Source organism: Chenopodium quinoa, unplaced genomic scaffold, assembly GCF_001683475.1.
Source record: "Chenopodium quinoa cultivar QQ74 unplaced genomic scaffold, ASM168347v1, whole genome shotgun sequence".
Lineage (NCBI taxonomy): Eukaryota > Viridiplantae > Streptophyta > Magnoliopsida > Caryophyllales > Amaranthaceae > Chenopodium > Chenopodium quinoa.
The window spans coordinates 2,393,716-2,465,804 of NW_018744092.1; the positions used below are offsets into that span (position 1 = coordinate 2,393,716).

At 34.7% G+C, this 72,089-nt stretch overlaps 6 protein-coding genes and 1 pseudogene across 7 annotated transcripts; 2 read left to right on the forward strand and 5 right to left on the reverse strand.

Moving 5' to 3' along the window:
• Positions 1-205: 205 nt before the first annotated feature.
• Positions 206-9,255, reverse strand: LOC110691831 (annotated as a pseudogene).
• A 4,008-nt stretch (positions 9,256-13,263) lies between these two features.
• Positions 13,264-21,824, reverse strand: LOC110691833 (F-box/kelch-repeat protein At3g23880-like). Its single transcript, XM_021868788.1, has 3 exons — positions 21,669-21,824; positions 17,227-21,585; positions 13,264-13,590 (listed from the first exon to the last, which is right to left on the reverse strand). Exon 2 carries the CDS (start codon positions 18,495-18,497, stop codon positions 17,253-17,255), a length of 1,245 nt encoding a protein of 414 aa, XP_021724480.1. The 5' UTR covers positions 18,498-21,585; positions 21,669-21,824; the 3' UTR covers positions 13,264-13,590; positions 17,227-17,252.
• A 3,257-nt stretch (positions 21,825-25,081) lies between these two features.
• LOC110691709 (xyloglucan-specific galacturonosyltransferase 1-like) lies at positions 25,082-26,722 on the forward strand. The gene has a single exon (XM_021868644.1). It carries the CDS (start codon positions 25,082-25,084, stop codon positions 26,720-26,722), a length of 1,641 nt encoding a protein of 546 aa, XP_021724336.1.
• A 190-nt stretch (positions 26,723-26,912) lies between these two features.
• On the reverse strand, positions 26,913-34,060 carry LOC110691834 (pentatricopeptide repeat-containing protein At1g63400-like). The gene is made up of 3 exons (XM_021868790.1): positions 29,966-34,060; positions 29,506-29,817; positions 26,913-28,250 (listed from the first exon to the last, which is right to left on the reverse strand). The coding sequence occupies exon 1, from the start codon at positions 33,093-33,095 to the stop codon at positions 30,093-30,095; it is 3,003 nt and encodes a 1,000-aa protein (XP_021724482.1). The 5' UTR covers positions 33,096-34,060; the 3' UTR covers positions 26,913-28,250; positions 29,506-29,817; positions 29,966-30,092.
• A 1,449-nt stretch (positions 34,061-35,509) lies between these two features.
• On the reverse strand, positions 35,510-47,058 carry LOC110691835 (tropinone reductase homolog At2g29360-like). The gene is made up of 5 exons (XM_021868791.1): positions 46,736-47,058; positions 44,034-44,241; positions 42,836-43,052; positions 36,544-36,650; positions 35,510-35,876 (listed from the first exon to the last, which is right to left on the reverse strand). The coding sequence occupies exons 1-5, from the start codon at positions 46,810-46,812 to the stop codon at positions 35,700-35,702; spliced, it is 786 nt and encodes a 261-aa protein (XP_021724483.1). The 5' UTR covers positions 46,813-47,058; the 3' UTR covers positions 35,510-35,699.
• Positions 47,059-50,773: 3,715 nt separating this feature from the next.
• Positions 50,774-52,125, reverse strand: LOC110691710 (zinc finger MYM-type protein 1-like). The gene is made up of 3 exons (XM_021868645.1): positions 51,945-52,125; positions 51,151-51,778; positions 50,774-50,930 (listed from the first exon to the last, which is right to left on the reverse strand). The coding sequence occupies exons 1-3, from the start codon at positions 52,123-52,125 to the stop codon at positions 50,774-50,776; spliced, it is 966 nt and encodes a 321-aa protein (XP_021724337.1).
• Positions 52,126-54,300: 2,175 nt separating this feature from the next.
• On the forward strand, positions 54,301-56,499 carry LOC110691836 (heavy metal-associated isoprenylated plant protein 2-like). 2 transcript variants are annotated; one of them, XM_021868793.1, is made up of 3 exons: positions 54,301-54,403; positions 54,543-54,679; positions 55,499-56,499. In XM_021868793.1, the coding sequence occupies exons 2-3, from the start codon at positions 54,595-54,597 to the stop codon at positions 55,789-55,791; spliced, it is 378 nt and encodes a 125-aa protein (XP_021724485.1). In that variant the 5' UTR covers positions 54,301-54,403; positions 54,543-54,594; the 3' UTR covers positions 55,792-56,499. The 2 variants fall into 2 exon arrangements, with proteins under 2 accessions (XP_021724485.1, XP_021724484.1); XM_021868792.1 differs by having other exon boundaries at positions 54,306-54,679.
• The last annotated feature ends 15,590 nt before the right edge of the window (positions 56,500-72,089 follow it).

A 72,089-nucleotide genomic window follows, 5' to 3' on the forward strand; every position in this document is an offset into this window, starting at 1 on the left:
GACACTCAGATGCTAATCATCAGTATCAATACTGCAGTACTTTTAAAGGGTAAAGAACAAAAGTGGGTCAGTTTAAAAATCATAAAAGTTGTAAACCTAGGAAAACTTATATTCAGCCTGTTAACTGATATGTTCCAAACTTCCAATCAAATGAAGGGCTAAACACTTTTAATATTTGAAACCAGGAAAGCATTTAATTTAGATATGCAATCCAATCAAACATTCAAATTCATAATAAAATCTCAATCAGTGTACCGAGAACCGTACAAAACAAAACCACGACAAAAGAAAATAACAATCTACTTATGAGTTTGCAACAAAGTTTTAAACCTTTAAGGCTGCTGCAGTAGAGGTTGGAGTACTGAGAACTAGAGCATAAAACTAAATGAAAATGACAAGCTGCTAAAGAGTTTGCAACAGTGATTTTAAATAACTAAGGCGGCTACACCAACGTCCCGGTCTCCAGATTTGATGGCTTATGCTTCTCTCTGACTGATATCCCCATGAACATCACTCGATCTCAGTTTTCCTGTGAATTTTCAGGAAAAGCATGAGCACCTTTCACAACTAGAGAAATTTCATCAAACATCATCTCAATGGCAACTATTATTTTGCTTTACACTGCCGACTTTATTTCCATAAACAACCAAATAAGATTTTGATACAAAATAGATTATAAAAGAAGGCGACTTTTCTTTATATTGACAAACAGCAAAGAGTCAGCATACATCTTAGCAACTTCCTGTATTTAGCAAGCTATAGCATTTTTATACAGATTCGTGCATGCCAGACATACTCATTAGTAACAACATAGATGTAGTTAGGTGCCTGAATTATCTCTGTTCCCTTAGGAAATAGGAAGGAAACTGGAAAAGAACTGTAAAATACTATTGTGCAGAGGAATGTACCAAACACTTAGAAAATCACTCGAAGGGAAAAAATGTAGTATCCATCATACCAAAACAATACAAACTAAAACGGTAAAGTAAGCTACTGAAATATTTCTAGTTCTCAAATGGAACAATGAAACATCTGGATATTGTCATCATTCATAATTCATTGTAAGGTTATAAGGAATTAACCAATTAAACCCTCGTGCCCAACTGGAAAGGGTAACACATCTGCAGCACACGGCCATTTCAGAAATACAGAAAGAAATGCTACAACAGCTGCAGCACACGGCCACATAGTAGTCATAGGTCTGGCGATACACCAGGCATAACTTAAGACCTCTATAGATATAGGACACAACATAGATCCAACCACAGCTTGCATAAATCCGAGAAAACGAGATTGAAGAGACTATGAAAACTACAAGGCTAATTAAACACATATGAACACCTGTACAACCAGCCAAGCAAGGTGAGTATGTGACCTTTGTTCATCTTCTGTGACGTGAACAAGTGGGTCATCTTACGACAAAATAATTCCTTTAGAGGCAGTTCATTTATTATTGATGCACGGCCAGCAATTCATTTGTTTCAACTGAAAAGGAACTTTATCTGACCATTTATTGCCTCTTATTAGGTTTGAAATTAAAAGTAATTAGCAACTCAAACCTGAGCAATAAGGTTCAGCCTTCTTATGCAACAATAAGCATAAAGATTTGTAAGTAATAACAGTGAATCAAATTATTACGTACTGTGTTTCAAAAAAAAAAAAAAAAAAAAATTCTTACTGTATTGCAAAAGCCACGATGGGAAACCTAGATGCTGAATCATTAAAGCATCCATGAAAAACTCTTCTCAAGATATCAACATTAACATAAACTTAGGTAAAGAAGAGGACAATGGATCTACGGCTTAGATCAATTGTATAGATATAAAAAAAAATTATAAATATATGAAGAAGAGGAGCAAGAGTAGTAAGTCTGAATTTTTTTCATTGAATTCCGTGAAATAATTTGTATTTCACACTCCTAGTCAATTTATTCTATTACTCAGCCCTAGAAGCAACAGAAATTCAATCTCTTCTCTGTTTTATATGAAATTTTCTTTCAGAGACTGTTTTTCTTTACCATTGATATTTGTTGGTCACAGACATGAAAAACAAAAATGATTTGGGGTTGGTTAACATGAGTCATCATAAGGAACTGTTCACAAAAGTGAAACAAGAAAAATAATGAAATAAATTAAATGAAAGCGGAAGAAAATGAGGAAGACATAGGCACAGAGCGAGCAAGAGGCAAGGGCAGTGTAGTGGAAACCCAGAAGATGAGGATATTCAAACAGAATTTGAGGAAATTTTTATAAAAGAGGGCTAAGACGAGATAAAAAGAGAGGGAAAACCCATAAGAGGTTTGAGAAAGCCTTACAAAAAGAAATAAAACATTTAGCAAAACACTTCATAGAGAAAATAAGAGTATACATATTTAAAGTCAATTAGAATATTTACACAAATCACTCATTTATAAATTATAACTATAACTCATAAAGTTACTGCTCTAATACTGAAAAACAAAATGTTCAAGCAATAACCTATTTTCACTGGTTACTAAAGTGGTACCAACTATATATCATAGACAAGTTAAATAAAGCATAAATGAAGATGCAGTTTCGAGATTTACAATAGATTACACCTCAAATATCAGTCACGCACATTAGAACTAGCTAGATGTTTCAAGTTTACGTGACAAACAAGCAAAACATATGGATTTACCAAGGGTATCAGTCAGACAAGCATTATAAATGCAAGAACCTACACATGACCAAGAAAATCAAGTTAACTTGTCCATATAAATAAGAAGAAACAAAATTGACTCGACATGGTAGCAAAGTAGAATTGACTAGAGCAGAGACTTCACTTAATAGAAATTACAAACCACGGATGAATAAAAAAACCTTTTATAAACACCCTAGATTTGGGAAGCTATGGGATTGTGACATTCAGCTCATAAAAATGCAACAATTAGATAATTCATAAGCAATTTCAACCTTACTTTACCAATTGACGCAAGTTCAAGAATCCAGAAAGCCAGCAAGGAAAAAAGAAGCTTACAAATTAATCACTGGCAATCGTGCACTCTTTCCCTGCCTCTTGCTAGGAATATGGTGAATCTCAAGTCTTTTTCTTATATGTTCCTCCTGCATATTGTCATCATTATTTTGTTGCAGATGTGTTACACAATTGTCGTCCCCCAATAGAACCAGACTTTCTGAATAGACTTCTGCATGTGGATCAATGTATGAGTCCAGAGGCTGAAAATCCAAAATTTGTACACCTTCAACATGCGGGTAGCAAATCCAGCTACCAGTTCCACATATAATTAATCCGCCATTCCTATTGATGCTAAGTAATTGTTTCCATCCAAATCCAGGGAACAATTCCAATTCAATTTTGCATAGCTTGGTCCACGACTCTTCCACATTATACTCTTTCATTACCCATATGTCATATCGATACCCAGGAAATTGGTGGAGCAGGAAAATAGTCCCCGCGGATCCCACAATCCGATGATCTGAGTCAATATTAAGTTTCCCGCCCTCAGGACACACCATTTCCATAAAAGTCTCAGCATTCAGACTAAAATACACGATACAGTACCATCTTTGCGAGTCAAGAAATGGAGAGCACCATTAACAAAAACAGGAACACTTAGTTGCTGCAAGGGCACAGAATTGCCGACACATCTCCATGATTTAGTACTCCGAGAGAAAATGTCAGCGGAGCACGCAACAGGTTTAGTCAAAAAAGACAAAGGCCTACTGTCAACTCTCCTGCTTGCTGTGAAATTACGAAACCAAAAGGCAATCCTCAAAATTTTATAGTCATTAGCTACAGCATCAAAGCCAAACCCAAAAGAACATTTTAGGTAAGTCAGCGATCTACTACCAGAAGGTTTACAATAAAGATTAGGAACCTGATAAGACTTTCTGATGGCGGGGTTTCACAGAGTCACAGGGTTGAGTTCATGAGTTTCATCCCATAAGCAAATCAACCCATCAACACAGCCCACAACTGTATAGTAGTTCCCTTGAGGCCTATCAAATGGAAAATCCAGTTCCCAAATTGTGCTAAAAGGACCAAAACTACACTTTTCATCATATAAGATATATATTTCTTTCTGTCGGATGTAGCAGTAGCGCCTAAAGAGAAGATTATAGTTACCAGTAGCACGGTTGTGAAGTTTGTGTGAAGAAATGAAATGGGAACTACTAAAAAGAAAATACCAAGATTTGCAAACAGACCTAAATCGCAGCAGAGACTTTGTAGGCAACCTAACCAGAATTTTCAGCACCAATTCTTCTGGAATATCACTCATTTAGAAAAAAATAAAAATAAATAAGAACAAGGAGAATGGGGCGTAGATGAATCCAAAATCAGGTTTGAAAAGGTGAGAGAATGGCTGCAGAAACTATGAAGATAGGCTATGCATATATAGGTGGCCTAGCCAAGGCACAGAAACTACAAGAAGGAATTGAAAGAGGATGCATGGCCTTCTGAAAACCTAGTCCACTATGCCTTCTGACTTTAGGCCATCAAGGCTCCATTTACATTAAGTATAACACCCCCAAAAATTTTAAATCATATCAAAGTGAATCGAATCCCAAATGATACAGCCCATATTAACTGAATGTATTTATTCAATTCATTTATCAGAATGGAAATGAATGATTTCTAGCAGAAAGAATCCTGCATATTGATTACTTACCATATAAAAACCACAACTATGATCAGATTGATCACAACATATAATTTAATAAATACTCCCTCCGATCTTTTTTTGTTCTACCGACTTTTAATTTTAGGCCGTTCTTGTAAGTTCTACTCACTTTGCTTTATTTTATCAACAGCTTACTCTCTTTACCATCTTACCTTTCCAACCCCACAATGATTACACCTTTCCATACTCTCTCTCTCTCTCCCCCTTACTTTATTTACTTTTTTTTCTACACAAACCCACCTTTTACCATCCTCTCTCTTACGTTATCTTTCACCCACTCACAGTGAATAGAACATAAAAGAACGGCGGTAGTATTAACTAGCTTGAAAAAAAATTGACTTTACTGACGTAATCTTAATGATATATTTGATAAGAGCTAAATGGTAAAATGCTCCATAACAAATGATGGTATTGACAATACTATTGCAGGGAGGAACCTTCAAACAGTATATATGCATAATCTTATTCAAGACAGATTTTTTAAGATAAAAATAAAATTATAAAGCTAACATCTTAAAGAAGCTAAAGGTAACAAAGTCCTAAACCTGATTCTCTATTTACACTTCCATTTATTTCCAATAGGCTTTTTGGTAAATTAAGGACGTGCTAATAATCCACAACAACAAAGTTCTCAAAAAAAAGTCAAATAAGACGCTTATAAATACAAACACTGATAGAGTTGCTTGAAGAACTTATCCAAGCACACATCTAGCATTACATAGATGAATTTTAATATGTGTAAATTAGGGATGTGTTTATATTTCACCACAACAAAGTTTTCGAAGAATGAATAAAAGAAGACGCATATAAATGCGAACGCTAATAAAGTTGCTTGAAGAACTTATCTAAGCAGAAATCTAGCATTACATAGATAGATAAAGCCAGCTACACACCTTTGTCCTTCCCATCTCTTTAAAAACAAATAATGGTCTTTGTTGCTGACCTGTTCAGAGCATCTGCTACACTTATGAATGGATCCAAAAACAATGAACTTATAGTATTGTATGCTTGAATTTAAACAGGTAACTAAATCAGCTAAATTCAGGCAAAATCATTAAGCCGAGTGTTGAGCTAGCAGACTTCTGATAATTTGTTTCATTTGGGATCGGATAATTCTAAAACCATTCACCAACCGAGCACCAATACATAAGTATAGAACTTGATTAATGAACAGAGCCAGTGAGGCCAAACAGCATCATTACAGTTGGAAATGTACAACTCCCACAGAGATTCACAACTTTACCTTGTTTTAAGAACTTGTTACTTCTTTATGTTCCGAATCACATTAGACCAGACCTGATGTAGATCACACCAAGCCATAACTTATTTCAATTAACTTATTTGTAAATATCATTAATTGCGTATCATTATAAAACATTAAATAAAGTAGATATTTGGAAAACTTACACTTAGACGAAACTAACAAGATCCCACATAATAATATTTATCCAGAAAATTTATGTAAAAATAAGGTCAAAGATTGACTAACCACATTAACAATTTGTTCCTACTATAAACAAAGCGCTTCTGCCAGAATACTCGCATCAAACAAATGTATGAAAGTAAAATAAATGAATGTATATCAATATGTACAATAGAATTCCCTAACTTTTACAGAAGAAGAAAAATGCATTATGTTGTTATAAGGCAAGCAATGAGCCAATAAAACTGAACCAACAGAGTTGTTACAAACTACTCAGAGAAAAAGAAATAAACCATAATACATACAGAGTATTATATTAGGTAAATTCGGATATGACATATGCATTTGTCAAAGTATCAAATATGTCATTACCTCAGCAACTTCAGCAAAATATGTTCTCTGGCATAAGAGATATGACACCAGACTATTAAGGAAATTGATCAAACGATCCTGACTAAATGCTTCCTGGTTTAAATATGAAATGATAGACAAATTTAGGGCATGAATTGTAAAGTAATCCCAGTAGGACAAAACAGCAATCAGCACAAATACTCAAGAAAATAAAAAGAAAGAAAGAAACATTTCGTCTTAAATCTAAGCATTAGAATTCATTATAAACAATAAGTAAACTTTCATTGAGATGGCTTGAGATTACCTAATTACATTGAGGTAGCCGATTTGATAATTACATTGATTGGCCTATTCTACCACTTTTTATGAGATTGTTATTTCCAGCTGCCATAAATAATCTATTACTAAAATACTCTTGTACTCTCATAAAATAACAAAAGTCTATTAAGGAAATAACAATTTCATTGGAAAAAATCTAATCATGAGTCTAATACTAGCAAGTGTGAAATATAACTTGCGCAATACACTTATACTCACAAATATATGTGAACTCATACTCAAAGAGCTTGACATATAAGTGTAAACCAAGGAACAAGATTCATTCATAAGCCTATCTATTACGAATTTATGATATAAGTTACTTCCTCCACTTATTCATTTAGTAATTACTAGGGAGGCTAACACACGCGATGCGCGCATCATAGCAAGCCACATTCGGAAAGTTCTTTCGGGTTGGCATAATGTTATAACTTTAATTGTTAGTAGCGTTACATTACTACAACAACAACAACAACAACAAAGCCTTTAATTGTTAGTAGCGTTAATTAGCAAAAATGTGTAAAGAAATACCTTTAGAGGTATAAATATCCACACACTTTTCTTAAAAGTTAAAAATAAAATAAAAACAATTAACATTAATGAGTGCAAAATGTAAACAAACATTTTAATTATGGACATAATCGTCTCAACCCTATTCATAAAAATGTGGTCATACTTTTCAAAGGGGTAAATATGTAAATAAACAATTTTAGGGGCATAATCCTCATACCACTATTCATAAGAGTTTATTCATACTTTTGAAAAGGTAGGGGTTGCAGAGTGTAGAGGTTGTACAATATTTAACAAGATCAAATCACAAGAAGAGAAAAAGAGGGAAATATAAGAGGGACCCATGAGATAAGGAATGCGATAGCTCAGATAAGCCAAATCATATGCAAGTAATGTTGCAATTAATAAACAAATTGTTCACTATTTAATCACCATCCTGAAAATTACCAACTCCGACTTTTCTACACAAAAGAATTTACACCAATGGCAATCACAATAGGCATGCACAACAGCCACACAAATTGAACTAATCACTAGTAGGGTACCTTAAGTGCTCTTCAAATTTGGTTTTCTCCTCCAATTCCTTGTATCAAAACATTACAATCATAGTCCAGGTTAAGAAGAGTAACCAAACAGCTCATCAAAGTGTCAAACCCAAGCCTGAGATCTCTCTAGTTCTCACAAGTAGGTAGTAGCGGATTCTGATCCATCATTGTTAACAAAATGGTTGCCATTATCTCCATAGAAGAAATCAAGGCCATCTGCATCCCTTCGTGGATTGCCACTGATCATCAACTACTCCAGTTCTGGTTGACCAACAATAAATTAAAAACAGTACCCTTATTGATGCTTGGATGAGTAAAATCAAGTTCTTTAATTACAATATGCTGTAACTACACAGTAACCATTTTACTCAGGAGTCGAAGATTCTTTCAGTAGCTTTTAACAACCCTATTTCGAACCATGAAATTGTTTTTACTAGCTAACCTTCCATTTCGAAGATGTCCCACTAATGTTTCAGGAAATTGAATGAATGAATATATGTATTTCCTGCAATCTTACAATGCCCTTAATTGTAATAAACAAACCACATTAGACATCCGCTTATTCAATTAACCAAACGAGATTATTTATTGTCTTTCTTAATTTGTACATTTAGTCAAAATTCAACATCCGCAGCAAGATAGATACTATTGTAGAGAAAGCAACACCAGGATAAACACTCGGGGCGAGGCTTTTAAGGGACCCAAGCATGCCATGGCCATTGGCCATGCCTCTCTAACTCTTAATTGTTAACCAATACCATTATAATGCAAACCTCTAATTTACTTTATTATGTTATTACTAAATATTCAAGGTTGGTGTTAGAATTGGCCCTCGTCACTGTCCAAACCTCCTATCGCCTCCAAAACACTACATTCAGAAATTGAAACACGCAAATGAAACCTTATCATCAATAATACAAACAAGTGTATTGCTTTAAAAAATTTCTTGGGTACTGAACCAATTCATAAGTCCCAGTTTAGAAATTAAATAAAAATAAAAAAAAAACTCAGAAATTTGCAGAAAATCAAAGGAAAACACAAATCCCTTTTGTCTGCACCTGAAATTCCATATCTCTGAACACCCATCTGAATTCGTGGGCCAAAAGGGGATTAATCTGGAAAATGACAATGTAAAAATCAATTAGAATTCAAAAAAGTTAAGCAATGAAAGAAAATTATAAGACAGCCAATAACTTAACTAAGATGCAGTAGGTATACAAGATTCGATATCTGGAAAAGGGTTGAATATATTCCAGATAAATTCATCTCGACAATTCCTCAATTTATGGGTAGAGTAGTAGAAGAATTGTTGCATTTTTTAGAAATGTTGATGAATGATAAGGGTGAAGAACAAGAGTAGCCAAGAAGGTAATTGTAGTCTTGTAGACTGATCATGGTTTCTAATAAGGGAAATTGTTCAGTGAACCCCCGCTTCAAAAAAATGCACTGCGTACCCTTTGAAAGTTTTTAATGAACCGTGTACCCTTGACAAATAATAATTATATATTAGACACTCTTATTACTAACACCGTTAACTTTTCGTTAATGACAAAAGACAATAATGTCCTCAGTAATTATAGTTGATACCATTGAACACAACACTTTAAATTCAACATGCTTTTAAAATCAAACCTTTAAAACATGATAAATAATAATTATATTATTCAAAACATGATATAAAATCAATCCTCCAATTTCTTTATCAAAACCACTTATTTAAACATGCTTTTATTTCATAATTCAATTCAATTTAATTCAATCCAATCATCATAAAAATCATATAAAACATGTTTATTCAATCCAATCAATTTCAAAGGTATCTAGCTACCTAAACATACCTTTGGTCCTTGCTTAGCACACACAAAGAAACTTCAAGAACTTGGATCAAACACATCCATCCGGGTGAAATCGTTGAAGAAAACAGCTCCCTTCCGTGTGGTACATTGTTCTAGCGATCCAATAACTCAAACGACATTCTCTTAAAAGAAATTTACCGCCGTTAGAAATGATCCATTGCATCTAGGTTTCACCCGGCAAGGACCCAAAAGTGGTCCATCCGGCAAAATGAAATTCCTAGAGGGTTACTGCAACCAGGTATTATCTAAAAGCCACACAAACGGCCCCAACTCTATATGTACATGAACCTTTTAAATTATTTTTCATAAACATGAATAAAAATCTGATTTTATTTAATTTAAACTACTCATAATAATTTTTAAAAATCTTTCATAATAATAATAATTAAATAAATAAGAGAAGAGAAGAAGAAGAGGTAGGAAACCAAGGAAAAGAGGAGAAGAGAGGTGGCGGCTGCCGGGGCTGTGGTCGGGGTGGTGGTCGACGGTGATTGGTGGTGGTGGTCGTGGTGATTGGTGGTGGTGGCGCAAGAACAAGAAAAAGAAGAGAAAAAGAGAAGAGAAAATTAAAGAGAGAGATTAAGAGAGAATTAGAGAATTTGGTGTGAGTGTTTAGCCATGAATCAATGGGTAATTTATATTAATCCATGATGTATCTAATTCGAATAACATAGAAATTTTTCTCATATATTTAGTGTATATTTCTATAGTATATATTGCACTCTTTAAAAATCAATGGTATCCTACGCAAAATATCCAAAATCAAAAGACCAAAGATATATGTTTTTTTAACAAATATGTTTTAATAATTGGTATATAAATAACAAAAAAAAGTTTATCTTTATATTCAATAAAAAAACTCAGTCCGGAGTCCAGGGCACAAAACTAGTATATATTATTGTTGACCTTAAGTCCATACGCTCGCAAAGTCGCAACTGACGTTATGTTGGACATAGTGACCTTTATTAAAACTTGTGTGACCTTTAATATTATTGTGAGTTTGAAATACACACGTGCAGTCGACGTTATGTCGAGCATAGTGACCTAATATTAACACAGTGACATTTATTATTACTACATTATTAAAAAAAAAAAAATTAACATCTTATCTCCTTCATAATAATACAATGACTTTTAGTTTAATATGATGTTCTGTATTTTAACATAGTAACCCTTTTTATTGAAAAAATAAAATGATGGATATTGTCTCTAATATTAGTGGTCTACAATAAATTCTATGACAAGGATGTCTACTTTAGGCAATTCTAAAATTCAGTATGAGTATTGTACATGGAAGCTGCCAAGACTGATGCGTTGGTGAACTACACTGTGTCAAATTCTACCGGCAGACTAGCTTTACAGAGTGAGAAATTAGATCAAGCCTCAAAAGAAACTGTCGGGGGGAAGCGAGCATAATGTGGCTGTTGGGTATGACCCAAATTTTATAAGCCCATTATATTGATGGAGTATAATCTAGAAGCTTCCTGAAAAATCAAGAGAAGATTACACTTGATTTTTCTAGAGTTATCTACAACTTTAATATCTCCTAGAATATTCTAGAGAATATTAAAAGTAGAAGCCTCTAGATTAAGAGCCATAATTATGGAGAAATTCCCATAAAAATCTAGAAGCCTCCATCCTCACCTATAAATATGGGTCAAGGGCATAACAATAACAACAACAACACAACACAAAAACACAAGAAACCATACCAAATACAAGCCTTTCTACAAAATATTCTCTCTCCTTGTAATATTCCACTACTATCATAATACTCCTTTGTGAGTTTCTTATAGTAAGAGTTCTCTTGTAATAATCACCCTCTCAAGGGTTCTTGTACTCTCATACTTTCAAATAGTGGAATAAAAGTGCTCGTTGTTGTATAAAATCGTGTGTTCATTTATATTAATTATCTTGTCAATTATCAATTTAGTTTATATTTCTCAATCAAACACATCTTCGCTTCCGTTGTGCACTCACCAAGCCTAACAGTGGCAAATATTGCATAAGATCTTTTGGCCGTTGTTGCAATCTTACAGATGCAGGAATCAGAAAGTGGGTCGTTCAATGCCAATAAATGGAACTAATAACCATCAGATCTTTTGTAAACATTAATTGTTTGTCGATAGTTTATACTTTATAGGCATATCCGGTTAAAGCGATACTCTCTTACAGAAATCAATTTTGTAATGTTGTCACTTCCTCGCCTAGGCACTTGTATGTGCACAAAAAAAATCAGTTCAACTCATCATATTTTCTCCAAAATGAACAAATGAGTAAAGAAATAGTCTTGAATATACTGTGTACACAATTTAACCGAGTCTACAATAGATATTGCCCCTCTTACCTTACTGACAAGCATAGCTGAAAAAGACCAAAATCAATAGGTTTGTAGGTTATAGTTTTGACCAACCACAATTTAAAACCCATACTTCCTCTGTTCTTTTAAAGGGTAAAGAATAAAAGTGGGTCAGTCTAAAAATCATAACAGCTGTAAATCTTGGAGAACTTCTATTCAGCCCGTTAACTGGTATTCCAGTCAAATGAAGAGCTAAACACTTTTAATATTTGAAAATAGGAAAGCATTTAATTTATGGCCATGTTTGGTAAATGGTTTTTTGGTTAGCTTTTGGTTTTTTTAAGTGGTCAAACAGCCAAAAAAAAGTGTTTGGTAATTGGCTTTTCAGTTAGCGAAAAAGCTGGCTTTTAAGTCAAAATGAAAAAGTTGCTATGAGTAGCTTTTTTTGTTGGCTTTGTGCTTGTTTGGTAGGGATGACAATTCTAAATGGATATCCGCTAATCCGATCCATTCGATATAAATAAATGGACGAAAATCCGCATTAAATGGATGAAGGGCGGGTGATGGATGGAGCGAGTGACGAATCAGGTCGGATTCAGGTGGGGCTCCGTTTCATCCATCACCCGATCCGTCATCCGTTTATCACCCGATTCACCATCCACTAGAATATATATACATATAAATGATTTTTTTTACCAAAAAAATTGTTTTTGACCCTATATACTCTATTATGTATATATATTTCTAAAAAAATATTTTGTAAAAAAATACTAGTATTAAATTTATTTTACAAATATATAAAACACCCCCTTATCGTACTGTACTACTATCTTGTAACTTCATTTCTTTTTTGATTTTTTGTTTTATTTTTTTATTTTTATTAATGCTATAGTTTGGAATTAGATGATTATTAATGATTTGTTATTCAAGTTTAAAATTAGCTAAAAGATTTTTTAAAAAAATAATGTATTAGATAGTTAGAGTAGGGATTATAATTATTACCCGCTAAGCATCCGATCCACCTGTTTCACCCACGGATGACGGATGGATCGGATGCGGGTGATGGATTTTGCGGGTGACGGGTGGATCGGGTGGAGCGGATGGTAAATTTGGGTGGATGCGTGTGAAGCTTCATCCGACCAGAATCCGATCCGTTGTCATTCCTACTTGTTGGCCCACAAATTATCTAACAAACAACAAACAACTAAATTTACCAAATATTCTATCTGGTCAAATAAGCCAAGTGAACCAGCCAATAGCCAACCGCCAACAACCATTTGCTAAACAAGGCCTACATATGCAATCCAATCAAACATTCAAACTCATACTAAAATCTCAATCAGTGTACCGAGAACAACAGTACGAAACAGAACCACAATAAAAGAAAACAACAAGCTGCTTATGAGTTTGCAACAAAGTTTTAAACCTTTAAGGCTGCTGCAGTAGAGGTTGGAGTACTGAGAACTAGAGCATAAAACGAAATGAAAATGAGTAGCTGCTAAAGAGTTTGCAACAGTGATTTTAAATAACTAAGGCGGCTACACCAACGTTCCGGTCTCCAGATTTGATGGCTTATGCTTCTCTCTGACTGATATCCCCATGAACATCACTCGATCTCAATTTTCCTGTGAATTTTCAGGAAAAGCATGAGCACCTTTCACAACTACAGAAATTTCATCAAACATCATCTCAATGGCAACTATTATTTTGCTTTACAAATAAGATTTTGGTACAAAATAAATTATAAAAGAAGACGACTTTTCTTTATAATAACAAACAGCAAAGAGTCAGCATACATCTTAGCAACTTCTTGTATTTAGCAAGCTATAGCATTTTTATACAACCTCATGCATGCCAGTCATACTCATTAGTAACAACGTCGATATAGTTAGGTGTCTGAATTATCTCTGTTCCCGTAGGATGGAAACTGGAAAAGTACTGTAAAATACTATTGTGTAGAGGAATGTACCGAACACTTAGAAAACCACTCGAAGGGAAACAAATGTAGTGTCCATCATACAGTAACTATACAAACTAAAACGGGAAAGTAAGCTACTGAAATATTTCTAGCTCTCAATGCAACAATGAAAAATCTGGATTGGCTAAAGACATCACATGCTTGCTTCGAAAGGATCTTTAAAATTGAATCTTAAGATTCGTAATATATTGGCCGCAATAACACTAACTATGACAAAAATGCGTGTAACAACATAATCTTTCAAGGGTGCGGTTCACATTATAAACTATGTAATTGGGTGCACATAACAGCATAAAGGACACAAATGAACTAAGATTCCGTGAAAAAAGTGGAATCTTCATTATTTTCTTATTATTTAAATATTTTTTAAACTTACATGATTTTCCATCACACGTGACTAAGTCATCTTTCCCTTCTATTAATTATTTTCCTTAAATTTAAACACTTCTTAATCTCACGTGATTGACTTAGTTTCCTCTCTCTTTTAGCCAAGTCATATATTAAATTGATAAATAAAAAGAAAATCATTCGAAAATCATTTCATTCCACCAAATTTCAGGATACATATGTCACTTTCTAATACCAAGCCCACAAAATGGTTCAAAATACTTAATTTAAACAAAAATTTCAAAATTAGATTTTAAAATAGGCCAAATTGATATTCTGGTTTTGATATACAACACTTTAATGGTCGAGATTGAGAGAGATAATAATTTAAAGGGAGATTAAATACATTGTAAGAGTGAGAAAACTAAGTCAATCACGTGAGATGTAAAAAAAAAGTAATTAGAAGCAAACAAAGGAAAATAATGGCAAAAACTTATTGAAATAATCAATTTTAATGGTGGAGGTTGAGAAGTATTTAAAGAATTAAACAAAACTATATACAAAAAAATCTATAAAAAGCATTAAAATTGAAGATTCCACTTCTCGACGGCATCTCAGTTCGCCGGTGTCATTTATGCTGCTATGTGCATCCAAGTGCATAGTTTATGTCTTTGTGATGTGGAGTGCACCTTTGTCATAGTGGGTGCTATTGTGGCTAATATATTCCCTAATATAAATGTGCCTTTCCCACAAAATCTTAGAAGTATGCATGCACTATTTCAGCAAAACATTTGACTAATTCTAGCATGCAACTTGGAAAATAGCTACTAATTATCAAATTTCATAACCAATATATTTTCTAATAAATTTCTAGTTTATAATTGACAACAATTAAAGTTACACGGCAAACAATGTTGAATTCACATCAACATGTTGATATGTAAGTACACCCATGGATATCATTGAATTCACCTCAAACTAAGTATTTGCAATGAAACAAGAAATAAATGCAACAACAGCTGCAGCACATCTGCTGAACAGGGCCATTTCAGAAGAAAAAAAAAGAAATAAATGCAACAGCTGCAGCACACGGCCACATAGTAGTCATAGGTCTGGCAATACACCAGGCACAATAGGCACAATACCACAGCTTGCATAAATCCGAGAAAACGATATTTAAGAGACTGAAAACTACAAGGCTAATTAAACACATATGAACACCTGTATAGAACAAACCAGGCAAGTAATGTGAGTATGTGACCAATAATGTGACGTGAATAAGTGCATCATCTTACGACAAAATGATTCCTTTAGAGGCAGTTCATTTATTATTGATGTACGTTCAGCAATTCATTTGTTTCAACTGTAAAGGAACTTTATCTGACCATTTGTAAAGTTCGAAATTAAAAGTATTTAGATTCAAACCTGAGCAATAATGTTCAGCCTTCTTATGCAACAATAAGCATAAAGATTATTTCACTCAATATAATCATGTTTCCATACAGAATCTCACTGCATTGCAAAAGCCACGATGGGAAACCAAGATGCTGAATCATTTAAGAATCCATGAAAAACTCTTATCAAGATATCAACATTAACGTAAACTTAGGTAAAGAAGAGGACAATGGATCTACAGTTTAGCAATTGTATAGATATAAAAAAATAATAAATAAATGAAGAAGAGGAGCAAGTGTAGTAAGTATGGATTTTTTTTTTTTGATTAAATCCCGTGAAATAATTTGTATTTCACACTCCTAGTCAATCTATTCTATTAGTCAAGCCCTAGAAGCAACAGAAATTCAATCTCTGAGACTGTTTTCATATGAAAATTTCTTATTAAGACTATTTTTCTTTAGCATTGTTACTTGTTGGTCACAGACATGAAAAACAAAAATGATATGGGGTTTTAACATAAGTCATCATAAGGAACTGTTCATGAAAGTGAAACAAGAAAAATAATCAAATAAATTAAAAGAAAGTGGAAGAAAATGAGGGAGACATAGCAAGCAAGAGGCAAGGGCAGTGTAGTGGAAACCCAGAAGAAGAGGATATTCAAACAGAACTTGAGGAAATTTTTATAAAAGAGGGCTAAGACGAGATAAAAAGAGAGGGAAAACCCATAAGAGGTTTGAGAAAGACTTACAAAAGGAAATAAAACATTTTGCAAAACACTTCATAGAGAAAATAAGAGTACACATATTTAAAGTCAAGTCATGTCCTCTGCAAAATTTTGTCCCTCCACTCTGCCTGTCCAAAGAATAACTTTTTTCTTTCCTTTCCGAAATGGAATCTAGACTAGAGTTACTAACTTATCTGTTCTAATAGTCAATTAGAATATTTGCACAAAGCATTCATTTATAAATTATAACTATAACTCTTAAAGTTACTGCTCTAATACTGAAAAAAAATGTTCAAGCAATAATCTATTTTCACTGATTACTAAAGTGGTACCAACTATATTTCATAGACAAGTTAAATAAAGCATAAATGAAGATGCATTTTCGAGATTTACAATAGATTACACCTCAAATATCAGTCACGCACATTAGAACCAGCTAGATATTTCAAGTTTACGTGACAAACAAGCAAAACATATGAATTTAGCAAGGATATCAGTCAGACATGCATTAAAATTTGCTAGACATAGGGACTATAAATGCAGAAACCTACACGTGACAAAGAAAAACAAATTAAGACGTCCATATAAAAAGAAGAAACAAAATTGACTTGACATGGTAGCAGAATATAATGACTAGAGCACGTAATACAAAATTACAAACCACGGATGAATAATAAAAACTTTTATAAACACCCTAGATTTGGGAAACTATGGGGTTGTAACATTCAGCTCATAGTAAAGCAACAATTAGATAATTCATAAGCAATTTCATCGTTACTTAACCAATTGATGCAAGTTCAAGAATCCAGAAAGCCAGCAAGGAAAAAAGAAGCTTACAAATTATTTGAAGGCAATCGTGCACTCTATCCCCGCCTCTTGCTAGGATAATGGTGAATCTCAAGTCCTTTTCTTATATGTTCCTCCTGCATATTGGCATCATTATTTTGTTGCAGATGTGTTACACAATTGTCGTCCCCCAATAGAACCAGACTTTCTGAATAGACTTCTGCATGTGGACCAATGTATGAGTCCAGAGGCTGAAAATCCAAAATTTGTACACCTTCAACATGCGGGTAGCAAATCCAGCTACCAGTTCCACATATAATTAATCCGCCATTCCTATTGATGCTAAGTAATTGTTTCCATCCAAATCCAGGGAACAATTCCAATTCAATTTTGCATAGCTTGGTCCACGACTCTTCCACATTATACTCTTTCATTACCCATATGTCATATCGATACCCAGGAAATTGGTGGAGCAGGAAAATAGTCCCCGCGGATCCCACAATCCGATGATCTGAGTCAATATTAAGTTTCCCGCCCTCAGGACATGCCATTTCCATAAAAGTCTCAGCATTCAGACTAAAATACACGATACAGCACTGATTACCATCTTTGCGAGTCAAGAAATGGAGAGCGCCATTAACAAAAACAGGAACGCTTAATTGCTGCAAGGATACAGAATTACTGACACATCTCCATGATTTAGTACTCAGAGAGAAAATATCAGCAGAGCATGCAACAGGTTTAGTCGAAAAAGACAATGGCCTACGGTCAACTGTCCTACTTGCTGTGAAATTACGAAACCAAAAGGCGATCCTTAAAATTTTATAGTCATTAGCTACAGCATCAAAGCCAAACCCAAAAGAACATTTTAGGTAAGTCAGTGATCTACTACCAGACGGTTTACAATAAAGATTAGGAACCTGATAAGACTTTCTGATGGCGGGGTTCCACAGAGTCACAGGGTTGAGTTCATGAGTTTCATCCCATAAGCAAATCAACCCATCAACACAGCCCACAACTGTATAGTAGTTCCCTTGAGGCCTATCAAATGGAAAACCCAGTTCCCAAATTGTCCTAGAAGGACCAAAACTACACTTTTCATCATATAAGATATATATTTCTTTCTTTTGAGTGTTGCAGAAGCGCCTAAAGAGAAGATTATAGTTACCAGTAACATGGTTGTGAAGTTTGTGTGAAGAAATGAAACGGGAACTACTACAAAGAAAATACCAAGATTGGCAAACAGACCTGAATCGCAGCAGAGACTTTGTAGGCAACCTCACCAGAATTTGCAGCACCAATTCTTCTGGAATATCACTCATTTTTATTTATTTTTTTAGGAAAGGAGAGTGGGATGTAGATGAATCCAAAATCAGGTTTGAAAAGGTGAGAGAATGGCTGCAGAAAACATGAAGATAGGCTATGCATATATAGGTGGCCTAGCCAAGGCAGAGAAACTACATGAAGGAATTGAAAGAGGATGCATGGCCTTCTGAAAACCTAGTCCACTATGCCTTCTGACTTTAGGCCATCAAGGCTCCATTTACATTAAGTATAACACCCCCAAAACCTTTAAATCATATCAAAGTGAATCGAATCCCAAATGATACAGCCCATATTAACTGAATGTATTTATTCAATTCATTTATCAGAATGGAAATGAATGATTTCTAGCAGAAAGAATCCTGCATATTGATTACTTACCATATAAAAACCACAACTATGATCAGATTGATCACATCATACTTCCTCTGTTTCTTAATACTTGCAACACTTCTCTTTTCACGCTTGCCAATGCACTATTTCAATCGTTAATATCTTTAATTACCAATGTGTAAAAATTATAAAAATTTGATATTATGAAAGTATAAATCGAAACGAGTAAAACAAGATCCCACATAACTATATTTTTCCTAACCGATAAATCACCAAAGCTAGTCAAAGTGAGATATGTGAATAGTGTAAAAGTCAAATTGTTGCAAGTAAAAAAAAATAGAGGAAGTATAATTTAATAAATACTCCCTCCGATCTTTTTTCTTCTACCCACTTTCAATTTTAGGTTGTTCTTTTAAGTTCTACCCACTTTGCTTTATTTTATTTACGGCATACTCTCTTTACCATCTTACCTATCCAACCCAACAATAATTACACCTTTCCATACTCTCTCTATCCCTTACTTTATTCACTTTTTTTTTACACAAACCCACCTTTTACCATCCTCTCTCTTACGCTATCTTACACTCACCCACATTCTTTAGCAAATTTCTAAATAGCGTATCCACAGTGAGTAGAACATAAAAGAACGGCAGTAGTATTAACTAGGTGGAAAAAAATTGACTTTCCTGATCTAATCTTAATGATATACTTCCTCCGTTTCTATTTAGTTGACAGGTTTAATTTAGGCACACATATTAAGGAGAGGAGAAAGAATGAGACAGAATGATAAAACAAGTGGGGTAGACTAGTAAGTGCAAAGTATAAAACTTACACAAAAAGGAAACGTGTCAACTAAAAATAAACTTGCTAAAAAGAAATACGTGTCAACTAAGAAAAATAAAGGTAGTGCTTGATAAGAGCCAAACGGTAAACCGCTCCATAACAAATGATTATATTGACAATACTAATGCAGGGAGGAACCTTCAAGAACGGTGTGTATGCATAATTTTATTGAAGACATATTTTTTAAAAAAAATTAAAATTCTAAAACTAACATCTTAAAGAAGCTAAAGGTAACAAAGTCCTGAACCTGATTCTCTATTTACACTTCCATTTATTTCCAATAGGCCTTTTGGTAAATTAAGGAAGTGCTAATAATTCACCACAACAAAGTTCTGAAAGAATAAGTCAAATAAGACGCTTATAAATACAAACACTGATAGATGAAATTTAAATGTGTACACACTTATCCAAGCACATATCTAGCATTACTTAGATGAAATTTAATATGTGTAAATTAAGGATGTGTTTATTATTCACCACAACAAAGTTTTGGAAGAATGAGTCAAAGAAGACGCATATAAATGCAAACACAAATCAATAAAGTTACTTGAAGAACTTATCTAAGTAGACATCTAGCATTACATGGATAAATAAAGCCAGCTACACACCTTTGTCCTTCCCATCTTTTTAATAACAAATAGTGGTCTTTGTTGCTGACTTGTTCAAAGCATATGCTACACTTATGAATGGATCCAAAAACAATGAACTTATAGTATTGTATGCTTGAATTTAAACAGGTAACTAAATCAGCTCAATTCAGGCAAAATCATTAAGCCGGGTGTTGAGCTAGCAGACTTCTGATAATTTGTTTCATTTGGGATCGGATAATTCTAAAACCATTCACCAGCCTAACACCAATACATAAGCATAAAACTTGATTAATGAACAAAGACAGTGAGGCCAAACAGCATGATTACAGTTGGTAATGAACAACTCCCACAGAGATTCACAAATTTACCTTGTTTTAAGAACATGTTATTTATGTTCCGAATCACATTAGACCAGACCTGATGCAGATCACACCAAGCCATAACTTATTTCAATTAAGTTATTTGTAAATATCTTTAATTACGTATCAGTAAAACATTAAATAAAGTAGATATTTGGAAAACTTGCATTTAGACAAAACTACCAGGATCCCACATAACAATATTTATTTAAAAAATTTATGTAAAGTAAGGTCAAAGATTAAGTAACCACATTAACAATTTATTCCTAAAATAAAAAAAGCGCTTCTGCCGAATACTCACTATCAAATAAATGTATAAAAGTAAAGAATATATATAAATAAGAACAATAGAATTCTCTAAATTTTACAGAAAAATAACAAATGCATAATGTTGTTATAAGGCAAGCAATAAGCCAACAATTGAACCAACGGAATTGTTACAAACTGCTCGGAGGAAAAAGAAATAAACCATAATACATACAGAGTATTATATTAGGTAAATTCGGATATGACATATGCATTTGTCAAAGTATCAAATATGTCATTACCTCAACAACTTCAGCAAAATATGTTCTCTGGCATAAGAGATAAGACACCAGACTATTAAGGAAATCGATCAAACAATTCTGATTAAATGCTTCCTGGTTTAAATATAAAATGATAGACAAACAAAGGGCAAGAATTGTAAAGTACTCCCAGTAGACCAAAACAGCAATCAGCACAAATACTCAAGAAAATAAAAGGAAAGAAAAAACCATTTCGTCTTAAATCCAAGCATTTGAATTCATTATAAACAATAAGTAAGCTTTCATTGAGATTAATCTGCAATCATTTCGTCTTAAAACTCAGAAATTTGCAGAAAATCAGAGGAAAACACAAAACACGCAAACCCCTTTTGTCTGCACCTGCAATCCCATGTCTCTGAACACCCGTCTGAATTCATGGGCCAAAAGGGGATTAATCTGGAAAAATGGCAATGTAAAAATCAATTAGAACTCAAAAGGTTAAGCAATAGAAGAAAATGATAAGACAACCATTAATTCACCTAAGATGCAGTAGGTATACAGGATTCGATTTCTGGGAAAGGGTTAAATTACTTAAATACATCAATTTATGGTAGTTGTAGTAACAGACTAGTAGCCGAGAAGGTGATTGACTGATTGTAGACTGGTCGTGGTTTCTAATAAAGGGGTGCGTTTGAACTTATTATAACTCATACTCCAAAATTATGAATGATACACTTTATGTTTCGACTTTTATCAATGATACGTTTTATTAAACTTTCATTATCATCTGTGCATTTAAACTTTTCCCTAATTAACTATAATAACCTAAATCTTAAGTAAACATTAATTATGTTTACTTGACAGCGTTTTTGGTCGGACTTGGCTTGACTAAAATGCTCCCCCCACTCATTAACACTCCCCCTCCAAACTCAACCAACAAATTAAATACAAAAAAATTGATCGTTCATCTTTTTCACTCTCTCCCATGTTCTTCTTCTTCTGTAAAACCCTAATTGACGCTGGAGTGAAGCAAAATCCTTGGAGATTTAGCGATACTTTGTGGATTTTAAAAGGTTAGTGCTTATTTCTCTCTGGAATTTTGGATTTTTTTGGTTTAGCGTTCCGGCCAGACGCCGGCCACCATTTCGTAACTTCTAACTGCAACGTACCTCGCTTTCTGGCGACGATGACAACTCTTTGGTGTCCCTCGGCTCTTCGACGTCCCTCGGCAATCCAGTCCGGCTCCACATTTTTTGAGAGAGAACTACGTTTTCGGTAAAAATTTAAAAGGGGCAAAAGTGTCAAAGTAAAAATAATTGTGGGCTTTATGTAGAAATTTGTGGGCGATGTTTAACAAATCCAATTTTTAATACTTTGTAATACACTTATATTATAACAAAAAAATGTGTAATATTACAATAATTTTTTCTTTTTGCAATCTTTATTAATTATGAAGGATTGTGTATTTGGGAGGCGGAGATTAGGCACGTCTTAGGTGGGGATTAAGTGGGGGTGGATATCCAAGTGGGGGGTGGGGCGGGATGGTTTTAGAGTTGTACCCGCAGGGCAGGGATGAGGATAAATTCAAGACCTGCCGCGGGGATGGGGATGGGGATGGGAATGGGGATAGGAATGGGGATAGGTATGAAAATTTTAGGTGGCAAAGGGGGATGGGAAGGCCAACATCCACCCCGCCCCACCCCATTAACATCCCTACATACATACAGAGAGTAACGAGATATTTTTTTTTAAAGGATTTTGAAATCTGAAATCGACATTATTGAATGTGTTTTTTTTTTTAATAATTAAATCATGTGGTTTACACTTATGTACATTTCTTTTTCATATTTATAACATGCTTGATAATGGGCTAAGATGGTTAAATAGCTAACTTTATTATAAGTGGTTGGGATTTCGAATCCCCTTAACCTTATATTTTTATATGAAGTAATGTGGATTGGCTAGGTGACATGGCGTAACGATTAAGGTAAATTCAGTGATGATGTGGCATGAAGAGATGTTGGGTAGGTGGTGTGGCGTCATGAAGTGTTTGTGAAGTGAAGTGACGTGACACAATTTAAAAGGATATACGTGACACATTGACATTTTTATAAACGCCTTTTAATATATCAGTATTGTTTTTATATTTATCCGAGAGCAAAAACAATATATCAATCCTATGGATAAAAAATATTACCGATATATCGATTGAATAGCAAATGAACAATCACGACTCTCAGTTAATTTTTTGGATCGAAGAACCAAGCTTTTGCCTTTAGGTTTATAAGAGATTGAGAGAATATAGAGGTTTTATATAGAAAAATACATTAAGATTTATTATTTTTTATTGGGAAATTCTACATTATAAACCTCTTTTATGGCGTTTTCTATGTTGTGCCCCTTCTTTTTTAAAGTTACACATTTTAACCCTTTGGTATAATTGATAACAATACAATGACCTTGTCGTTATCCTATCATTAACGAATTCCGTTATATTGGTTCAATCACAATTAATGGGGCCCACTCTTCACTTATTAATGTTTTCTTATCGACTTACGTGTTGGAAAATATTTCGATTTACGTGTTGGAAAATATTTTTATTAAGGTTTTGGGGTCATTTTAGCCTTTTTTTTTTGTCCAAATTAAGTTCAGATCTGGCAAAAATATAACGTAAATGTCTTGTTTGCGTCTGAAGAAATGTCTCAATTTGAGTGTTGTATTTTTTTTAGCCGTAGAGATTATTTGAGTAAGGTTTAAGGTCATTTTAGTTCTTAAGGAATCAAATTGAGCTTAAAATCAGCAATAAAATAATGTGATTGTCTTGTTTTACGTGTTAATTGCGCTCGTTATATCTTAACATGCCAAATGAGACATTGTGTGTGTGTGGTTTTTTATTTATTTATTTTTTATTTTTTTTGCTAATTCTGAACTTAATTTGGAACTATAAAACAAACCCTGATACCTAACCTGAATAATTTCAACCAGTAGCGGAAGCAGATTTTTTTAATAAGATGGAGTATATTGAAATATAAAAATAATATGAGACCAAAAATTAAAAAAAAAAAAATGTTAGGGAGAAGGTTCGAACTTGAAGCTAGAAAAAGATCTCTATATTTTCACCCAAGACCAACTCATCTATATTACAACTAAAATAAGTTAATGCAACATTTATTAGATAACAAAAACCAAGGGGGAGGCCAAGGCCTACCCCAGCCCCCCCGATTCCGCCCCTGATTTCAACTGCTAAAACAATAACGACACGCAAATCAAGACACCTCTTAATACACAAAAGGAGGCATTTATGTTACTTTTTTTGTCATATTTGAGCTCAATTTGGGCCCTCTAACGAATTCCATCTAAGAATTTGTTAAATGGTGGTGAAATCCAATTTTTGAGATTTTTTGTGGGTGTTTTTTTTTTTTTTTTTTTTTTTGTGTTATAATCCATTTTTCAATTTTTTAGTGGTGTTATTTTGCAAAATTTCTTTAATTACTCATACAGTACAAATTACAAATGGATTAAGAAATTGTTTATTTCAAGAAAATGGGCAAATAAAATTTGCTAATTTGAGTTAATTGAAATGAGCTGAACAAATATTTGCTCACAATGTAAATAAAAAATGAGTAAAAATAAGCCATATGTTCAGTAAACCAAAATAGGCTTGTGCGTTGGTGTTGAGTAGTTCCATACAGATTCAATATATTACTAAAAATGAAGATGATCAATTGTATAAATTGAAAGGGAAAAACTAGATCCTATAATATGTGACTCATAATAAAATTTAAAACACAACTTTCCGAAAAAGTAGTAAGAAATCAATAATGTAACCAAGTAACCAACTAAAAGGAGAAAGAAATCGTTCATTTCTTTTCCTTTTCTTTCCATTTTCATATGCACATCTAACGCAAAATTTGTAGATAATATATCTTCTAAAATATCAGAAACGGCCCTGATGACAGTCTTAAATGTTAAGAAAAAACCATTATATGAGGCTGATGATCGAGGTTTCCAACTTGACTCATGTTTGTTCAAATTTGTCAAGAAATTTTTTGTTGTTTTTCTTGTAAGCCTTTTTCTCATGTTTATGTGGTCTTCTTCCACTATCATTATCTCTAGCTCGATTGCACATGTTTGTGTAACGTCTAGGAAACTTAGCAGTCATTATTGCCTCTCCGCTGGGGCTCAGTCTATCAACTACGATATCCCTGTTTATAACAACACCTCAACGATTTCATATATTGAAAGAGGTACAAATGTTAGCAAGGCCGAATTCTCTCAATTTACGTATCTTGATCTTGTTGACAAGGATAAGGCAATGGAAAGAGCAAATTCTAGGAAGGTTGTGGAAGCTCAGTTAGCAATCCTACGATCCTACATTGTCAAGTCAAGACCGCCCTCAGATAATTGTGAGGGACGAGGGATATATGTGTATGATCTGCCTCCGAAATTTAACAAGGATTTGGTAGCCAAGTGTAATGAGATAATGCCGTGGTTGGATTTTTGTAAATACTTCGCGAATGATGCAATGGGCGAACCTATACTCGAGTTAGGGAACAGCTGGTATAATACTCACCAATTTTCGTTAGAGCCAATATTTCATAAACGTATACTTAAACATCCTTGTAGAGTTGACAAAGCAGAAGAGGCCAAACTTTTTTATGTGCCATTTTATGGTGCATTAGATATGTTATGGTCTCATTTTAGTCCGGTGAAAGTCCCAAGTAACGAGAGTCAAGGTGCACAAGCGCGATTTTATGCACTCTCTAAGGATATTGTTGAATGGCTTAAGCAACAGAAGATGTGGAAGAGACATTTTGGGTTGGATCATGTGTTTGTCTTAGGGAAAAACTCTTGGGATCTTCGAAGATCAGAGTACCTACATTGGGGGACACCCTTGTTGGAGCTCGACGAGCTCCAAAACCCAATCAAGCTAATAATTGAACGACATCCATGGCATATGAATGATGTGGGTGTCCCTTACCCGACTTACCTCCACCCGAGATCGGACAAAGAGATAGTAGCATGGCAAGAGAAGATTAGGCAGGTACCGCGAAAATACTTAGTTAGCTTTGCAGGGGCTCCTCGCAAGGATCCAACGAGCATAAGGTCGAGTCTCATCGAACAATGCACATCTGCCCTTGGAGTGTGCAAATTTCTCAATTGTGGAGAAAAGTTATGTGTTGAATCTGCACCTGTTGTAAAACTCTTCATGGAGTCAGAGTTTTGCCTTCAGCCTGATGGGGATAGTCCTACAAGAAAGTCGGTATTTGATTCGCTTATTGCTGGCTGCATTCCGGTTGTCTTTGATCCTTTTACCGCGCATTACCAATATCCATGGCATTTACCTGAAGATCACAACAAGTATTCGGTGTTTATAGACCAAGAAGAAGTGAAAGCGTCGAAGGTGAATGTGGTGGAGAAGCTTGTGAACATACCTCTTAAACAAAGGCAAGAGATGAGGAAAAATATTATCAATGAATTGATGCCTAGATTAGTTTATGCAAATGCTAATGCTAAGTTGGAGAAATTTGAAGATGCATTCACTATAGCTGTCAATAATGCACTTCAAATGACAATTAGTAGATTGACCTGAGGGAAAATTTTGGGTGCTACAATTTTATGGTATTGACTACATTTTTTAGGCTCTTGTACTATATTTGTGGGAAGTTTTGTTTCAAAAAAATAAAAAAATTTGTGGGAAGTTTATTTGATAATTGATTGTACTAATATAGTTATATGTAATGATTAGGAATTGACAACTATTTATCAATATAGATGATAGATTGATTGTTAAAACATTGACTAACATTTTTCTTTGAGTTAGGTATGATTTTAATTAACATAACTATTTTATTCCTCTGTTACAACAAAGTAGTAAAAGTATTCAGACTAGTACAACAGGTATTTGCAACATTATGCAATAACTTTTGGTGAACCATAATAATAGTACAATGTTGAAAACTCTGGCCAATCTAAATCTTCCAGCGCCCATTGCAGTATTCACGTCATTTTTGTCTTGCATGATTCAATCAGTAATTCGCGCTATTTGCCTTGAGCATGATGTATTTCTTGCATCCATAACAAAAACAGGGTAAAACTGCAGCAATCTATGTTGGGAGCTTGGGACCTAAGCAAATGTTGCCTTCACTATTAAGTTACTACTTCAGGGGAGAAAACTTAAACTTTAATTAAAACACCAGAATATAGATTAGATCAATATAGCATAATGTATCCGACTGCATAGTGTAAAATCTACTGGATCCTTTAGGCCTGTAATGTTAGAAGAAAGACTGCAGTCTGCTGAATTTTTTGTCACAATGCACCTTTCATAGTTTTGTACAAAACTGAATCAAAGTCTAGACAGGAAAAACAATTCAGAGTAGATGTATTTTTATTAAGAGGATGCATTATAACAAATCAAGATTGAATCAAACACTATAATACAAAGTTATGTAACTTTTGTACAAAAGCCCACGTAAACATCCATGAGAATGAATTTCCAATACCATATTTCTTTATTGTTTTTCACAGCCACTCATTATGACTCATACCATACCCTTTGGTGGTAATTACTGGTAACGTATTGAAATTATATGCAGAGAAACACTATATTTAGTACTGGAGATCCATTACCATGGTCATTTACAGAAGAATGTTCCATGAGAAATTACACAGTTACATATCCTCGATTTATGACCTTGCATGAAACTAGCTGTGATTATTTAGAACAGAAGCAATCCAACAATGTTTTCAAACACAGTTATAGTCATGTTCTTTGTCAAAATTAATCCAATCCATAACTCGTTTGGGCAATGTTCTTGCAACCCAACATGGACTTGAGAAAACCGACTAAGTAGTTTTTCTGACAGTGCATACAAGTATACACAAAGTTCTGTCAGCAAAATTGGATACTCTATTTTTATTGCTTTCTGTAAAAAAATTATGAATGAAACTAGATCAATGAATATTGGGTCACCTATAACAAAATGTAGTGTATTATACTTATCTGGTTACGTATACATTATAAAGGGACAACTCAGTGTCACATCACAAAATACGTCTGTACACTTGCTTCAAGTTTTGGAAAATGCAATTGTTACATCCCGCAACATCGCTTGAGCCTGCAATAAGGTAGCACCAAAAATCATTATTCTTGCATAAATTACTTAATCATGCATACAGAAAAAGGCAAGGACAAATTCTCTTAGCTATTTTTAACTATTAAATATCATCAGGACGTTCTGATGAAAAGCAAAATTTAAAACAAACTGAGGAAAGCATCTAAATCAAATGTCCAATAATAAACTTAGCCCACAGAGCCACAGGTCATGGTTGACAGGATCATAATTAATGAAGGTGTTGCAAATAAAAGCAAGAAAAAGACCAAGGATAGGAGATCAGAATTCTGGATATCAAATCACATCCGATAATCAAAAAAAGCCACTGAAATTATTATACTTTTTTTTTGGGAACACTGAAATGAATTTGTCAGGTTTAAACTTCAGAAATCATCACCCTGTCCTCCAAATAAATGGTGAAACTTAACTTCAACAATCAGTTTCACAACTGCAATGTCAGTAACCCCTTCTCTCTCTTCTCCTCAAGCTCGCTCATTACCCTTACCATAACAGAACTAGCTAGCTATCAGCAACAACACCAGTAGGCCCATATAGACCTCCCTAAACTAGTAGACTGCAACATCCTTTCCATGGCAATTGCAGACATATTGGTCATCCACCAATAGCGAGTATTGTCTATTAGCACATTAAAATCTTGTGAAAAACAGTCCAAACTAGCACGTTAAATACAAATATCATCAAACAAAACAGCAGGAGCCAACTAGACCAGCACCATAATATACACATGTTTGAAGTGTCATGTTAAAAACCCTAAATGTAACTGACTAATTTATTCAAGAAAGATGATATAAGCAGGTAATGAGCAATTTGTGCAGGAGTTCAAGTGAACCATTCACTTACACCCATTTAAGTATGACTACGTTGTGATAAAGAAGGAATCATATATGGTAGTTTTTTGTTATATCAATGTATTAGAGTGCAAGTTTTCTGTTCTTCCTACTGTTTCTTTCTCTCAGGAATCCTACACGTGCTTTGCAACTACCGATGCCTTGGCATCAATGTCTACTATGAGAATCCATAAGTCAGAAGTTCAGCATCACCCATTCACCCTTCCAGCTAAATGGCATACTAAGTATTAACACCATCACAATAAAATCAAAAGAACAAAATTCACTTCAAGACTGTGCAAGACTTGAAGATTTTATCTATATATATCTCCTTTACTGCCTGATAAATTATATGTTTAAGCAAGTCTTGAAGGTTTTCATGTATCTGATATTTTGTATAGAGGACTAACCTTCACAGAGCCACAGTCCCGATGATTTAGCCAACTGAACAGAAGCACCTGTTAGCCTTTTATATGCTGCTTCTCTGAATTCCAAGGTCACAAGAGATGCCCTCAAAGACAGCTATTGAATTTACTTCAGTTTCCACGCCCATCAACAAAAATGTGGAACATGCTTTCACAAGTAAATTGCAAAGAATAATTATGTCCTCCTTGAGCCAACCATATATGGAGAAAGACTTAACCAAAGTTCATTATGGACCTTTGGCTGCATAATGCCAAGGGCCATGAGTGACCAACCTCTGACAGGAAAAAAGTTGAGTCCTGCCATTTTGATTAAATAGTTATAGCATCAGATTCAAAAAAATTATCAGCAAACGGTTTACTGAAGACAGTTCAAATGGGCAGTAATAAAATAACTGTCACAAAAATATACACAAAACCGAGCAAATCTAGAAGTTTCTATACTCACCTTGTCTGGAAAGGAGAGCTGGAAAGGTGAGAACTAGACGAAATACAGCCATCCCCGTCTCAATAACTTGCAAAAGACCAAGTTATTTCATTAAGCACACGTCCATGCTCAATGAACATGCAAAAGCTTAACCAGGCAAACTATCCCTACTGCCTATCACTCTGTCAACAAGCAGATTAGTTTTAAAAGATCTATCCACTTTTGACATTTCTTCAGCCACAAACTTGCAAGTGTACAGACTGACAGTGTGTTTACTGGACTGAATTATTTGAAGGAGCTTCACACATGGAACCACTAGTCCTTCTTTTAGTAATCCATCAACCAGCACACTCCAAACAACCTCATCAGAATTCCAATTTTTCTCAAGAATGTTCTGAAACAGCGATACAGCTTCATCCACCTTATTCAACTTGCACAACGAACATATAATCATGCCATAAGTAGATAATGGAGACTCAAACTCACTACTGGACAATGTTTTTATGATATCCAGAGCAGGCTCCACTCTTGATCTTTTACAATGAATTAGTATTAGCACATTATAGATGTCATTATTCAGAGGCAATTCTTTCTCTTGCATATTCTTTATCAAAAGTTCTGCTTCGATGTATTTGCCTTCTCTGAATAAACCAGCGATTAGGGTACTATATGTGCTAACTGTGGGTTCACCATCAATTTCTGAGAGTTTGACAAATAGTTGGCTGATCAATTCAGATCCAATGTCATTAGCATCAGAAGGGAAACTATAGGAAACATCATTCTGAACTGCAACCTTGTTCACCATCAAATGAGATTCTTTCTGCAAACCTTTCAGCAACACTCTGAAAGTACGGTAATTAGGTTGGATGAACAACTCCAACATCTTACGGAGTAGAAAAAAGGCATGATCTAGCCTACCAATCATAACAAAACCATCAATAAGAGAAGTAAATGCCACCACATCAGGGGATATCCCTTTAGTTTGCATTTCATTGAACAAACCTTCTGCACAATTAACTTTTCCTTCTTGGCACAACCCATGAATGAGTACACTATAAGTATGCAAGTTCGGATAGCAGTTATTCTTTTCCATCTCATGAAGCACCTTGAAAGCAAGATTTGTCCCACCATGTTGACAAAGACCATCAATCAATGATGTGTAGGTGACAACATTAGGCAACAATCCATAGTCAGACAACCTACTGCATAAATTCTCTGCCTCTGCAAATCTATTTTCTTTTGCTAATCCACTTATAATGGTATTGAAGGTCTCAGTAGTAGGAGAGCAACCAAACTCCTCCATCTTACCAAGTAACTCTTGTGCTCCATCTATGTGTCCTGCCTTGCAATGACCATCGATGAGAATGGTAAAGGTATATTCATTTGGGCACAAACCTCGTCCAATCATTTCATGGAAGAGAGAAGAGGCTAGCTCCAACTTCCCACCTTTGCAGAACCCAAGCATCATTTCAGTGTAAGTGTATTCATCAGGGTCACATCCACTCTCCCTCATCAAATCAAATAATCTCACAGCATGGTCCAGCTTGTTTTGCAATATGTAACCATAAATCAGTATGTTGTATGTTGCCACAGTAGGAGAAGGACCAGCCCTAGTCATATCACCAAAAAGCACCATAGCTTCTTGCAAAGCACCTCTCAAACACAACCCCCGTATTATTTCATTGTAGGTACGAGAATTCCGCAGAGAGCCATGGGCTTCCATCCAGTCAAAAATTCTCAATGCTTGTTCAATCCTTCCACCATCACAAAATTCATGGATCAATGCGTTACAGGCAGTAATACTTGGAGCCACAGCATCTTTCATCATTTTGTTGCATAATACAACAGCCACCTCCAGATTCCTTGCACGTGACAGCCCAAAAATAAGAGCTGTGTATGAATGAACATTAGGATGAAAGCCATGCGCTTTCATCCAATCAAAAATCTTCAAACCTTGTTCAACCCTTCCTCCCACACACAATTCATGAATCAATGCATTACAGATAGTAGTATCTGGAGCCACACCAACTTTCATCATTTTGTTGTATAACCCAAGAGCAACCTCCAGACTCCCTACATGAGAAAACCCACTAATAAGAGCTGTATATGTATGAACATTAGGTTGACAGCCTCTTTTCGTCATTGCGCCCAAAAGTCTGGAAGCTTTCTCTGCCTGCCCACACTCACACAGCTTGACAATTGGAACAGTGAAAGTATGAACCGTAGGTTCAATTCCTTTCTCAACCATTTCCTTAATCAACTTCAAACCCTCATCCAACTTACCCTCATCACAGAGCCCATTGATGAGAGTGTTATACGTCACCGAGTCAGGTTGACAACCCTTCTTCAACATCCAATTAAACACCCCAAAGGCCTTACCTACATTATTGTTTCTACAATGCCCAAGAATCAACGAGGTATACGTAAAAACATCCGGACACATACCATACTGATAAATCCTACTTAAAAAAAGCTCGCCTTCCTCGACCTTTCCCTTCTTACAGAACATATTGATCAAAGTATTCAATGTGAAAAGACTAGGGCTAATTCCATCCGATAACATCTCCATATACACATTATAGGCAGCTCCGACCATGTCAAACTTACCCAATGCAATCAATAAGGTATTATAACTATACATACTAATCTTAAAACCCCTCTTCCTGATATCAACCAAAAAATCCATAACACATTTCAGCTCCTCCACATTCTTACAAGCTCTAATACTCAAAACTATCAAATGTTGGGCATCGTCGTGGCGACGATGATCCACAATAAGCCTATCTAACATAGAAAAATAGCAACTAAAATCATGTTCATAAGAGGGTCTCTTAGAAACCCAATAAAAGAACTGTAAAAGTGATCCAGTATCCAAATGGGTATGAATAATTCTTTCCACAAGACGGGGCGTTAATTTGGGGCTCAATCGAATCAATTCGGAGCTACGTAACCATTGATTATCAGACAAAATTTCACAAACTCTAGAAACTAAAGTATCATTAGAAATTTGCAGCGAAGAAAGAGCGGATTTGATAGAAGAAACACCAGATTTTGATGAAAATCTACGGAAATGAAAAGAACCCAATACAGAATAAATCTTAAGAAGATGAAATGGAGATGGGGTTTGGAAAAGCTTTACCATTTTAGTCATCGGTTGAAGATGGATAAACCCACAAAATGTCAGCCATGAAAGAAGATTTTCCCAAGTTTTGTGCAAGTTTATATGATCAGTAAATGAAGAAGAGGGTAACTTTGGGGAAGAAAAAGAAGGGTTCGGACTCCTCTGGCGACGTGGTCATTGGAAGACCACGACTATGGAGGATGAAAGAGAGAGAAGAAGAGAGAGAAGGACAGGTTAGGGTTGTGTTGGAGGCCTTGGAGAGTTGGAGCGGAGGTCCAGGGTTCGCCCGCCGGTAACAATTTCTTTCTTTTTTCGATGTGGTTTTTTTTTTTTCGCGACTATAATACTTGTTTGATTCACTTGATTTTTACTTAAATGAAATTATACATACAAACTTATGGAGTATTCTTTTTACTGCATGTGTTTCGGTTACACCAGCACATAGATCTGGTAATCCTAACCCGACTCGTGACTCGATCCCAAAACTTACCCAATCCGACACATACTTGATACCCAATACCCGAAGTGGAGTTGACCCGATACCAGATACCCGAAGTGGAGTTGACCTGAACTTGATCCGATACCCGAAGTTGACTCGACCTTATTGTACCCGAACCAAAATTGACCCGATACCCGAGTGATCCGACCTGAAGTTGACTCGATATCCGAAGTGACCCGACCCTGTTTTAACCCGAATTGATTGACCCGAACAGACCTCGTACCCGAAGTGACTCGAACAATAATTACCTTAAACTCAAAATGACCCAAATCAAAAATAATTGATACCCAAAATGACCTAATTGATGTAGGGCTTAATTACCGCATTGACATAAATGTTGTCGTGATGTCTAGTTAAAAACTAAAATGGAGCTGGCAATTAACCTGACCTGAACTGTTAGACCTGAACTTGACCCAACAATTGCACCTGAAAATTGACCCAACCCAAAACGACCCAACCCAAACTCAACTTGAAGTGTTGACTTGATACCCGACCTAACCTAATTATCTGTAGACCCGAATTTGACTCGAACCTGGATTGACCAGAATCGAGCTTGACCCGATTATTTGTTGAGCCGAAATTTACCAGACTTGAACTACTCGTTTGCCAGGTCTACAGGCACATAACCAATATGGAACTTTGAGCAAGGCAATACGTAGAAATATACAGTAATTCATATCAATAAATATAATTTTCCTATTCTTTTTTAGTTGACTCGTTTTGACTTTTACACTATTCATTACTCATCTTTTTACCCATCTTTTTGTGAGTTATATGTAAGTTTACAAAAATTAATTTGTATTTGAAATTTTAGCACATGTAAAAGTAATACTTTGAGTTTGTTCAAAAAGAAAAAAGAATTAATATGGAGTAGAAAAAGAAACAATAATATATGAAGTTAGTAGTTAAATGTCAAATTAAGAAATTAATGTTTTTTAAAATTTCAACATTTAATCAACTTAATTTTAGATAGAGTACATGACATGAGTGGCTAAATAGAGCCTTGCAAGGTTCCAAAAAAAAAAAAAAAAAAAAAAAAAAAAAAAAAAAAAAAAAAAAAAAAAAAAAAAACCTTACAAAAATACAATTGATGTGATAGAAGATTTAAACATCAAATTCAATAATCGTTTTCTCTAGGGTTTCTCCCTTGGGATGATTTTTTGTCTCCCTCAAGGATTTTTTTTCTATCTCTTTGAAGGATTACCTTCACTCTTCTCCCTTTTACTTTCCTACACTTTCATCTCTTTTTTTTTTTTTTTTTTTTTTTCTTGGTCGCAACTGTGAATCTCTGTGGGGGCTTATGCTTTCACTAATGTTCTTATTAGTGGTAAGCCCTAAATTTTTTTTAACTGCTTTCAATAATTACTACCTCCACAAGTATCTAAAGAACCAATTGAATACTTTTCACCCAAACGATTATGCATTAGTGGATTTCAATCCGAATTAATGCTAATCCACATATTATATTGTTTTAGCTGAGGTATTTTAATTAAGGTGATTGTTGATCAAATCTGCGATATTATTAGTTCTAAGGTGTTTACATACTTGTGTTGGTTTTTAAGATCTCTTAATAATTATTTGCAAATGTTGTTTGATTGTGGAAACGCGGTAAATGGTAAGTGAATTCAACTAATTCAAGAGAATAAAAGATCAAATAAGCTCAGGATAGATTATATATATGTTTGTTCTCTTACCTTATTTCATAAGGTATTACTCCCAATTCACGGACTATGGATCATCCCATTATTTCAAAATTAAATGCCCTATATTTTTTAGTTAGATCAATATGATCAAATCATCCTACAACATAAAGATTCAAACCAAATTAAACCCAAACTTCTTATTTTTGTTTACTTATTAAAATATCTCAACTTTTATACACCATATACCAGTAAAAAAATTTATCAACAATTAAATATTTTGAAAATGAATATTAATATGAATGTAACAAGAGTGCACTTGATGATGGATTTTTACATTAGTGTAAAAATGATATGGTCAAAATTTGTCAATAACAAGAGATCACACCAGGCTAAACCAACCAACCAAACCAAACCTATTATATATGATAATGACGAAAGTATTAGCGTTGACGTAAACATACACTTTAATGAAAAAAAGAAATTGATTGAGGTTTAGAAGCCCTTAACAGTAAAACCCCCGTCAATGCAAATAGTTTGTCCAGTGATGTAGGATGCGACAGGCATGCAAAGAAAGGCTACCACGGAAGACACCTCTTCTGGTTCTCCTACCCTTCCTAATGGAGTTATCCTTTCCACAGTTTCTAAAAATCCTTCCATGTTATCTACGGCCTGTCAACAATTACAAACATACAAGAATATATAACGTTAACAAGCTAGGATACAACAAGACACAACAATTACGTACATATACAATAATTTTGCGTGGTGTACCTTTCCAATATAAAAATTTATTATGTTGCCTATATATATAGGTTATGAAGCAATGCGAGACATGTCTTTTTTTTTTTTTGTTCCTTTCTAAGGCAAAGTAATGCATGTTTGGTAAAAGCGGCATTTGGTTTGGAAAGGGTAAAAGAAAAAATTTTAAGAAAGTGAAATGTGGGGAATGGAAGGCAAAACCATTAGGAAAAACTGTCAGATATGATACGATCTTTGTCCGGTCTTCTAAAAATATAACAACCTTTTGATTGTTTCTCAATAAAAAAACCTTTTACATACATTTTCCAGAAATAGGACGTAACTGGTTAATAACCTGTTTAATAGGCTAAGTGTGACATGTATAGCTTTGTAATTCGTAGAGTATTTTTCTGGATATTTTGAGTTTTGCTACCACCAAAACACCCTGCTTTGACTTTTGCTACCTATCTAAAATTTTATTTTATTTTGCTACCTCCAAATGTTATAAAATGTAGTTTTTCACTACCACTTAATAGAATCCATTAGGATTCTGTTAAGTGGGGCCCATTATGTCATTAATAATGATTTAATTTATTACCCGGTTAGTAAGAGGGGTTCGAATGAACCAAGGTGCAACAGAATTAACCCTAATGTTATCCTTTCCCCACTCGCACGCCAAGTTCTTTGCTAGTTGATTCATTGCTCCTGGCAAGAAAATACAACATAGTGATGTAACTTTAGTCAAATAAAAAGGAAAAAGAATTGAAGACATATATAACATACAATTAGATTAGTGCCCGTGCAATGCATGGTAGTAATAATCTTTTTCCATGATGAATTGTGATATAATATAAAAATGAGTCAATTCATGTGGAATAAATAAATGCAATGCATATAGAAAGATAAAAAAAATAAGGCAAAAATTATTAAAACTACTATTGAGAAAAAAAAAAAAATTTGATTAGTTGTGTTAAAAATATTTAAAAGTAGTATACATTATATTATATTAAAGAGGCATATTATTCCCAATAAAACTATATAATCTAGTGACTATATGACTAAAGACTTATTTATAAATGTCTTTTAATAAACATCAAAATATTAATCAAACAACAGACTAAAATTTACCGTAAAACTATTAGCACAATATTCATGTAAATATATAACTTACAAATAATCTATCAACTTTATATCCAATAAAATAATTTCAATGGAAATAAATACTATTCAGATCATCAAAGGCAACACTACTAGAAAACAATCAATTTCCGACGGAACGATTCTAATTCATCTGAAAGTACAAAATTTCCGACGGATTCCATTTCCGTCTAACATCGGTCGGAATATAATTAAATAATAAAAAAAAACCCGGTTCCCCCCTCCCCCTATCATTTCTCTTCTCTCTCTCTCTCTCTCCTCTCTTCTTTCCTCTCCTCTTCTCTTCTGATCTTTGTACTCCTCCATTCCGCTCTCTCTTTCTCTCTCTTCTCCTTCCTTCTCTTTCTCCTTCCTTATCCTTCTTCGTCCTCTCTGTTCTTCTTCGTCCCCTTCGTCCTTCTTCGTCCCCTTTGTCTTCTTCGACCACCACAAAAACCGGTGACGCAACACCACCACCACCACAGCAACGACACCAACAACGATACCAGCAGCAACGACACCAACCTAACGACGACACATTGTAGATCTAGGATTTTTTTTTTAATTTTTTTCGGATCTCTATTAATTTCAGAAGATAAATGTATATATATTTCTTTTGTTTGATTTTTTTTTTTTTTGTATTTTTTTCGGATCTCTATTGCACGATTTGGGTGTTATGAATTTTTTTTTTTCGATTTGTTTTTTACGAATTGGTTTTTGTTATTTTTCAATTTGGGTTGGGATGTTGGTAGTGGCTAGACAAGGTGGGGTAGGGTGGGGGTCCGGTCAAGTGGGTGGGGGAGGTTTAGTTTGGACAGGTGGAAGTGGGAGGTTTGGATGGGGTGGGGTCCGTGGGGTGTGGGTTATAGGTGGGTCTGGGTTTGGTTTGGTTTGGTGGGTCTGGGTCTGGGTTTGGTGGGTTTGGGTTAGGTGGAGGTGGTTGGGTGGTGTAGGGTTAGGCGAGGCGTGGTGTGGGTGTGGGTGGGTTGGAGGTGTTTAGGCGTGGTGTGGGTGTGGGTGGGTTGGAGGTGGTTAGGCGTGGGTGTGGGTGTGGGTGGGTTGGAGGTGGTTAGGCGTGGTGGTGGGTGTGGGTCGGTTAGGGGGTTGGTTAGGTGGGGAAGTGGTGGCTGGACAGGGTGGGTTAGGGTGGTTGGGGAGGGGCTGGGTTTTTTATTTATTTTTTTTAATTGATTTTTCCAACGGAAACCTCTCCAACTCCGACGGAAATTTCCGTCGGAATATTGGGACGGAATTTCAATTAAAGTAAAAAAGAGCGCCGACAGAATTATATCCGTCGGAAACTAGTCTTCTGACGAAAATTCCATCGGAAAAAGGTCGAATTTCCTACGAATGGTTTTGCGACAGACTGATTCCGACGGAATTCTGTCAGAAGACTAGTTTCCGACGGAATTTCCGATGTTTTCGACGGATTTTTTCCGTCGGAAAGCTTTCCTATTCTCTTCCCTTCTCTGATTTTTTCTCATGCCCCTCTCCTCTTCTCTGGTTTTTCTCACGCCCCTCTTTCTCTGGTGGTGGTTTAAAGCGTATAATGGTGATGGTTTAAAACAAATTAATGGTTTTTAAAGTCAAATTCGACCATGAAAATGCTAGATTTAGAGTTTTCATGGTCGAATTTGGCCTTATTAAACCAAGTTGGAGGTGAAATTCGAAGCTAATTCAATTTTTAAGGTATGTTTTAATGTTTTTAATTTTTGTTTTTGAGTTTTTTATTTAATTTTTGGGCTGTGGTGGTTGGTTTAGCCGTTCGTGGTGATGATTATAGGTGGGTGGGTTTAGGTGTAGGTACGGTCAGGGTTTGGGTTAGGGTTTTGGTGTTGGTTTGGTGGGTGAAACTGGGTTTGGTTTTGGTGGCCGGGGTTTTGGTTAGGGTTCGGTCAGGTGGGTGGTTCAGGGTTAGGGTTTGGGTTAGGATCTGGGTTGTTTGTGGGTTGTGGTGGTGGTGGGTCATTGTAAGTCAGGGGTTTCGGTGATGGTGGGGTGAATTGCGGTGGTGGTGGGGTGAATTTAGAAGGTGGCTTAGGAGGGGAGAGGTACGGGTGGTGGTGGGGCTTGTTTTTTTTTTTTTTGTATTTACTTTTCTGACGGAATTTTTGTCGAAAATTTCCGGCGGATAACTATTCATCGGCAATTTCTGACGCACTTTTTTCGGGCCGGAAAATGTCTTTCAACGCCTCGAATTTCTTCAGAAAAGTGTATCCGACGGAATAGGTCGTTTTTCCTACAAAATCTTTTCCGACGAAAATTCCGTCGGAAATGGGTTTTTCAACGGAAAATTTCCGTCGAAATTTAGCTGTTTTCTTGTAGTGCAATAACAATCCATAGGCAACACTAACCTATATTATTACTACGTGCATTTTTTGTTTATGGATTAATGCTCTACATGATATTGTTGCCCTTTGTTATTATATAAAAATATGTTTGAAGCTATCCAATAATTGTAGTTTGATCATTGTTTAATTTGTGTATTGCCTTAAAATTTTAATTATTTGTAGATGATAGCTATTTATCTAAAATAAAAAGATACAATGTCACTTGTCACTATGTCCGACGTGTGTTTTAGTATGCAGCTTATTTATGAATGTCAAACGTGATAAATTTATTATTTCAATCAAGTGATTCGGCAAAAGATAATAATTTTTTTTTTGTATTTACTAAGATATTAATTTTTTACATAATAATAAAAAATTGATTGATATTTAACATTTTCGAATCAATAACATACTACTAAAACAGGCACCATGAATGACACGTGTCATTTCCTGGTTATGTGTTTTCCTTCCAAAACCACGTATCTAATTTTTTTTTTCTTTTTCTATTCATCGAATAATAATTACCATATTATTATAATTAAACATTCCTATTTGAACACCATATTTTTTTTCAAATAATAAAAAAGATTCACGTCATTTATATATAGCAGATATCTAAAAATATCACCAAAACATTATTCCATATATCGCTAACATATTTTTCTACATTAAATCTTCAAATATATTCAAATCAATAATTTTTATACCACCTCCGTTTCTTTTTAGTTGCAACAAAGGAATCTTTTTATATCTCACAAATAATACCCCTTTGTTGCAACTAAAAAAGTAATGAAAGTAGTATTAAAAGTGAAACTAGGAATGACACATGTCATTTTATGATTAAAAATTTTCCCTCATTTTTTTTTTTTTTTTTTTTTTTTTTTTTGCAAAATTTGAAGAAAACAATTTAGAACATATAAAATATTCTTTCCAATTGGACAATAAAATCTTTTTCATATACACTCAACTGGAATATATTTACATATCTTTCAAATATTTATATTTTGTCTTTACAAAAATGAACAAAGATTAGTAAATATTGAATCGATACTTTTATCTAAAATTATTCCTGTATTATTATCATTTTTTTTTTCTTTTGTTTCAACTTTACTATTATAATAAAGTTTATTTCAATAAAAAAAAAAATTTGATTGTGGTAACATATATATGTACATGTATACCTTTATTTTTTACACTTAAAAGTAGTAATAATAAATAGCGCATCAAACTAGGTATTTATTTTATTAATATAAAATCCCACAGGCATAACCTTGACATTGGTATAAGTATAAAAATAATGGTGTACCATTATTGTTGAATTTGTAATGCAACTTTGTTATAATATACTCCATAAAATTTAGTAACAATCGTGCGTTGTACGAGAATTAATCTAGTTAGACATATGATATAGTTGTCAGACACAACATTTATTTTATAGTCATATCTAATACCCATTAGTCTTATTAAGGAACAAAATATTAGAGGTATTTGAAAAAAGTATTAAAGTGATGTTTAAAAAACTAATTTCTTTAATATCAATTTTATAAATCAATTTTATATATGATAACTTTTTTTGGTAATATTCAATAATACCCCGTATAAAAGATAATTATAAAAGAGTTAGAATTATATATTAGCTAAATGTGTAAGGAAAAATTTAGAACACGAAATAAAAAGGAATACATTTTAAAAAGAGATAATATATAAAATTTGGAATAATATTATTATAGTTGTATTATACAAATATTCCTAAAATAAAATATTTTTTGCTAAAAGAGAGGGGGAGTTTTAAAGGAAAAAACAGAACCATGATGTGAGACATGTCACTCTAGAGGTCTTTTTTAGTATTAATTTATTGATTATCTTCAAAATCTTAAGAAGATCATATATTAGAGTGAAAAAGATTAAGCAAGAATAATAACCCTGAAAATTACAAGTTATACGTTCTGTTACCTGTTTACCACTACATTTGTGTAAGAAGGCCGACAAAAAATCTAAGCCAGTCTAGTAACAACTCAATAAATAATAATCTATGGACTTTACTCAAATATGACATCACCCGTGTTTGGGAACCAAAATGGATTTCAATTTTGGGCCTCTCATTAAATAAGCCAAATTATGAAACTTTTCTATACAAAAACGTCCAAAGCTCACCAAGCGCCAGCCCATGTGCTCTTTAGGTCCATATTACTTTTTATGTCATGGGAATATATATATATTTAATATATATATAGCCAAATTAACACCTTAACAAGGTATTTACAAAATTTACATTGTATTTTTTTTTGCTGGTAAGATGAAGGGTCCTACCGAGTTAGAATTCTTTACGGGTAAACCTAACCCGAATTAGCAGGCTACATAATTGCGAATAGTGGGGGAAAGGTAAGAGAATCCCACTCCTCCAAATTGTCACCAGTGAGGATTGAACCTCCAACCTTATGGTTGGAAGGAACTCTCCTTTCTATTAGATCAAGTTTGGATTGATTAGCATTTATCGTACTTGCACTAGCATTCAATACTATGTCTAGTATTCGCTACACATATTTACTTAGGCATCACCAAGCTAAGCTTTGTCTAGTGATAAGGATTGCACCTTCCAACCGTAAGGTTGAGGATTCAATCTCTACTAGAGACACTTTGAGGGTGGGGATCCCTTACCCTTCCCCCCTTACTCTCAAAGTGTCTGATCCGCAAGTAACGGACCAAAAAAAACCGTGAGGGTTGAGGTACGCTTAGAGTTCTTCTCCTTACCTTTACTTAGGCATCGAGGAAGTTTCCTTGGATACACCCACGAGGCCAGTAACATGTACTCTTATGTAGGTATTCTCGACCTAATTGCAATTGGACCAATCTCAATCTTCATCCCACTACTAAAGGTCTTAGTCTGGACCATATTGTTTTTACTATACCCGAAACAACCTGAATTGATCAATGATTTATCACGCATTGTCCCGTTTTTTTAGTTGACACCTTTCTACTATATATCACGCTTGTCAACGCACTATTTTAACGATTAATATCTCTAATTTCCGATATTGTAAAATTTTAAAAAGTGGATATTAATAAAATATACATTGAGACGATTCAAACAAGATCCCACATGACTATGTTTAATTGTAGCTATAAATCACAAAAGATAGTCAAAGTGTAGATTGTGAATGTTGCAAAAATCAAATGGTGTCAACTAAAAAAAACGGGAGATGTATTTAATAGAATCATCACCTAAACATGACCTAACCAATCGAGTGTATCTTTCCACAAGCCCTAAAGACTTCCTAAAGCATGGGAGCGTTTAATTTGTAGAATGCAAGTAGGATGACTTATTGCAAATTACTAATAAACTTGCAACTACCTTACAATCAAGAGGTAATAATAGTTTATCTTGATTGTCATAAGAAGTTGGATATAAAAATTGATTCATACCTTTTGTTGTTCCGTAAAGAGAGGCACCATCGATGGACACAACACCAGCAACAGAAGACATGAAAATGATGTTCCCGGAACCCGAATTTTTAAGAAGAGGGTAGGCTAGTTGGCTAAAATGGTAGCCAGATTCAAGGTTGGTGCTCATCGTTGTTGCATAATCTTCGGCTGTGCACTCCTCTGTTCGTTTTGATATGCAAGTCCCAACATTGTTCACCTATGTATAGAGATTTTTAGATTAATCGAATATATCATAATCGATAATCAATAGTTAACCTTGGAACAATAAGGACTCCAGTCTCATGGCAACTAATATATAAATGATGATCCTATTATCTTCATCATTTGTTTATTGTATCATTGTATGTAAAAAAAAATTAAGAATATTGATATTTACTAAAATTATTAGTCTTTTCTATACTAAATAGTAAATAATGTATGCACACGATTTAAAATAGTGATATGGCATATATTATACATGCTACATACATTTGTTTTCTATTACTATCTCCGGTTTGTATTATATGCAAGTTTGATGTAATCTTTGTGATATATAAAAAAAATTCAAAGTTGTATATAATATGAACTGGAGGTAGTAGTTGGTACGTATTGTAGACATGTTTGATAATGCATAATTTCGAGCATAAATATATTCAATCATTAATAGACAAAATAATACAATCAATTGATATTCAGAAAGTGTTGAAACCTATTGTAGCCCACTTGTGAGCAGCGGCGGATCTTGAAAGTTTTCTTTTCGGGGGCAATAATTTCTAACATAATTTTACATCTAAAACAAGAATGCAATAAAATAAGCATACGAAAGTTATTTACAAATTCAAATACTACGTATAATACAAAAATATAGAATTATATCATTAATGTAACAGTAAAAAAAAATTAAACGGAAAATACTAATGTTTGGTTGTTGTTAGCCTTTTAATTGTGCTCCCTGAGAAAAAGTGCATTTACTTCAACTCATCTACACTAATATATTAAAAGACGTTCCTACGTAGAAGATCTTAGTTAAATGAGTTTTACTTAAATATAAATCACAGAGGAAGTTAAGGTATATAAATAATGACAAAGTTAAAACGTGTTAACTGATACAAAACAGAGATTGTTGTCCATGATCATATTAAAAATGTAATAATCGATTGATTGAAAAATGGATAAATTGGAGTATATGAATACTAACCAAGATGTTGAGCACGCCATTGAACTTGGTAGAAACGGTTTCCACTAGCTTTTCTCGCTCGGCTCGTTGTGCTACATCACATATGGAGCCACTAACTTGGAAACCTTTAGCCTCAAAATTGCGTATGCACTCTTCAAGTCTAGCCTCATTTCTAGCACATGTATGAACTTTGGCCCCTTGTTTGGCTAGCTCTTCTACAACGGCTAATCTACAAGGTAAAATAGTAAAAGGAAAATATATAAAAGAGGTAGGTCATGCTGCTATTATTGATTCCCACTTTTAACATAGTCATGTGTCGATCAATATTAAATGAAATATATTTTTTTTTTTAAAAACGAGGATTAACAAACATGACAAACTAAAATAGAAAAGTGGACAAATTTATAAGGAATGGTTATGAGATTTGTACTTTGTTTTTTGGTGTTTAGAGAGGTATAAGAGCGGTTGATGAGAATTAATCCCAAGATCTCTTAAAATTAGGAGGAGAGCTCTAACCAATCGAGCTATCCCTCACTCTCTGAGTTTAGTATTTTGTAGCTTAAAATGTTGTGTACTTTAAGAATATCCGAATATATATATGTCGTAAGAAAGTATAAGATATTTATATGTTTAATAAATACTTACTTTATACAGTGACTTATTTATTATTTTAATAAAAACTTAGATACTTAATAAAACAATTTATTGTAATTTTTTAATTTATATTTTTCAATAAAGGCGAAAAGAACAAAATCTAAATGCTTTCCAACTATAAATTATGTAATTTACAATGACTCAATGAGAACTTCTATGAGTTTCTTCTAATACTTGTGTACTAGGGGTACACATCATGTAAATATTGAACTATACTTCCTCCGTCTTTTATTAGATGCACCACTTTTTACATAAGGATGTTTCAATTAAATGAATCGATCACTTTTCCTTTTAGGTAATTAATTCTCTCTATCTCTCTCATATCACATAAGCCCTCTTTTTTTTTTCTCTCTCTACTCCAAACATTGTCTAAGAGTCCGCAATTTCAAAAGCTGAACTGCTATTCGTCGTTCCCAATTTACAGGGTGACGTTCCCATTTTAAGAGGGAATGACCTTTTTTCCCTTATGTGATTTTGGCCTATATATGGCTCCACCACATTGTCACTTGGCATTAAAAAATCCCGAGCCCACCACTTCGATTCAAAAAATCACGCGCCCCCAAAAATCCCGAGCTCACCACCAAAAATCTTAATCCGTTTACCGGAAAAAAATAATCAAGGTGTAGCGACTGGTCGTGGACGATGAACGACGGCGACGATCGTATGCCGGAGGCTTCGTCGGAAGAATATGTATGTCGCTGAAATATTTTTTTTTTTTGAAGTGGACATCCGCCCAAATTTTCCGGAACTTTAATGGAGGATCCGCCTGAAATTTCCGGATCCTCCACTAGAGATCCGGAAATTCTAATAATAATTTGACATCAATAACAATAAACCAAATCAAAACAATAATAAACCACAAAATCGGCAACATTACAACACAACTAATAACAACAATGGTAATAACAACAACAACAATAATTTCAATCCATTTTTTATCCAATTTTAATCACGAAAAAATTACATAACAACAATACATAACAATAACAACAAAAACAATATAATTATATTAGTCAAAAAAAAAAAAACATATCAATAATCACGAGGAAAAAAACTTCCGAAATTAATAAAAACCATAATACATAACAATTACACATAACAATAACAATAAAAACAATTAAAATTATATTACTCACAAAAAAAATTACATATCAATAATCACACGGAAAAAAAATTCGGAAATTCATAAATAACATACACATAACAATAACAATAAAATTATATTTCTCACAAATAATACAAAAAAAAAAAAAATCGACCCAAAAAAAAAAAAAACAAATCGACCAAAAAACACAAAAAAAACAAAACAAATTGACCAAAAAAAAAAAAACAGAAAACCCAGACTTCCGCCTGAAATTTCCGGAAGTCTGGGGAAACATCTGAAAATTTCAGGCGGAAGTCTGGGTTTTACTTTTTTTTTTTTTTTTTTTTTTTTTGTTTTCCAAAATCCGAAACAATAAAACACCAACTAACCTGCTCGCCGCCACTAACGCCGCCCCCACGACCACCGTAAGTCAGCCCAACGCGTCGCCGGTCCGTCATACCCGGATTCAACCTTCGATTGGTGTTCGTTGTTCTTTGTTTGATTTTCAAATTGGGGTTTTTTTTGAAAAAAAATTTCTGATTTTTTTTTTTAGATTTCTGACTTTTTTTTTTTTTTTAAATTTCTGACTTTTTTTTTAGAGAGAGAGTGTGTGGGTTGTGAAATGACTTGCGAGTTTCGGAGGTGAGTTTCCCGAGTATTTATATACGAGGGGCAAATTAGGAAATTCAAGTAAAAAATGCGAGCGTCACCCTGTAACTTGCGAACGACGTTTAACAACACCCTTCAAAAATGATGCATCTAATAAAAAACGAAGGAAATGTAAATTTTGCATTTATAGTTGTTCATTTGCTTGAGCTACCTAGTTGCTCACTTAAATGAGAAATGATTTATAAAAATAACATTGAGTACACAAACTTGGCCTATCAATCTTTTAATTAATTATCCAAGAACAACTAAGAATTTGTACGAATAGATCTATCGATCTAACCGAAAGAAGTAAAGAAAAGAGTGTAGAGAATGGTACCCGATACCGCCGGAGCCACCAGTAACAAGAGCGGTCATTCCATTGAGAGACCAACGGTTGTGTATTGGAATTGCCATCTTCGATCAATTGAAGTGGTAGCTGAGATTAGCTGTGTTTTCTTTCGTCAATGAGGTGGGTTGGTTCAACTATTCGCACATGTACTTATTTCTTTTTAAAGTAAAATGTATGATGCCAGCAAACTAATTTGCTGTTATCATTTCCACACTTTCTCGGCCAAATTATTTGAAATACAAGTAGTTGACAATCCTAGGCATAGCCCCATGTAAGTAGGATGACAATATCGAATATCTGCTAATACGATCCACCGACAGTTTTAAATAAATGAACAAAAATTCAAATTAAAATAGGCGACGAATAAAGCAGATGAGGGAGCCCCAATTCCTCGTCACGAGGAACACTTTTGTTTCTCATAATGACATTTTGGAAAATAATGTGATGTTTTTCACTAGTGGGGACCGCCTACCAATTTTGGGTGGACCTCTCTGCTCTTGACACATACCCCAAGAGAAATAAAACTTGTTCCTCACAGTGAGGAACAGGGAATTACTCAAAGCGGATGAAGGATCGGATTGTGTATGGAGAGTGCTACTCTACGTCTCCACCTGTTAACCATCCACACACTGCAGCCATTTTTAATAATAAAAAAAAAAACAGTAGAAGGCAAGAGTAAAACACTTATATATTGCTGCAAATTAATTTTTTCAGGCAATTATTGTTATTGTTTCCTTTTCATTTAAAATTATAAAATAAAGTAATTATATCGTAGATGTAACCAAAATTAAAGTTTATAATCTGTATATATTTTTATTCCACATCTACCCATTTCGATAATCTGTTAGATATAAGAGAGTGAGTATATAAATGGATAAAGGAAGAGAGAATAAGTAGTGTGCACGTAAACATAGGATATAAAAACATTTCACTATTGCTAGTGCCTCAAATGTTGTTAGTGCCTCAAATGCCACTACACTTAGGGCTGGCAAAAGCGTACCCAATCCGATAACCTGTCTCGAACCCAACCTAAATATACGGGTTTTGAATGAGATTTTCAACCCATTCATGTAATTGGGTCAACCTGAATCCGACTTGAATATAAACGGGTTAGGTTCAGGTTAAAAATCCAAACCTGAAAACAATTGATCTTTAACCCATTTACATAATTGGGCCGGTTTCACAATAGATGCAACTTTTTCACTTTTTGCATTATTTATTTGCTAACTTTGATTATACTTGTAGCATATAGTCATATAGATTTGGTTTTCATTATAACTTGGTTCTAATATATATATAAATAATAAATACAGTGAGGGATAATTCAAGTGGTTAGAGCTCCTCTCGCGATTCAAGGTGATCTTGGGATCGATTCTCATCACCCGTCCTTGTTGCTCTCTAAACACCAAAAAAAAAAAAGTTATTACAGTACATAGATAAATAATTAAATAAATAAAATTGCAACTCGTAATTAATAGACTAATGCTGTAATAAAGGAAAACGCTTATAAACCTTTCAAGACTATAGAATCCTAATTATGATATATCTTCAGAAACTCTTGTTTACTCCTTACAATTACTAGGACCGAAGAATTATGCAACCGGAGCTACCTTTCAGAATTGCACAGTCACAAAATTTTGTTGTTGTTGTTGTTGCACACGAGGGGCTCTAGACCCCAGAAAAGAAATAAAAACAAGTAAAACTATGGGAGAACAAAACGTGACATAGCCACTCCTATGACATCATCATGTAAATACTTAATAAGACATAGTACTGACTCCTACGACATCTTCATGTAAATACTTAAATACTCAACACGAGGGCTAGGCCCCAGAAAAGAAATAAAAACAAGAAAAACTACGGGTGCACAGTCATATAAAGGTAACACGAAAATAAGGAGGTCTTTCAAGGGAGGTTAGTGAGATATGAGTAAATGCATAACGAGGGACATGAGGGTCATTTCACGAAAATATATATTCTGAATTTAGTAGTATCATTGGGTGATCAATAATATCACTAGATGATCAAATAGACAAATAGTCCAATTAAACATTTAGTGGTACTATATATTCATTCAGTGGTACTAATTACGTGTAGAAATAATATCATACATAGTTAATGATATTATATAAGCTTTCAGTGGTACATGTAAAAGTGGTTCCACTTACCAATCTCTCTCCTATTTTTTTTCCACCCCCATGTGCTTTTCAATATTTTAGTATTTTTTATGCATTTATAAATGCATATCAAACCTACATTAGTACTTCCTCGATAATAAGTTCAAAAGGCTCATGAGATTGCCAATGAGCGAGTACCGTCGTTCACCAGACCCTGATATTTAATTTTGTAACTAATTAATGTCCTCTCCTAAGACTCTAAGAGCATAATTAATACTTAATAAGACCATTCATATCGCTCTTTTCATGCAAATGTTTCACTGCCAATTTGCCATATGAATATCCGTATGTCGTACCTAATATACTTGATGGAAGGCTCGTACCTAACATACATTATAAATTTCCTCGCTTTTTTTATTACCTAACCTCTTAGCTTGGAAGAGTTCCCACAGTTAAGATAAATAAAATCATAAATATAACATAGAGTTTGATGATTAGTCGGAGATCGAACAAGAAACTTTAAGCTACCTTCAGAAAGGTGGTGTATTTAGTGACGAATCCAGGATTTTACAAGTATACTAATCAATAATTAGTGTATGAATATTAAAAAAAAAAAATACATTTCAAAAGTATTAATTAAATATCCTTATTACAACCAAATAAAAAAAAAATTACAATTGCTCCCTGCGGGTTTTCATGTTTTAATATCCATTTATAATAATATCATTCATGTCAACATTTAAAAACATATCTCTCTCTCTCTAAGTAATCAAGCAATCACTACAAGAAAATTGTCGTACATTCGCTATAATATGCACATATGCTTGTGAAATAATAGAGAAATCTATATCATTTTACAATCACTATTGGAAAAAACTTCATTTGTAACGCCTTATTGGTAATTGGGATAGCTCAGTTGGTAAGAGCTTTCTTCCCGATTCCAGGTGATCCTGGGATCGATTATCATCCCCGCCCTAATGGCTCATATGAACCAAAAAAAAAATTAAATTTGTTACAAAAAGAGTATTTGTAACGGGCAACATTTATGACCGATACAAATAATCACTATTTGTAACGAGCGAAATTTTGACCGATACAAATAATTGTTATTTGTAACGGGCGAAATATTGACCGATACACAACTAATCAAATATTTGTAACAGGCAAATAAGGCCCTTACAAATAGATCACGTGTTAGAGTTTTATTACTCCGTATTTTATTTCTTTCCATCAACCGTTTTTATATCTCTCCTCTCTCCTCAATCTCTCCTCTCTCTATAATCTAATATTCTGGAACTCTGAATTTCTCAGATTTTTGTTTATAAAATTTGGATTATGAATTTCTATCAAACTATTTAGACTAATTGCTCAACGATCTACATTTTAAGTATGTTTTCTTCGGTATTCGTCCATGGCAGAGCTCTCAATTCCGATTCATTCTGCCATGGATCTTGAGTATACCTCAACTGAAGCTCCTCTGAGCTTTAATTCTTTTTTTTTTTTTTGAAGCACTGAGCTTTAATTCTGATCGAAACAGAATCTGAGGTATATATTTATTTATTTATTTATTTATTTATTAATCAATGTTAATTTTACTAATTATGGTTCATCGCTAATTTAATTTTAGCTTCTACTCTTGAGTAAACCCATATTAAATCGATAAAAAAAATATAATAATATTCAGTTTCCATATCGATTAATGAAGACAATCCCAGCGAAGCGAAAAATACTACTAAAAACTATGATAACGGCGGATGTTGTATCTAATAACCATTCGTTGAGATTTTTTGTTAGCAATTACAATCGATACCAAATGTTAAAATAATCGCTACAAAAAGATAATTTTCTTGTAGGGAATTATTCAACATTTGATCTCCCATGCTATTACGCAATTTATGTTTCACTTGCATCATTCCAGAAAATACTCTTTCCACAATTGCCATGCAGATTGCACGGGAAGAGTTAGAACCAACTTCAAAAGCAAGTACGCTCGCTCATGGGTTTCATGCTTTCCCGTCTCAACAAGTTTCACGGAAATCTCATTAAGATTCTTCAAATTCGAAAACCTGTCATCATTTCTCATAGCAACGATGAAATTGATGAGCAAAGTACATCAACAAAAAGCCAAGTACAATCTGATATTTTTTTTAGCAAGGGCAACTTGTGTCAACTGAAATTGATGAACAAAGCAATGTATAAAGTATGCTTGTTTACATTCATTCAATATTAAAGCTTTGAGGCCATTGATTGAACCTTGCATATTACTTACTCCATCATAGCCCTGACCCCGAACTTGAGAGAAAGTCAAAGAATACTCCATGAGTATTAGCAACATGCACAATACCAAGAAATCTTTCACACACTTCTCCCTTTTTACTAACATATCTCAAACAAAGAACCAATTGTTCTTTATCGAAAACATCGACAGACTCGTCAGCAAGATCTTCAAGTATTGCTTTAGTTGTTTCTTTTGCACAAGCATGGATGATATCTTTTTGGATACCCGGAGAAGTAAGTTGATAATTACCGGGTGCCATTTTAAAAACAACTTTGGAATATTCAACATCATGTTCTAAAAGAAGAGTCAACAGAGAAATAAAATTACCTCTATTCAATGAACTTTCTTTTTCATCATGGCCACGAAAAGGTAGCCCTTGAAGTAAAAGCCACCTAATGGCTGTGATTGAAGCCTCCAATCGCTTACGATAAGCACTTCTAGTTTCCGCCGTTTGCTTTGATAAAGCAGTGATAATACTACCCTTTTGTTTCTTGAATAACTCCATAGCAGTCACAACGACTTTATGGTGAGCACTCATGTGTTTGCTTGCATGATCTTGAATTGTTTGTAGTCTATTCCAAGCACGAAAACCATCACAAACAAAAGCATCACCTCCAACAGTGTTATCACCCTTGACTAGATAACAAATGAAACTAAAAGAAGCATCCTTGGAGACACTATATTCAAACTAAGATCGCCAAGTATCAAACCATTTGACATTAAATCGACGCATTTTGGTTTCGAAAACGGTTTGAGGTAAAAAAAAAAAAAAAAAAAAAAAAAAAAAATTCTTTAGGTTCGCAAGGCTTTCTTTGAAGGTATGTCCTCCTCGCTAAATCTTTATCATCAGGATGAGCATCACTCAATTTTCCCCTTTGTCCTAGGTCTTGTAGAAGATTGACAATATTATCTTCACTTAATCTTCCATCATCAACTCGAGCTCTAGCTAGGACTTGAAGTAACTTCAGGAACAAATTGTCCATACATCTTGATTTGGAGGAAAGTTATTATGTGATGGAGAAGAATATTGTTCACTTTCTTGATATGGAGAAAGGTTTTGTGGAGGTGGAGGAAAAAGATTTTGTGGTGGAGGAAGTGGATCTTGTAGAGGAGGAGGTGGTGGGATCTTGTAGAGGAGGAGGTGGATCTATGAGCATGTTTGGTTAGCGAATATTTTGAGTTGGAAATGGATTCATTTAAACCATTATCATTACTGAATGTTTGGTTAGAAGGTTTGGTAACAATTATCTTTACCTAAGGGTAAGGCCAGGGATCGAATTCTACTCATTTGTTACTTTTCTAAAATCTAAGGTAACAAATACCCTTACCCTTCTCAAACACTAAATAATTTCTTTCCATAGTTAAACATATGAAAAGGTAATAGTTACATTGTTAGTTCTAACCAAAAGCCCCTATATATATATATTACAGGATAACAAGTTGGGAAGTTATTTGCTATTCAACATTGATGAAACAGATCAGAGAATGACTATAAGTTTGGTGGGCTATTGCCAATTAATTTAAAATCTATAAATTTGTTGAGTTTTAATGTTGTCGAACTCAAAGCTGATTTGCCCCAATAATGATGAAGGTTTATTGGAGTACTCTCTTCATTTTTAAATGATGGTTACATTTGTCATTTTAGGTAACAGTGTGTTTGGATTGAAGGAAATGGAGGGAAAGGAAGGGAAGTGAAATGGAGAGATGAAACATCTTTCATTTGGATAACAAATAAAGAAGGAAGGAAATTGAAGGGGAGAGAAATGGAGGGATTAGATTGTAAGAAATTGATCCCTCCAACAATAGAGAAATTTGGAAGGAAAACTCACCATTCTTCCCTCCCCTCCCTTTCTTTCCCCTCCCTCCCCTTCTTTTCCTTCCCCTTTCTTTATCCAAACATACGGTAAATTCCCTTGTTTATGTTTCAACTCATATATACCTATTTTCATTGCAACTATTCTTATATACTTCATCCGTTAAATATTAATTGCAACAAAGGGGTATTATTTGTGAGATATAAAATATTCCTTTGTTGTAATTAATATTTAACAGAGGAAGTATTAAAATATTTAGGTATATAAAATTAAATTCCTATGTTTTGTTTGGAGATGTAGTTACAGTTGTTAATGAAATAAATTATATTATAAGTAAGAAAAAGAAAAGTAGATTTTTACACATAGTAATAATCTTTATTTTGTTTGCAAGAAGGACTCCATCATACCGGAACTTCTTATGGGTCATCTCGCTAGGGTTGACGGAGCAGCCAATTTGGGAAAGTGGGAGAAAAGATAAGGGAACATAACCAGTGGAGATTGAATTGAACATCCAATCTATACGTGGTTGGAAGCTGCTCTCTTTTCTACTAAATCAAGCTTAGCATGACTTTACACATGTTAATATCAATGAAAGTTAATAGTGCGTAAACTGTTCAAATTATATTATACCTTTGTATGTTTACTCACACTTTCTAAACCTTAAAAAATGTAGATGAAAAATTACCTTAATGATTAACTAGCTAAGCTCAATTTAATATTTATAATTAAATAAATGTCAATTCTAATCCATTGGCTAAACGAGTGTCAAATTGTCAATTTTAACGTCTATGAAAAATTACCTTAATGATTAGCTAGCTAAGCTATATTTAATATTCATAATAAAATAAACGTCAATCCTAATCCATTGGCTAAACGAGTGTCAAATTGTCAATTTGTACGTCAACCATATTCGTTAGTATAAAAATACGTTTTAATGTCAACATCTTGCATGCATGTAGACCTTTTCAACTGATTCTTACGTCTCAACTACAAATCAATAAACAATATGATCGTACCCATCTTCAATACCTACTCAACTATAATATACTACTATTAGATAAATACAACAAAATTATATTAGAGATTAATTATCAAATTTCTTCAAATTTACATCCTTCATTGAATTTTCATGCACATTAATTTTTCTGCAACCTTATTACTTGTATTATTTTATTTGGTAAAATCATTGTCATAGTAGTATTTTTATTTTTCTATTCGTTTGGTACGGTGCTCACAAAAATTGACCATTTATTAAATTTCACAAGTAGTGTACGTACAATTTTATTGGTTTATTTTCTAACTTCACATATACTACATATAGTGTAATTATATGTATCCACAATAATATAATAAAAACATTAGGCTTCCAAATCGAAGAATTTTCCGGGAAGAGGTCTCCAAGAGGGGGGAAAAAAAAAATTAACAAGAAGACATGCAAATAATTAAAGTAAGAATTTATGTTACCAAATTAAAATAAATAAGACTTTGTAGTTGGTTGTTGGGTCTTTTATGTTTGTCTTTTAAATATCATGACAAGTTAGAGGATTGTATTATTTGTGTACGTTAACTAAGATTGTGATTTTTAGTTGTTGGATTCATCGTTTGGGAGAAAGTTGAGAGGAAAAAAGTTCCCTAAAAATGGTGCATAAAACAGTTTTGAAGGTGGATGTTTCTTGTGATAAGTGCAAGCAAGAGGTCTTCTCTATTGTGTCCAAAATAGAAGGTAACAAAACTTTCCTTAGTTAATTATTAGTTCATCTTTCTTTTTAATTACGCAAATTATGATAGATATATGTAGTTCGATTTTTTAATCTTTAAAATTTCTTCTAGATAAAAATCAATAAACAAGAATAAGTTTTTTGACAACAAAACAATTAAGAAAAAGTTAACAAAAAGATAAATAGTGCGTTTGGCCAACACTAATCTTTAAGATTGAAAGTGGATGGGAATGAGTACAATGGTCAAAGGAGACACTAACAGGAAAGGGGTGGGTTGTTTTTTCCTTCCATATAATTAGAAGAAGATCATGAACCAACTAGGTGGTTGTGGCTAGATGGGTTAATCAGGTTCGAATTAGTGGATTAGACACATTAAAAGTAAGAGGATACATAAGGGATAATCTTCACTCTTAATCTAATAAGGTTGGAAATCACTTGTTGACATGACTGAATGTCGTGTTCTCTTCACCTTACAAAAATTATTTTAAGTAAAAGTAAATTCAGTTCAATATAAAAATAAGTTTAGTTTAGTCAAATAATTTCAGTTTAGTAAAAATCAGTAACTTTAAAGAGGATACATAATAGAAAATATGTAATAATAATCAACATAATAGAAAAATCGGTAATAATAATTTCAGTTTAGTAAAAATAATAATAGTTCAACAAAAATAAGTTGAAAATAGTTTAACAAAAATAAGTTGAAGAGATAGCCATATATATATCGAGTCACGTTGATATTAATTATTGTTTAATCAAAGAGTGATGGTATAACTTTGTTTTAACTTTGTTTTTCTAATACATGGTTGTGGTCAATCATTTGTTAGGTGTGAATAAGATTGAAGCTGATACAGAAAAAGGAACCATAGCAGTGATAGGAGTTGCAGACCCATTTGCTATAATCAAACGCATAAGAAAAGCAGGCAAATCAGCCTATTTTGTAACTGTTGGACCTCCTCCGAAGCCCGATGAAAAGAAGGATGAAAAGAAAGATGAGAAGAAGTGCACGTGTCTGTGTCCGTACCCGTATTCGTATCCAGGTGGATGCTATGTTTGCAAGCCCGTTGCTATGATGACTATGGATTACCAAGATCCAACTCCACCTTGCACTATTATGTGACTTCAATGAGTTCAATCAATTGTGTTCATCTTTTCTGCTCCATATTCTTAGTTTTTTAAGCTTGCATTGGTTTCATTTATCTATATAGCAATTTTGTATATAACTTGTGTTTTATGTTGATGAAAGTTTGTGATAAAGAGGTCATATTCTTATTATTTTAAGTGGTTTAGTGTAACGTACTGTTATACTAGTATGATGCAATTATCGTTGACATATAGCTTTAATGTGGGACCGGACTAATTTGCAGGGGGTGAATTTCTGGTATTACATACATAAGCTAACATATGAGAAGTTTGATATCCACTTAATATACTCCATCTAAAGTGTCTTAATTTTTTGTACTTCTTTAAAATGATCATTAAACTTTTAGTCATCATAGTAAAATATATATATCCCAGATACATAAGTTCATTCCTCTTAACTTGCTAAGTTTGATTTAGATTTAATAACTTCAATTTGTGGTTAGGTTGCTTATTGGCTTTTTCGTTCTTGGAAATTTCCTTTGTTTCGAGGGTTGGTTTAGGTTTAGGTGTTACCTTGACTATTGTCAAAAAAGAGTTTTGTTAGATTATGTAAATAATCTAGTGTATATTATTAGTTTGTATTTTTACTAATGTATTCTTAGCCCTACCCCTAATATACTGTTGTATTAGGACTAAGGATATTTAATCAATGAAAAAGGCACGGAAAATATTCACATATTCTCTCATGGTATCACGAATCTATGTTTTCTACACCCTAATTCTACTCTCTTCCGCTATCTCCCTTTCTCCTTCTTCAATTCTCTTTCTTTCCTTTTCGGTTTTCCTCCATGGCCGAAACTCAGAAGATCCACCCGGCTACCCTTGTCACAAATATCAAGACTTGCATTCCCATTGCTCTTGATTACGATGACACCCAATACAACAATTGGTCCACTCTATTCCAACTTCATTGCCGCCGCGCGAATTCGGTACACCATATTATTCCTCCAGTTGTTGATGAAATAGAAAAGGTTGTCGAACCTTCTGACAAAGCTCTATGGCAACGACTTGATGATATTGTTTGTCAATAAATTTACAATACTATTTTCAATTACCTTCTCAATTCCATTACCGATCTCGATGACAAGGCTATTGATACTTGGAAGCGTTTGGAGAATTTTTTTTCACAATAACTAATCCAGATATTGATGAGAACTTCGAGAGTTTGTTAAATCTTTACAAGGAAAACCTAAACTTGAACATTAACTCATTAGAAGCTACAAATTGGCGATTCTTGGACGGTTCAAGCAAAGGAACTTGGTGTCTAGTACAAGCTCAAGTTTCGGATCACACTACTCTCTCTACTTAATGTTATTTAATTAGTTTTTGCTTGCAAGCAAGATTTTACCTTTCACTTGAAAGGGTTTTTCTTGGTTTAAGAATTTAGGATTTATTTTAGGAATTATAGACTAAATCAAACTAGTCTTACTACTAGTTTCCTATTCTAAGTAGAATTAGTTTTTCTATTCTATTTGGGTTACTTGGAGCTAAAGGCTAGGGGCTTGTCCTAGTCCTATTACACTTAGAATATGTTAGTTTTTAGTCTATAAATAGTTGTAATTTCATGACTTTTGGGATATAGAATTTTTAAGATTATTAAATCAAAGTATTTGTTTGTTTTGCAATTAAAACATTCGTTCCTTAAAGCCAGTGATTAAGTTCTGTAAGCTTTGTTCAAGTTGATTAATTAATGCATGCAAACTAGGGAGTAGCCAATAAAATTCGGCAACGATAGAACGAAGCTTCTAGTATAGTCGTCGACTACAGACGACTATATTAAGAGATTAAATCTAGATCGTTTATTATGTTTGTTGTTTAATCTTAGTCTTTAAATATTACATTTTTAAAAAATTAAAAAAATCTAATTTACACATCATTTAAGTCATGACCACTCTGCGACCCGTCAATAAAGTGTTGTTTATTTTTTTTTACTTTTAGAGGGTAATTTTTTTTTTTTTCCAAAGAAACCCAAACTCAAACTCCATTAAATTGCTAACTCAACCTTCATGAAATCTTTCGGCCAAGCCTACATCTTCAACCTTCTTCTTTATCTATAATCCATCCATAGATTACCAAAGTTTCTAAGAAATTAATAAATTTAATGAATAACTATCATGATATTCTTCAATTTTATGTCGAATTAATTTTATAGATTATAATCAATCTGATTATCTTCATAAATATTTTCATTTAAAGAATCTTGTATTATATCTTATGATTTCATGTTTATTTAATATTAATTATATTTTTTTATTTATCCACCATTGTTGAATATTGAAGCTCTCAAATATAAACAACGTGCCATTGTTGAAGGTTGAAGATCTCAAATTGATAATAATCATAAATTAGGAAGGTGGTCATGTGATTTTAGATAAAATTAAAAAAATATTAACAGTTTTTTTTTTTTTTTGAAAGAATATTAACATTGGTTTTAGAAATAATGAAAATAGAGTTCTTTACCAAAAAAAAAAAAAAAAAAAAAAAAAACTCAAATAACGTGATGTGGTCATATGATTTTAGATGAAATTTAAAAAAAATATTAACATAGATTTTTTTGACGGGAAAAGCATATTAACATTGGTTTTAAGAAATAATGAAAATAGGAAAAAAAAAAAAAAAAAAGCCTGAAATTACGTGATGTTTTCCGTAAATTGGGGGTGATAGGTTTGACTAAATTTACCTTGATTATCTTTACCTAAAAATTTATTTAAAGAATGATTTTTTTTACCAAATTTGTGTATTAACATTTAATTTTTTAAAATATATAATTATATTTAGCTTTTTTAGCCAATTAATTAAAAGGTTTTTTTTTTTTTTTTTTTTTTTTTTTTTTTTTTTTTTGGCAAATGGGAGGGGGAGATTTAATTGAATAACAAAATTACACCAAGTCTAGATCCACAAGAGCAATAATACTCAGTGAAGATACAATCATCATCACCATACAAAGGATCAAGTCTAGCAGCCCAATGTGCTACTGTGTTACCTCCTCTACGAGTATGAAAGCAAAAAAAAAAAAAAAAATTACTCCATAACAAGCTTATATCCTCAATGATCAGGTCATAAGCTTAAATTAGCATAATTTAGACACTGATTTTTGGTTCAAATATCAATTATATCCCGCGTGCCTTTGATGAACGATGATTAGCCTCATTAAAATTCATACAAAAAAAATATTTAACTCTTTATTTTATTATTTTAAACAAATCAATTTAAAGGGAATTATGATCTTTTGAGTTTTTATGAAATATTCATGAAACGTAAAATGATTTTATAGAATAAGTAATCATTTATACATTATATCTTGTTCACCATTAATAAGTTATTATGTCCTCAAGTGAAATTAAAAACTCCGCACATTTCCTCCCAAAAAAAACAGAAAAAAATAAATAAATTAGCTTTGTCTAAACTAAAGATAAATATGATTATATAAAAATACATGTCAATGCTGATCACAAAAATAAAAACAACAAAAATTTATCAAGTTTAAGATAAATATGATAAATTAAATATAAATACTAAAAAAAAGGGTTGTTAGGCATGATTTTTGGAGAATATTTGACAAAATCTATACTTCATAGTTCATATGATAATAATAATAAGAGTTATTTTATTACCAAAATTGTATATTTAATTGGAAAAAAATAATAAAATACAAGTATTTGAAGTTTTGAAGTAACTTTTTTTTAGGTACACGTATTATATAAGTAATCTTTTACTTAATGTTTCTATTTTACTGATTTTGCAAATATTTTGTACGCAATACTTTTGCAAAAGAAGAAATTCTCTCTCTTAAAATCGAGAGCTTCTCTCACTAAAAGTGAGTTTCACTAGCTTTGCTAGGGTTCTTCATATCTCCTTCAACGAGTTCATGCATGTACCAGTTTATCCCTGCATATCTTCATAGCCCTTCTAGGTGGGAGGAATATCAATCGTTTACTTGTGTCTGTGGTTTTCTTAACCATCTTTCTCTTCATTCAAGAGGATTAACTTCTTGGTTTTGATATTTTACCTCGTTTCCCATAAAAGGTCTTAACCTTTCAATAGCCTTTGCTTGTTCCAATATTGATGAGGGCCTCCTTTTCGTTTTTCACAACCAATAAATTTCAAGCAGTAATTGCTCTTCTTCTAATGGTGCAGTCCTTTTATAGCTAGAGGCGGCTACCCATTTAGGGGATTAAATTCTCCAGTGCTTGCTCCCCATGCGTGTTGTGTTTCACTCTTCCAAGAACTTGAGTTCGCCTATAAATGCAACGAATTCTAGCTCTGTCAATCATCTTCTTTCTCACCTTTACTTCTTCCTGTTTCTTGTTTTTACTTCTTTAATTGTCTAAGTCTGTCATTTTCTTATTCTCTCCCTCTTCATTTATATTTGTCTTATTCTCTAAATTCTTCTTGTCTAATACCATGAGTAATAATAGGAACCCTCCTAATGCTCATGATGATCAACAAGCCCAAGATATGCGAGGGGGACCTCTCATTCCCCCCCCCCAGAAAATTTTAATCTTTAGAATGTGACTATTAATTTCAACTCCAGTGTAATAGGCTTATTCATTGGACCACATCCCCCTTCCGAGCATTTTGTGCAACATATTGTGAATTCTCATTGGATAAGGAGGGGGGAGATAAGAGTTCATAGATCGGGGCCGTACTTTTTGTTCGAATGCAGGAACAACCAGGATCTAGAAGGCCTAATTCGTGCCAACACAACAATCATAGATGGTAGAATACTTAATCTCATAAGGTATCAGGTAGACTTTGTGCCCCACCAAATGAATTTTACTCTTGGGTAAGGGTATACAGGCTACCTTTGGCCTACCTTACGTCAAGTTGGGCAAGAAAAATCCTACGGCACGTGGGATATATTGAAGAACTAGAGCATGAAGGAGATGAACTCCCTATACATGCTGAGCTTAGGGCTTGAGTGCTAATCGACCTTTCTATTCCATTAATCCCGGGGTGCTTTATACCCCTGGAAGAGAATAGAGTGATATGGGTATACTTGAGGTATGAAGGCATCTACAGATTTTGCAAGTCTTGTGGGTGTGCAGGCCATGCTACATCTCGCTGCACTCTCCATGCCGTTGTTGCAAGGAGGAGAGTAAGGCGTAGGTTGAATGAGGTGGAGGCGGATGGTATAAGAGTGTTATATGGGCCAGCTGAATACCCATTCTACTCAAACTTTATTCGTGGTTTACCGGATTGGTATCAGTTTCGAAATACAGGTTTAGACTTACGACCATATGAAAATCCAGAAGAATCTCCTATGTATAGGAGAGTGCCAAGGGAGGATAGGGGTTTCGAAGAAAGCCATTCGTATGATGACTCTTTATCAGCCCAGGAAAGTGACGAGAGTGAACAATTTCACACTGGTGAGGAGGAATTGTCGAATGATGATTCTGAGTTAACTGAAATGGAGGAGGAACCGGTGAGGCCGGATCTTATGCTATCTCCAGGTAGACGATTGGGTTTAAATAGGGATATCCATAATGAGGGGAACATACGAAATTTCCTTGAGGAACATCAGCTGGATGTTGCTCAATATGCAACGTCAAGGAGAAGTGGGGGTTTAAGCCCAAGCAGGCCCATGGTTGCAAGGGGCTCAGCTGCGCATGCAATCAGCAATTTGCCTCCTCCAACTCGACCATTCTTCAGGGGTTCGACTTTTGAAGTTGGAGAACCATCATCAACACAACAAGTGCATAGACAGGGAGGTGGGCCAGGGACTATATTCCATACTTTGGGAATTTCTGAATGGGCTTCATCCCCCATTGAGTTCGAAAGAAACAATGTAGTGGCTTATGGAATTGCAGAAGCACAGAGTAGGGCTACGGCTACTCCATTTGATGCAAACCCACAAGGTTGGTTGGAAAGCTCAACAATTATGGCGACTAGAAGAATAGAGGAGGAGGAGCAGCTAGCGGATGATGAGTATGCTTGCATAATTGAAGCAAGCACAATTTTGTCTTTGGGGATTCGGAACACAAGAAGGAATGAAATTCAGGAAATACATAGCAATGGAAGAGCTTCGACATCGCCATTCCTACGGCTTTCATTGACGGAATTGGCGGGGCTTTCGAACCTTCCTCTCACGGAGTTTGATCCTCCTAATACCCCGGTATTGCACTTTAGTTCATTCAATTTTACAAATTTATTTAATTATGATGACAGTGCAAATAAGAAGAAGCGAATAAGGGAGGCAGTTGGTCATTTACCGCACTCATGTGATGGTGATTCGGTGCGATATAGTGAATCTGATTATGAGTGGGTTGAACGTAAGAGACTCAAGAGGCTTCATAGGTGGTCCGAAAAAGGTGGATTTACAATTTGGCTCAAAGATAAAAAAAGGGGGAAGTAGGTTCGCTTCAAAGGCTATATCTGATCCCCACATGGCAAGGGAATTTGGGGTGGATATTGATGGTGATCTTCGAATGAGGGGTAAGAACAAGAGGCCTCAAGACATATCATCTTCTTCTTCCGAGTCTTACAAAAGGCAGAAAAGTGAGGAAGTGACATCGGTGTTTAGGGAAGCAAAGGATGACATGGACATTGATCTTCAGCTAACTATTTTTTATTCGATAAAATTAACATCGGAGGGTGAGGAGGCTGCTCTAAATCAGCCCCCGACAGGAATATGAATGTTGTGGCATGGAATTGCAGGGGTTTAAATGATCCACACTCCCTTGCAATTCCCTACGTAGTGTGGCTCTATCATTCAAAATTACCTATGTTCTTGTTTATTTCGGAAACTAAGATGGATTTTGCTTTGGCGACGGCTAGGTTAAGTGTTCTAGGCCTTACTTCCACTTTTTGTTGGAATTTGCATGGGAGTAGTGGAGGTCTCCTAGTTTTAGGTTGGTCTAATGATGTAGTAGAATGTTTGTATTCATCAAAAAACTTTATCCTTTGTAAAATGAATTAATCTAATGGTAGTTTGAAGTATGTACTGTTTTTTTTTATGGTGAGCCTCAAGTAGAAAATAGAATAATAGTATGGGAACAATTGCAATGGTTTTTAGAAGAGTTCAAAAATGTCCTAGTCATAGGAGATTTTAACCAAGTGGAAAGTGGAAGTGACAAACTAGGGGGCTCGGCTCGAATAAGAGGAATTGATGCCTTTCTAGATTGGAGGTTTAGTAGTAATGTGACGGAAGTTCCTTTTTCGGGACCTAGGTTCACTTGGAGCAACAAGAGGGAAGGTAACAATCTTATTCTAGAAAGGCTTGATCAAGCCTACATTACAGAGGAATGGTTCAACCACTCTCCGGATGGGAGGATTACACATGAACCGATAGTTTGCTCCGACCATGAAACCATCACTTATCATGATCAGTCTAGGTCTACTACTTCGAATAGGCCTTATCAGATTGAAAATTGATGTCTTGCCTTCCCGGAAATCAAAGAGTTAGTGGGATTTTCGTGGAAGGAGGAGGTTTAGGGGTCGTACATGTTCCAGCTTTCAAGGAAGCTTGATAGGCTAAGGTCAAAGCTCTAATACTGGTGCTTGGAAAATAAGAAGGTTTGGGGGATCAACTGGAGAAAGCTTACCAAGGATCTTCGAAGTACGGGGATGAATATTAGCTCGCTTCAGGAAGTGGAGGGGTACATCCAGCGTATTAACCTTCTTATTCCAGAGAGCCAATTGTGTTTTAGTTTTTGGAAACAAAGAATGAAGGTGAACTGGATTAGGCTCGGGGACTGCCCCACGCCTACAATGTATAGGAAAGTGAAACAAAGGCAGTTACAAAATGCAATTCTGACGCTAAGGAATGGAAATGATACATGGGTAGAGGGGCAAAGGGAGGTTGAAGAGGTGATCTTAACCTCAATCAAGGAAATCTACAACCCGGTTATGACCAACAATCATGGGGAAGATATCGATCTTTTACTTCGACAACTTGATATTCCCCTCCTCTTGGAAGAGGATCAGCTTTGGCTTGACAAGGATTTTTCGGAGTGTGAAATTAAAAAGGCTATGTTCAATATGCACTGCTCCAAGTCTCCAGGCCCGGATGGGTTTATGGTGGACTTTTTCTCAAAGGTCAACATCTTTATTCTCTTTACTATATTAAGGCATGGTTCATCCTCATTCCAGTTGTTGCACTTTTGTCTTCTTGTTGATAGTCTCACCATGCACATTCTTCTTATACCTATGCATTCATGTTAGGATAGGTTAGCATCAAAATGAAATGATGTCAATTACCATTAAAGAAGTTAGAAAAAGCAAACTTATACCTTCCAAAAGTGTTAAGACAGGCCTGCATCTATCCACACCCAAAGTTGCATTAAAACTCTCTACAAAGTTGGTCTTGTTTTCATCACTGCAAATTTTGGGATCAAATTTGTGCCTTGTCCGCCTTGACTGCTTTCCCAAATCAGCCAACCATTCACAAGCCTTTGGATTCACAGCCTTAATCTTGTCCATAACCTTTTTAAAGGTGAAAGGAGATGTTGCACTATAGGCCAACCAGAAGAGTGAATGCATCAAAGGGCCAGGAAATGATCCTTTCCAATTCTTGGCTAAGTGTTTACAATAATATCTCCTGTCCACTTCGGGCCATATCTCAGTTAGCGCCACATCTATTCCCTGCACACAAATACACAAAAGTGAGTTTAGTTGTTACTTGCAATTTCAGAAATAAAAGTGTGAGTGACGGAGCAAACTTACTTTTTGTCTGCCTGAATAATACACCAGCCATTACCCCTCCTAGAACCTGACAAAATATGCTTCCAGTGGCAGAAAAATACTTCCAACTGTCACCATCTTCCTTGGGAACTATAGCCCAGGCAAACGGAAACAACTTATTGTTTCCATCTACAGCCACAGCAGACAAAAGGACCCCACCAAAATGTCCTTTCAAGTGAGCTCCATCAACCCCCACTAAACTCCTACATCCTCCAACAACACCATCAATGGCAGCCTTGAATGAAATGAATATACTTGAGAAATGAGGGATGAATAAGGTGGATTAAGTTGCTTCCATGAATAGTTAGCTGCAGATCCTGGGTTGGATGCTTTCACCATCTCACAATACTTTGGCAAATGTCAATAAGAAGTATCATGCCCACCATTTATCTCCTTCAATGATACCCCTCTCATCTTGTAAAGGGTACTGGTTTCCATATGCACTCCATATCTACTAAATAAGATCTCATTCAGTGTCTTTCCAGAGATGTCATTATTAGCCCTTATATCTTCCATTAGTTTTTCTATAGCCCATTTAACAATCACTCGGGGATTCCTTTCAGCTAGGCCTCTGCAAGTGTGCTCAGAGTTCTTTATGCTCTTGATAGCCCAAGTAACTCCATCTGGTAGCCTACTTGAATGAATTCTCTAACCACAATGTAAATTAAGACAGTAAGAAGTGAACCTCCTTGGACTGCTCCTATCAACCACTACATTGTATACAATAATCTCTAAAGACAGACATGAAATGCTCTTTATCACTGAAGATCATCCAGGGCTTCAACATTATACTGCCAAACTCAACATCAGACATAAATTCACCATTTTTATACATCCTACTAAAATAAGTGTCATCTGCTTCCAGATCTCTTTGCCAGCAATCTGATATGTATGGGTCATATGTGTCATGAATATTCCCAATTTCTTCATCCTCTTCATATTCATCATCAATATCATCTTCCAGCACAACACCCTCATCCATTTCATCTTCCATCCTAGCCCCCTCATCCATTTCATCTTCCATCCTTGCACTGTTATTTATCATAGCTCTACTACTTTCACCAATCTCATATGTTCCCACAACCTAAGCATCCTTAGCCTGCCTAATCCTAACTGCTTCATTAAACTCACTCTCACTCACCACCATGGCTTCAACCATAGTTTTATTGGTCTGAGAATCCTTCTTCCTAGCAGCTGTACTATTTGGTATTTTGTGAAAGATAAGAGCAGAGTTACATGACAACATTGAGGCTGTTGCTAAGGAATAATCTGATTTTGATGAACTACAGGTGCATTTGAGAAAGATTGTTGTGGGGGCATGGTTTCTTTATCACTAGCTAGTTGAAGCTTTCTCTTGAGAAGTAGTTTCTTAGGTTTCACAGTTTTAGGTGCACTCTTTTTTATCCTCTTTTGTTGACTCACCTGTTCATACTCCTATCTATTATCAACTGGTGCATTGTGCTCTAATTCCATCTCTATCCTAATATCGCTCTAGTACTCCTCACCATCAGGACACTCTTCATTCCCACCTTGTTCATCAACTGGTGTATTGTGATCTAACCCCCCCTCTATCTGAATGTGTTCCTTCTCTGGACTCTTCTTTTTATTAGGTGGGCTAGCACCAAAATGTACACTAGGATTTTTTTAAGTGATTCAGAAAGCTTTCTAGCAGCAATTAAACAATCAATAGGTTTGTCAACACAACCAATCCAAATAGTAATCTCTTCCCTATCCTTTAATCTATCCAGAATTGAAATTAAATCACTATCATTAGTAATCTTAACATCTTTCATGTAATAGCGGTAGTGAAAGCTAGGAAATTTAGGAAAGTCATAGTTCTTTTTCCTAAACCCTTCCTCACACTCAATGATCAAATCTATCCACATGACCTTGTCAATATCTTCAACAAATACTTCATTACATTACCCATATAGGCAAACTTTAGCATAGATTGATCCATTCTGCAACATAACAACCACACGCATATATTTTAACATCAAACACGTACTAGCAAGCATAAAGATTTCATCTTTGATCAACATGTACTCAGTCAAACAAAAATAGAGCATGTAACTTCTGCAAGTATAAGAACAACATGAAAAAACTCAAGATTAAAGGACATACCTTGCTTAAGGTCTGTATACCACTTTAGCAACTGCTAGAAGGTCCACGATTGTGCGAATTCCGTCAGAATTTCAACAACATACCCTAAATTTCGACCCAAAAAATTCACCAAAAATCAAACTATTCCAAGCCGTTAATCGATAACAATTGCTCAACAATTTCGCCAAAAAATTGTCACGCAAATGTGTTTGATTCTTACAAATTTCTAATCAATTTGTTTCAGTGTATGATTTGGTACGGTGGAGGTTGAAGGAAGATGAAAGGTTTTGGGATTTTTTTTCTTGATAAATGTTGAGCAAACAGTAGAGATGCAGTGGCCATTAATGAAAAGGGGATGGAATCAATTAATTCAGGGGTAGGTTAGTCTTTTGTGTAATTTAGTTAGAAAATGAGCCATTTAGTAGTTGGTTAGCCCATTTAATGATATATAGGCCACTTAAATCAAATTAGTGAAACTTGAGTGCCACTAAAGAGAGTTGAAAAAAAACATCGTCTTTCACGTAGAAAAATTAAACCATGAGGCCACCATGTAGAATTTCACTTTTTTTTTTCTCCTTTTTTTTCCTTCTTTTTTTTAGAGAAATTTTTTATATACATTACAAGCTATTATTATATACAAGGAACAAAAAGAATAGACTTAAGAAAACTAAAAACCGGATGCCTTAACTTACGATTATGCATACACACCTTACAAAACAACCTTCATTAATAATTAGAGTAGTTTAGGCCGCGATCTTGGGAGTTGGAGCTCAAGTTCACGATCTAGGTACTAAATCAAGGAGGATCCTTGCCACTCATTCAAAATGTAAATGGCTTGAAAAATATAAAACCTCACTTTTTAGGACAACGTGAGATCAAATACTACCTTTCGAGGTTCAAATTCTTTCGAGACGGGCGACACCTTCTTACAACAAACCTAGACATTAAGTCTCGTACATTCGGTAAGGTTATTCTCCTACTAGCCTAAACTAGCCAATTCTATGTTCGACCAAGGGCATCTAAACCATGCTCGAAATTTTATTACCAAAAGAAAGCGAGTATCTACCACATGCAATCCAATATCATCATTACGAACCAATCTAAAGCTAAAGGAAATTTTTTCGTTTTCAAATCTCATTTTTCAATGTATTATTTTTTTTATTACTTTTTTTCTTTCTTCTTCTTCTTCTTTTTTTTTTTTTTTAGGTGAGGAGAAAAGGGAACTAGTTAAAGAATTTGGATATTAGGGATTTGGATTTTTAAGGGAAGAGAAGAGGGGAAATAGAGAAGAATTTGGATATTAGGGCTTTGGATTTTTAAGGGAAGAGAAGAGGGGAAATAGAGAAGATATTTGGATAAGGGAGGGAAATCATCAATTCATCATCATCAAAATCATCATCATAATAATCATCATCATCATAAAGAAACCAAAGCAAACCAACTATGCATTGCATTCAACCAATCAAGACAACCAATATCAAATAAACCAAAGCTATGATAGAAGAAAGATTCTCTAATGCACACATATGATAGAGAAGTAAGGCAAACACATCAACATGCAATTGTTCTAGCCTAGGCGTGCCATATAATCATGAAAAGATCAACAACCAACCTAAAATAGGCACGCACAATCTAGAACATAGTACAACATAAAACCAATCACAAGTCCCAAAGGCTAAACTAAGCCTCACATGCCAAACACTCCACATCTAGGCTCAAACTTCTCAATATATGCACAAAATTAGCGTCACAAGTAAGCACATACACTGTCAAAACCGAAAACCACCCCTATGCAAAAAAAAACCACAAGACCCTCCCAAACTAGACATTTGCTTACCGTTCCCATACTAAATTGTGCACAATGAGAAACATCACCCCCCCCCCCCCCAAGCTAAAAATTGACACCCGACCTCGGTGTTACAAATGATGGAAAAGGAAAGAGGGAACGGTAAATACAAATGTCTACATATTACCCCCATCATTCCTTCTTGGCGGCGATGACATTTAGTTATAATTTAGGTCTACATCGCCAGAATAAGAAGGGTGATCGATATAAGGAGGAAGGTCATAGTTGGGACGATTTCGGTAGTACCCGAAATCCGGCGCACTACTCTCGCCCCAACCACCATCATACCCGGGCGAGAACCCGAAGTATCCCCTTAAGGGGTGCTCACCAATGTCCTCGGGAGTCATATTACCACAAGTCTCGGGTACGTGGTAATAAGAAGGGTCTCCCCTATAGTCACAACCTGGGTTGTGAATAATCATAGGGTGGATAGAATCGTAACTCCGAAATGGAGCTACGAGGCCCTTGCCAATAGGCGTAGGTGGGCTGGTTGTTACTCCAATCCAGAATCGACCTTTCTTGAACGGGGCGATTTGGATAGTTGACATAGGAGATCGGAGAAAGTCTCCCCTTTCAACTTGGTTTTGATAGGACATTTTGGAAACATAGCTTTGGTATTCATTTTCTTGCAAGATTCTTTGGTTGGTGAAATTAAGTTGGTTGAATGCAGTCTCTAGGTTAAAGGAAGAAGAGGAAGAAGAGGAATTGACCATGAATCAGGGAATGGTGGAAATACTATGGCGGCGCGGCTGAGATGGTTGGTCAAGGTCAGGAACTCCCGCGGGGATTTGTTTAATTAGCACTTGCCAAGTGTTCCTACCGCCATATTGGGAAGCATGCAACGGTGTTTGCTCTTGACCAACCAAATATATCGGGTGACAAGGCCTTGGACTTCAACAAGGAAATGGATTGATTAAAGTCCACTAATATCAAGCACATTGGAGCCATTTACTGGCACCATTTGATCAAGGAATTTGTCGTGCCCCAACGCCCTCGCGATAATTGAGATCATACCCCCACATTTGATCTCTCATCTCAACTTCGTACTCTTCCTAATTTCTATGAACCTTTTCACAAACAAATATCCCATATTTATATTACCTTCAAGACCCCCTTCAAATCAAGAATCTAAAAAGAGGCATTTAATCTCCTTTTTTGTGAGCTTCCCTAGGTCTACTTGCTTCGAAAAGCAAGCATACCCCATAATTCTCATGAATATACGGAGTACGGGATGGATAATGTGGCTAGCATGGCTAGACCCAGTAGTAAAATTGGGATATCCCGCCATAGTGTTCCACCAAACTTGCTCTTCATATTTTGTGGAGTGGAATTTATTGAGATCATAGATTTGGTTTAGGGTATGCCATGTGAAAATCTCATTGAATAGCGTTAAAAATAGGGTCGTTTCGGTGTTGAAAAGCCTAAATTTAATTTTGCAATCAAGTGGTTCCCCTTCACCATTAATTCGGCGCATAGAAATTGATGAAAGGAATTCGAGTGTGATCGATTCGTTGGTTTCCTCCCTTTTAGAAAGGAAGTCTAACCATCCGAAATTGTTCGCCACATGTCAAACCCCTGCATCGACCCCTAATAAACGGCAAGCCTTTTGGTTGTAAAAGCGGGTTGGAAGAATTTTTCTTTTTGAAAGTTCGGCGTGTGTTTTCTTGTGCTTGTTAAGGATTCTAATGTGGGGTGGATGTGGATTTTGGTTTTGGCCTTGGCTTTGGCTTTGGCTTTGGCTTTGGTTTCCATTAGATTGGTTTTTGTTAATGTGAATGGCGGCTTCTGTGCCTTTCTTTTCTTACCTCCTCCAAATAATCTCAACACCATTTTGACAAAAGAAAGGAATAGACAAGGAAGGCTTTAACCACACCACAAATACCAAATCACACTGCAACCACCTTTACTTCAAACCCCCAAAATTAATTCAAGTACCTGTTTCAAACAATCAAATATATTCCAACACACAAAACAAATTTCACAACCAATCTAAATTTTTCAACCAACACACAACAATATTAAATCCACAAAAACCACAATTCTCCTACGAGTAAATAATTCTCAATCACAATACCAAATAATCCAGATACAATTCACCACAATCATAACCAAAATTTTCACTTAGGCATACCAACCACAATAATTCCCAAATTTTCAACAAATCATGAAGTAAATAACAAAATTCATCAAAAATAAACAAGAATAAGGAAGTTGGAAGAAAAACCCTAGGGTTTGAGAGGGAAAGTGAAGTAGGGAAGGAAGATTATACCAAAAAGAGTGTGAAAATACTTTTAATTACCCAAGTTATGTTTAAACCTTATTCCTTTGCTCCAATTTCTTCAAAAATCCAACCTTTTCTTGTTTCATTAATGGTGGTGACTTAGGGTTTTAAATTTTGATGCTCAAATTTGGATGAATTTGGTATTTTTAGAAAGAGAATTGAGTGTAGAATAAGAATATGTGAATTTTTAGTGAGGAATTTGATGAGAAAATGATGAATTTGAAGAGAGAAGGTAGAGAAAATGGGTTTTTTAGAGAGAGATGTAGATGGAAGGAGGAAAGAGAGTATAAAATAGGAAAATGAGTGGTGAGAAGTGGAGGAAAGGGTGTAAAAAGAGATAGGGAGATCTCTTTTTTTACCGGATCCAGCAGGTCGGAGCGGGCGTGCAATAAGGTATGAGTGCCCGCTCCTTCTTTCAAAAATGACACTGATTCAACTTTCCAGATTAGGAGAGGGTGTGTATTGAGCTTGGATCTTCCACTTTAAATAAGAATTTAGCTATGGCATTTTGAAGAGCGACCGTGTAGAATGCGAGGAGCGCCCGCTCCTAATCGTGGCTGGAATTCCTGTTTTTTGTTCTTCCATTTGGAGAGGGCGTGCAGGCTCGTAGGAGCGCCCGCTCCAAATCTTTTGGAGTTCTTGCCATAATTATCAAAACACGGAGTGGGCTTGTAGATTTTGTGGAGTGCGCGCTCCAAAATATAATTTTGCAACGGCTCTTGATGGAGCGGGCGTGTGGCGCTAGAGGAGCGCTCGCTCTAAACTTTGGAGAAGTTCCTGGTTGTTTTGTGAAAAACACGAAGAGGGCGTGCAGTTGCTGAGGAGCGCCCGCTCCTTTCTTGACCTGTAGGTTCGGATTTGGCTTTGAAGATCGGAGCGGGCGTGTATGTGATGAGGAGCGCCCGCTCCTAAGCCTTTAGGAAAGTTCTGATTTGGAGATTTTTCCTGGAGCCGGCGCACAATGCCTTTGGTGCGCCTGCTCCTCTCTGTATTCAGATTCCTATTTTCCTTATTTATCTCCAAAATCTTACATCAGAAACCACAAGAACACATTTTTAACTAAAATGTTAGCCAAATCAGTTCAAGCACACTCTCCTCTATCTATTTTTCCACTCACTCATTTTTTTATACTCTCTCTTTTTTTCTTTCTTTTTTTTTCCCTCTCTTTTTATGCTTGGGTTGCCTCCCAGAAGTGCTTCTTTAATGTTAAAAAGCTTGACGACCTCCACACTTAGGAGATAGGATTACATTGTAGTAATTCAATCGATCCAACATGAGCACCCTCATAGTAAAGCTTAAGGCAGTGCCCATTGACTTTGAACAATCTCATTCCATGTAAATTTGAAATTTCAATGGCTCCATG

Coding starts and splice junctions, on each gene's coding strand:
- LOC110691710 (XM_021868645.1), bottom strand. CDS start 52,125: ATGGACAATTTGTTCCTGAAGTTACTTCAAGTCCTAGCTAGAGCTCGA. Junction 51,779..51,944: donor ATACCTTCAAAGAAAGCCTT/GCGAACCTAAAG, acceptor TTTGTTATCTAG/TCAAGGGTGATAACACTGTT. Junction 50,931..51,150: donor GACTTTCTCTCAAGTTCGGG/GTCAGGGCTATG, acceptor AAATGATGACAG/GTTTTCGAATTTGAAGAATC.
- LOC110691709 (XM_021868644.1), top strand. CDS start 25,082: ATGACAGTCTTAAATGTTAAGAAAAAACCATTATATGAGGCTGATGAT.
- LOC110691834 (XM_021868790.1), bottom strand. CDS start 33,095: ATGACTAAAATGGTAAAGCTTTTCCAAACCCCATCTCCATTTCATCTT.
- LOC110691836 (XM_021868793.1), top strand. CDS start 54,595: ATGGTGCATAAAACAGTTTTGAAGGTGGATGTTTCTTGTGATAAGTGC. Junction 54,680..55,498: donor TATTGTGTCCAAAATAGAAG/GTAACAAAACTT, acceptor ATCATTTGTTAG/GTGTGAATAAGATTGAAGCT.
- LOC110691833 (XM_021868788.1), bottom strand. CDS start 18,497: ATGAGTGATATTCCAGAAGAATTGGTGCTGCAAATTCTGGTGAGGTTG.
- LOC110691835 (XM_021868791.1), bottom strand. CDS start 46,812: ATGGCAATTCCAATACACAACCGTTGGTCTCTCAATGGAATGACCGCT. Junction 36,651..42,835: donor TCTTTACGGAACAACAAAAG/GTATGAATCAAT, acceptor TTTTCTTGCCAG/GAGCAATGAATCAACTAGCA. Junction 35,877..36,543: donor GAACCCCTCTTACTAACCGG/GTAATAAATTAA, acceptor AATTGTTGACAG/GCCGTAGATAACATGGAAGG.